Raw genomic sequence first — 72,089 nt, 5'->3', positions numbered from 1 at the left:
CATCTATAGGAAGAAAAGACCTTTGGGTCTCTGCCCGAAACGTCGACTGTACTTCCTATAGATGCTGCCTGGCCTGTTGCGTTCCACCAGCATTTTGTGTGTTTTTCTTGCATTTCCAGCATCTGCAGATTTCCTCGTGTTTGAATTGAATTGACTTTATTTCTTACATCCTTCACATACATGAGGAGTAAAAATCTTTACATTACGTCTCTGTCTAAATGGGCAATGTGCATCAAAGTAATTTTAATAATTTATAATAAATACAACAGTCAATGTAACAAATTGCACTCAGAACAGTGTGAATTCATTAGTCTGATGGCCTGGTGGAAGAAGCTGCCTTGGAGCCTGTTGGTCCTGGCTTTTATGCTGCGGTACCACTTCCCGGATGATAGCAGCTGGAACAGTTTGTGGTTGGGGTTACTCAGGTCCCTGATGATCCTTCTGGCCCTTTTTACACACCTGTCCTTGTAAATGTCCTGAATCATGGGAAGTTCGCATCTACAGATGCGCTGGGCTGTCCGCACCACTCTCTGCAGAGTCCTGCAATTGAGGGAAGTACAGTTCCCATACCAGGCAGTGATGCAGCCAGACAGGATGCTCTCAGTTGTGCCCCTGTAGAAAGTTCTTAGGATTTGGGGGCACATACCAAACTTCCTCAACCGTCTGAGGTGAAAGAGGTGCTGTTGTGCTTTTTTTTTAACCATACAGCAGGTGTGTAAAAACCACAAGAAGTCCTCAGTGATATGGATGCCAAGGAAATTAAAGCTGTTTACCCTCTCAGCCCCAGATCCATTGATGTCTCCATTCCTCCTGTAATCCACAACCAGCTCCTTTGTTTTTGCGACATTGAGGGAGAGGCTGTTTTCTTGACACCACTGTGTCAGAGAAATTACTTTTTCCCTGTAGGCCATCTCATTATTGTTTGAGGTTAGGCCAATCAGTGTAGTGTCGTTGGCAAATTTAATGAGCAGATTAGAGCTGTAGGTGGCGACACAGTCACATGTATGCAGGAAGTAAAGGAGGGGTCTTAGTACACAACCCTGAGGGGCTCCTGTGTTGAGAGTCAGAGGGTTGGAGGTGAGGGAGCCCACTCTTACCACCTGCCGGTGATCTGACAGGAAGTTCAGGATCCAGCTGCACAAAGCAGGGTCAAGGCCGAATTCTCTGAGCTTCCTGTCGTGCCTGGATGGAATTATGATGTTGAATGCTGAACTGTAATTCAAGAATATCATTCTCACATAAGCATCCTTCTTCTCCGTCTGTAAGGACAGTGTGTAGAACTGTTGATCAGTTGTGTTGGTAGGCAAATTGTAAGGGTTCCAGTTTGGGTGGTAGCAAGCTGCATATGTAGTCCTTGAACAGCCTCTCAAAGCATTTGCTTATTATTGAGGTGAGTGCGACAGGACGCCAGTCGTTCAGGCATGTTACCTTGCTCTTTTTTGGTACAGGGACAATGGTGGATAATTTGAAGCAGGAGGGCTCTCTACACTGGGAGAGGGAGAGATTAAAAATGTCTGTAAACACACCTGCCAGTTGTGCTGCACACATCCTAAGTACTCGCCCTGGGATAGTAAGAATAAATAAATAAGCAATAAATATTGAGAACGTAAGATGAAGAGACCTTGAAAGTGAGCCTATAGGTTGTGGGAATGATGGGGTGGGTGAAGTAGCCCCATTGGTTTTTCAGCTTGAAGGTTGAGGGGTAATGACTGTCTCTGAACCTGGTGGTGTGGGTCCTGAGGCTCCCGTACCTACTTCCTGATGGCAGCAGTGGGTGATGGGAAGCTTGATAATGGATGCTGCCCTCCTGTGACAGTTCTCTGTGTAGATATGCTCAATGGTGGTGAGGACTTCACCTGTGATGAGCTGGGTCATATCCATTACTTTTGTAGGATGTTCCAATCTAGTGTTTTGATGTTTCTACACCAGGCAGTGATGCAGTCAGTCAGTATACTCTCTACCACACATCTATAGAAGTTTTTCAAAGTTTTAAATGTCATGCCAAATTTTCATAAACTTTTAAGGAAGTAAAAGCACTTTTGTGCTTTCTTTGTAATGGCCCTTACATGCGGGCCCAGGACAGATCCTCGGAAATGATAACACCAAGGAATTTAAAGTTGCTGACCCTCTCCACCTCTGATTCTCCAATGAGGACTGACTCATGGACCTCTGATTTCCTGCTCCTGAAGTCAATAATCAGCTCATTGGTCTTGCTGACACTGACACAGGTTGCTGTTGTAGCACCATTCAGCCAGATTTTCAATCTCCCTCCTACAGTATATGCTGATTCGTCACCACCTCTGATTTGGTCTATGACAGTGATGTCATCAGCAAACTTGAATATGGCTTTGGATCTTCCTTATCTTCAGTCATAAGTATAAGGCAATCAGAACAGGGGGCTAAACCGTGCGGTGCATTCTTGCTGATGGTCGTTGGCCAATCCGAACAGACTGAGCTCTGCAAGTGAGGAAATCAGGGATCCAATTGCACAAGGAGGTATTGAGGCCAAGGTCTTGAAGCTGATTGATTAGTTTTGAGGGGATGATAGTATTAAATGCCAAGCTGTAGTTGATAAGGAGCATCCTGATGTATACATTTTTGCTGTTCGGATGTTCCAGGTTTGAGTGAAGAGCCAATGAGATGGCGTCTGCTGTAGACCTGTTGCTCTGATAGGCAAATTGGTGCGGATTCAAGTTGCTTATCAGAGGAGTCAGACTGTAGACTCATATTAAAAGGAAACATCCTCTCCACCCACTCTATCCATGCCTTTTAGTATCCAATAGGTTTCAATGAGATACCCTTAATCTTTCTCAACTCCATCGAGTACAAACCCTGAGAGAAACATGAAAAGTTCCTCATAGGTTAGGCCTTCTTTTCCTGGGATCGTTCTTGTGAATTCCTCTGCAGCCTCTCTGGGGCTAGCACATCTTTCCTTGGACACAAGGCCCAAAATTGCTCAGGAAACAAAAAAAAACTTCCAAATGCATACACTAAATTATCCTTTCCAAACAGGATGCCTGTCCACACTGATTTCATTGCCAGCATTAGGCCCATGTCATTTCTACTTCAGTCCCATACTACACCTGCCTAAATATCTTCTAAATTATACCTCCCTTCACCATCTCCTCTGGCAGTTCATTCCAGATATTTACAACCCTCTCATGAAAAAAATCACCACACAGATCTCCCTTAAATTTCAGGCCCTTCAGCCCACAATGTTGTGCCAGCCTTTAAAGTAACTCCAAGGTCAATCTAACTCTTCCCTCCCACGTACACCTCCATTTCTCTTTCATCCATGTGCCAATCTAAGAGTCCCTTAAATGTCCCTGATGTATCAGTCCCTACCACCACCCCTGGCAGCGTGTTCTACACACGCACCACTCTCTGTGTAAACAACCTACCTCCAACATTCCCTCTTACTTTCCTCCAATCACCAAAAAATTATGCTGTCTTGTATTTACCACTGTCGCCCAGTGATAAAATGCTGGCTATCCGCTCCATTTATGCCAAAAATAGGATGTGAGAGGTGGATCGAGTTTAGGCAGATTAAGGCTAGTATTAGATTAGTGTAAGTGGGTGGTTGATGGCACAGACTCAGTGGGCTGAAGGGCCTGTGTCAATGCGGTATCTCTATGACCTTGACAATAATTCCAAAACATAAAACTGATAGAAAATAAAACACAGAGCCAGGAAATGCATGCCTTAATTTTGTTTTTAACATTAAGCAAGACATGCATTTATGACGTGGTGGAGTGATGGCGTATGCCATTCATGTACTTTTACATATAATGAACCCATCTAATTTAACCCACATACATATAATTTAACCTGTAATGAATCATCTGAACAAACAAAGAATGCTTAACCAAACAATATATTGACAATATTACTGAAGTTTTAAATATATAACATCTGCAACTTTGGAGAAGTTTCTCAAGATATGGTAAGAGTTGCTTTATTTGTCATATGTACACTGAAACATCGAAATACCCAGTGAAGTGCATTGTTTGCATCAACCACCCTCACAGCCAGCAAGTGTCACCATGTTTCCAGCATCTGCATTGGATGCCCACAACTCTAACTCACATGCCTCTGGAATGTGGGAGGAAATTGGGGCACCTGGAGGAAATCTACACGGCGATGGGGAGAACACACGACTCCTCAAGACAGCCACAGGAACTGAACCCGGGTCACTGATCACTGGTGCTGTGAAGTTTTACGCTACCTATGCTTCCCTTTTTTTTCTATGCAAAATATCTTTATTATAAGTTCAGTGTTATATATACAAAACAATGACTAGCACTATTACTTCACTACAAATAGACAATACACATTAAACCAAAATGTTTGCATCTCTATCAATGATGGCAATTACCCCCCCATGGAGCTCAATGGTCCCAGAACACATCTAAGGTTGCCATGAACAGAGCGTGTTTACCCGAGCACGAACGTACCCCCTAAACATGGCCAGGCAGTCTACCCGGGCAGATCCTCCTGCCACCCGTTTCCAAGACCAACGGATGGCTGTTTTCACCAGCCCCAGGTGCAAGTTGACAAGGACATCCTAACTATGCTCCCCTGGGAGAGAGTGATCTGCTCATAGATGGGATCTTTCTGGCCAAAGTGTTCCCTGATGGAGTGCCACTTATTAAGGAAAGGCTTCATGCCCTTTAGCACTAGGATAGGATATTTTGTGGAAAAACACTGTCATTTCCTGATGTGAGTATTAATTTTTTGTCTGTTATAAAAGGCAGATCAGTTTTGATGCCAGTGAGGCAGTGCTGGGTATCGCTGTGGATTCTCCTGTGTCTCACCCTGTGGTGTCACGTCCAACACACCCACACAATGAGTGCGTCAGTGTTGAAGAATGCACTCTTTGTAAGTCTGGGGAAAATCTGTGAACTGTGAGGTCTTTCAGCAGCCTGCACGGAGATGTGAATCTGCCCAGTCATGGTCATGGAGCCACGCAGCACAGGCCCAGGCCCTTCGGCCCAACCAGTCCATGCTGCCCTCTCAGCCGGCTCTTTCACATCCCTCTAAGCCATGCCCAAGCACTTCCTAAACGAGCCACACACACAAAGTGCTGGAGGAACTCGACAAGCCAAGATCATCTATGGAGGGGAAAGCCGCAGAGGGCTGTAAACTCAGCCAGCTCCATTGTGAGTATAAGCCTCCCACCATTAAGTACAGACTCAATAGACAATGCCTACCAGAGAGAGGCATCCGTCATTAAGGACCCTCAGCATCCACACTTGCCCTCTTCTCATTACAACCATCAGGTAGGTCTTCCCTTCCACCAGCAGATTTACGAATGGTCCAAGAACTCTACCTCACGTTTCACTCTCTTTATGCACTGTTCATTCACTTTCTATATTTCTTACGGCAACACAGTGTTTTTTATATATTGCACTGTACTGCTGTTGCAAAACAACACATTTCACATCAGTGATGATAAACTGGATTCTGACTCTGAGTGAGCCGTCGCCCTATAGGCCGAGACAATTCATCAGGACTGGAAAGGAAGGGCTAGAAGCAAGAATGCAGTCTGAATGATACTACTGCACCTGCCTCAGCCATTCCTCTGGAGTGGCACTTGGTAAGGACATTTTCTACCTGGCAGAAGCTTGACTATTATTGAGGTTATGATTCATTCAGGAACGGACTACCTCATGATGAGAGGAGTTGGAAATGAGGCACCCATGGATTGAGGCTCCAGTCATTTCACTGGCGTGGGATGGGTCAGTAAGGTAGCTCAGCGGTTAACGTCACACTATTACAGCCCAGGTGACCCGGGTTCAATTCTCACTGCTGTCTGTAAGGAGTTAGTACGTTCTCCCCGTGATGGCGTGACATTCTCCCTGGGACGGTGTGATGATCTCCCAGGTGCCATCCTCGGGGGAGACTAACTGTACCCTCAAGGTGGAGGACTGCGCTGGTATCCAGCACGACCCAGCATCAGCAAAGAAGTTAAAGGAGTTAGTTGGCTCCTTTGACTTGGTGGACAGCTGGCGGAATCTGCACCCTGACACTAGCGCCTTCACGTGAAGATCTAGAGGGGGTGTTTCCCGGATTGACCACCTGTATATCTCTTGGGCTTACATCTCCCTTGTGTCGGCGTCCTCCATGCAGCCAGTGTCATGCTCGGATGTGTGGATGGAATTTACTCCTCTGCACCCTAAGGTAGGACCCAGGTGTTGGAATTTTAACAATTGGCTGCTGGAGGACAGCCAATTCCAGGATTCGTTCCGAGCTTTCTGGGCCACCTGGAGAGAGAGACGGAGAGGGTTCTGCTCCCTACGGCTGTGGTGAGACGTGGGCAAAGCCCACATCCGGTTTTTATGTCGGGAGTACACTAGGGGGTCGACAAAGAGGTGGAGCTCTGAGATTCAGTGGCTTGAGAGCACGTTGCTTGACCTAGAGTCCCATCTTGGTCCGACCACTGGAGACCAACTGCTATGGCAGGAATACCAGGAGAAGAATGACACACTAAGGAATCTGCAGCTCCAGCAGTCCCAAGGCACGTATGTGAGGTCACAGATCCAAATGCTGCAGGAATTGGACTGTGGCTCACCCTTCTTCTACTCGTTGGAGAAGTGGCGGGGAGTCCAAAAGCAGCTGGTGGAGCTACTGGCTGCGGATGGCTCCTCCATCACAGACCCTGACGAAATCAATAAAGAAGTCCGCTCATTCTATCAGTCCTTATTCTCACCAGATCTGTCAAATACAGAGGCGTGCAATCAGGTCTGGAAAGATTTGCCTAAGGTCAGCCCAGAGGACGCAATGCGACTGGACGTTCCCCTGACTTGGGAGGAGCTGTCTACTGCCCTTCGGCAACTCCGGAGGGCTAGGTCCCCTGGCTTAGATGGACTGAGTGCAGAGTTTTATCAGGCTTTCTGGGATGTCCTGGGAGATGACTACAACCTTGTTCTAAGGGAGAGCCTAGCCATTGGGGAAATACCCCTCTCATGGCAGAGAGCTGTTGTGGTCCTAGTGCCCAAGAAGGGAGACCTTTGCCTGCTAAAGAACTGGTGTCCAGTCTCCCTCTTGAGTGCAGACCATAAGATCTTCATCCGGGCAAAGGCCAACCGTCTTGTTTTGGTATTGAGACAGGTGATCCATCCTGACCAATCTTACACAGTCCCAAGCCATTCCATCCAGGACAATGCCCATCTAGTGTGGGACCTGATCCACCTGCAACAGGAGACTGGGTTCCAGGCTGCATTTCTTTCTCTTGACCAGGAGAAGGCGTTTGACCGGGTAGACCATGGTTTCCTGGTGGGCACTCTGCAGGCTTTTGGGCTCGGACAATACTTTGTGGCCCGAGTTCAGCTCCTATACTCTGCGGCAGAGTGCCTTGTTAAGATCAATGGATCACCGACAGCGCCCATTCCCTTCAGAAGAGCCTTCCCTTCATACGTCAGGGCACTGCATGTCCAGTCAATTGTACGCGATCTGTGTTGAGCCATTCCTAAGCCTTCTTTGGCGAAGGCTGATGGGTCTGGTTCTGCGTGAACCCGACATGGAGGTCATCCTCTCGGCCTACGCCGATGATGTACTCCTCATGTTGACAGATCCCAGTGAACCGCAGAGGATGCGCAAGTGCCAAGAAGTTTTCTCGGCAGCATCCTCTGCTAGGATCAACTGGGTGAAATGTTCTGGACTCTTAGTGGGTCAGTGGCAGGTGGACTCCCTGCCAGAGGAGATGACAGCAGAGTGGAGCATCAGGCATCTCCTCTATCTGGGAGTCTACCCGAGTCCTTCTGGGGAGACCTGGATGACGAACTGGCAGGACCTGGAGATGAAAGTCATGGCCCGGCTGGGGCGCTGGTCAGGCCTTCTCAGGGTGCTTTCCTATCGAGGCAGGGTGGTGGTCATAAACCAGCTGGAGGCCTCCATGTTGTGGTATCGGATGGTCACCTTGGCCCCTCCTGCCTCCTTTGTCATGAGAATGCAGAGGAAGTTAGTGGACTTCTTCTGGGGTAACAGGAAACACTGGGTCTCCACAGCGGTCCTGGGTCTCACAGTGGGAGAAGGCGGACAGTCATTGGTCTGTGTACGTATGCGGCTGGTGGCTCTCCGCCTCAAGACCCTGCAGAGATTCCTGTACGCCGAGCACCCTCCCAGGTGGCACGTTTTGCCGACATTCTTTCTCCAGACGGGCTGTTGTCTTCATGAAAAGATGCGGCTAGCACCAACAGGTGTAAGCCGTGTTGCTTTGCAGAGTCTGCCCAGCTTCTATCAGGACCTACTGAGAATCGGGAACATGGTTGCCTCGGGCCGGGAATCCCCTCCTCTGACAGACGGCAGAGTCCCGGCCGACCCTTGCCCTACCTCACCGGATGTTGGTGCGGCTCAGGTGCAAGGAATGACTCAGGCTGAGCTGCTTGTTGGGCCCAGGCCCCACAATCTTATCCGAGAGCCGAGTCCACACAACTTGAGCCGTCTCTCCTCGACACCCACAATCCCATTCAGGGATGCAAGTAGGAGGTATCTGTGTGGGCTGCTGCTCCACACCCTCCACCTCTTAGCCCTTGTCCACCGTCCCGACACGCCATGGTGGTCGTTCCTTCCACCTGGAGGTGAAGGTGTCCCCAATGGCAGTCCCTTTACGAGGGGGTTCTTCCCATGCACCTGGGGGATCTGGGGTGGAGGCTGCTGGATAGAGCGGTGCCCTGCAATAAGTTCTTTAGTTTGTACATGGATTTCCCAGTCGTATGTCGCTTCTGTGGGCTGGAGGAGACCGTGTACCACACATACCTGGAGTGTGTGAAGCTGCTGCCCCTTCTTGCGTATCTGCGTGGCTGCTTTTGCCTTCTGGTTGCATTTTAGCCCCACCCTATTTATAACCGGTCATCCAGTAAAGAGGGGGCATGGAGAGATGAGGAATTCCTTGTCAACTTGCTCCTGGGGCTGGCGAAGTCAGCCATCCGTGAGTCTTGGAATTGGGTGGTGGGAGGATCTGCCCGGGCAGACTGCCTGGCCATGTTTAAAGGGTATGTTCGTGCCCGGATAAATATTGAAAAGGAACATGCGCAGTCCACGGCGACCATAGAGGCATTCAGGGACCGTTGGGCTCCGAGGGGGGGTAATTGCCATCATCGACAGAGATGGAAGTATTTTGGTTTAATGTGTATTGTCTATTTGTAGTGAAGTAATTGTGTTAGTCACTGTTTTGTACATATGGCACTGAAATTGTAGTAAAGATATTTTGTATATAAAAAAAGGGATGGCATGACGCTCTCCTCATGTCGGCGTAACGTTCCCCCGGGATGGCGTGAGGACGTGACATTCTCCCCGTGACAGCGTGGGTCACTTTCAAACACTCCGGTTTCTTCCCACAGTCCAAAAGTGCTGTTAATGTAGGGTAAATGGTCACATGGGTGCAACTGGATAGCACAAGCTCACTGGACCAAAAAAGCCCAGTACCATAGTGTATCTAAGACCATAAGATAGGCCATTCAGCCCATCGCGTCTGCTCCGCCATTCAGTCATGGGCTGATCCAATTCTTCCAGTCATCCCCACTCCCCTGCCTTCTCCCCATACCCTTTGATGCCCTGGCTAATCAAGAACCTATCTGTAGCTGCCTTAAATACACCCAATGACTTGGCCTCCACAGCCACTCATGGCAACAAATTCCACAGATTTACCACCCTCGGACTAATGTAATTTCTCCGCATCTCTGTTCTAAATAGATGTCCTTCAATCCTGAAGTCGTGCCCTCTTGTCCTAGAATCCCCTACCATGGGAAATAACTTTGCCATATCTAATCTGTTCAGGCTTTTTAACGTTCTGAATATTTCTATGAGATCCTCCCTCATTCTCCTAAACTCCAGGGAATACAGCCCAAGAGCTGCCAGACATTCCTCATATGGTAAACCTCTCATTCCTGGAATTATTCTCGTGAATCTTCTCTGAACCCTCTCCAATGTCAGTATATCCTTTCTAAAATAAGCCCAAAACTGTACACAATACTCCAAGTGTGGTCTCATGAGTGCCTTATGAAGCCTCAACATCACATCCCTGCTCTTACATTCTATACCTCTAGAAATGAATGGCAACATTGCATTCACCTTCTTCACCACCAACTGGACGTTAACCTTTAGGGTTCCTGCACAAGGACTCCCAAGTCCCTTTGCGTCTCTGCATTTTGAATTCTCTCCCCAGCTAAATAATAGTCTGCCCATTTATTTCTCCACCAAAGTGCATGACCATACACTTTCCAACATTATATTTCATTTGCCACTTCTTTGGCCATTCCCCTAAACTATCTAAGTCTCTCTGCAGGTTCTCTGTTTCCTCAACACTAACTGCTCCTCCACCTATCTTTGAATCTATAAAATAAAATGAAACAGAACTTGGTGCAATCAGCCATCCTCCCACTCCTGACGTTCGTACAATCATCCGTCCTTCCCACTCCTGATGTTCGTACAATCATCCGTCCTTCCCATTCCCGACGTTCGTACAATCAGCCGTCCTTCCCACTCCCGACGTTCGTACAATCATCTGTCCTTCCCAGTCCCGACGTTTGTACTATCAGCCGTCCTTCCCACTCCCGACGTTCGTACAATCATCTGTCCTTCCCATTCCCGACATTCGTACAATCATCCGTCCTTCCCATTCCCGACGTTTGTACAATCATCCGTCCTTCCCATTCCCGACAGTCGTACTATCAGCCATCCTTCCCATTCCCGAAGTTTGTGCAATCAGCCGTCCTTCCCATTCCCAATATTCATGCAATTAGCTGTCCTTCCCATTCCCGACATTTGGTTGGTAGGTCACTGATGAAGTTGTTGAAGATGGCTGAGTGGGAGCATTTCCCTGAGAAACACCACTTGCACCACCTTAAGGCTGAAATTACTGATCTTCACCAACAATAATCATCTTCCCATGCACTGGTCGTGCAGCAGAGGAGCTTCGGCCTGACATGCTACAGTTCGGTAGTGTAGTGGCTAGCATAATCACTTTACAGTGCCAGCTACCACTGATCTGGGTTCAATTCCCGAAGCTGTCTTTGAGGAGTTTGTGTGTTCTCCCTGTGACCGCATGGGTTTTCTCTGGGTGCTCTGGTTTCCCCCCACTGTCCAAAGCCGTATGGCAAGGGTTTGGGTTAGTGAGTTGTGGGTGCTGGAGCTGGAAGCGTGTCAACACTCATTGGGCTGCCCCCAGTACAACCTCCGACTGTGTTGATAGACGACGTAAAAATGATGCATTTCACTCTAAGTTTCAATGTACACGAGAGAAATAAAGCTTATGTTTAAACCTTTAACCTGACTTCAGCTTCACAAGGCTCTCCGAGGCCACACGCAGATTTACATTTCTATGATGCCAAAGGCAGTTATTGTCATCTCAACTCTGGTTTTTAACTCTTTGAGAAATGTTGTTATGACGATCAAAACCGGGTCATCCGAGGGGGATTATTTTGGTCACCAAATGCTACTAGATAGCTTTGGATGCTAATAACTGAGGTTTGGATTTTGGGGCAGAGGCAAGTCAGACGGATTTTATTTTATATTTTCCAAACAGGACATACCTGGGAAATGCTCCACACTGTTGCGTTAAACAAACGGAAAATGCTGAAGAAACTCAGCAGGTCAGGCAGCATCTATGGAGAGGAATAAACAGTCAACATTTCAGGCAGAGGCCTTGATGCCTGAGCTGATACTCTGCAGAAAACGGCTTTGTTAGAGATAAGATATGCTTTATTTGTCACATATATATCAAAGAATACAGGAAAATATGTTGTTTGCATCAAATAAAGTTAGTGAGGATTGGAGCTGGGGAAAGCCTGCAAGTGTGTCCACACTCTGGTGCCAACAGAGCATGCCCACGATTGACTAACACATCTGTCTTCAGACTGTAGAAGGAAATGGGAGTGCCTGGAGGAAACCCATGAGGTTATGGGGAGAACGTACACAATCCTGAATGACATTGATGGGAATCTAACCTTGCTCAGTGATCGATGTCACTGTAAAGCAGCTGCTATACAGTCACATCATTCCGTCCTAATGGTGGTCAAGGAGTAATTCCTCAGCAGCAGGAATCGAATCCCAATCCTATTCCATTCTCCAGTATGCTTCCCCTCACCTGCTCATCACCTCGCCCTGATGCCCCTCCTCCTTCCCTTTCTGCCATGCTCCACCATCCTCTCCAATTAGATTCCCTCTTCTTTACCTCTTCCACCCATCACCTCCCTGCTGCTTACTTCCCTCCCACCCCTCACCGGTCACTGCCAGCTTGTACTTCTCCCCCTCCACCCGTTTATTCTGGCTCTTTCCCCCTCCCACCCCTCACCGGTCACTGCCAGCTTGTACTTCTCCCCCTCCACCTGTTTATTCTGGCTCTTTCCCCCTCCCTTTCCAGTCCCGATGAAGAGTCGGCCCAAAACGTTGACTGTTTGTTCCTCTCCGTAGATGCTGCCTGACCTGCTGAGATCCTCCAGCACTTTGTGTGTGGTGCCTACTGTAAAGCAATGTTTGAATTAAGGTAGGTGAATTTAAAATGGAGTTTCCAAATAGGAGTTTCTAATGCAAGTTTCCATCCACGCCTACATAATATTGGGCTACACTTGTCAGTGGTGTGAGCTGAAGCCATTGCTTCTGACCACAGTGCACTCACCAGCAAAATCCATTTCTGATTGCAGATTTGTCACTGAGGCTGTGTTCCACAGGACATGAATGTATTATACTGCAGCCTCTAGAAAAGCTTTTGCCCCCTTTTCCCTGATGCAGGGTCTCGGCCCAAAACATTGACTGCCGATCAACACAAGAGATTCTGCAGATGCTGAAAATCCAGAGCAATACACATAAAATGCTGGAGGAACTCAGTGGGTCAGACGGTATCTATGGAGGGGAATATTTTGGGAAGAGACCCACTGCTGTTTATTCCTGACTTGCAGTATTTTGTGTGTGTTACTCTAGGAAACCTTTTATTAGCACAGAACGTAATCCATTTGGAAACCTCGGGGTGGTGTGTACTCTTTTTTTCACTCTGAGATACATGCAGAGGTAGTGTTAGGTTACAAGAAAGTAAACACTTTGTCCCAAGGTGCTCTCAGTAGCAGCAGTAGCAACGCACACAGCAGATAAAGCCAGCTTCACTACTTTCAAGGGCAGCCCCTGGCTCACGTAAATGTAACTTTTTCTTATGGTCCTGAATATCAGTCTACAGCTTGCCAGCGTTTCAGAGGGTACCAACTGAAAGGTGAGTTTCGGGCTTTCGGTTGACTAACAGAATCGAAGTGTGTTCACGTTTTTATGGAATAAAAATACAGATCTACCTATAAAATGCTGAAGAGTCAACTGCCAATTTTATTAGAGTTCTTCATCGAGAGTGATAATGTGACAACGGTTCATTGGTAATCACGCTTTTGTATGGCAGACTCAATGCTGATAGAAGGCATGACGATTCAAGCTTTCAATTTTTGCAGTGTATGAAAATCTTTTTGCTGAATTTTATACTGTGAACAAGGGGAAGCACAAAGAGAAACCTGTTTTGCCGTTAGAGCTCACAGGGAGAGTGGCAGGAGATTCACTCAGCCAAGTAAAATAGGACTCAGATAGTGAGCAGCATTCAAAATCAGACTGCTATGGCTCTATCTGTAACTTCAAATTATCGCAATACTTAGCTTGCAAGTCCCATTCTGGGAATTAAATCCAGTCGAAAAAGGTACAAGTTTGAGATGGTCCATTTCTTGTATTTTTAAGGGAAAATTCTTTTTCTGAAACTGAAGTTAAGATAGTGTGTTCAAAACTTTCAGTCTATTTGCAGACCCTCAGCCACAGTAGATACACTGGTTAATAAGGGTCACAAAGCCGCACTGTAATAAGCCAGTCTCAATATTTTACAGTTTGGCTGCACGGTTTATGCGAAGGCGACTGTAAAAGGAAACCAGTGTGAAGCCCATGGGTTTCACTGCAGTCCTCAGCTCCCAAAGGAATTTCATATAGGCATGACTAGTGGAACTCCACACATAGGTCTGCTTTCATACAGAGAATCCTGTCTGTAAATAAAACCAATCTTCAGTCTCCAGTAGCTGAAATTATAATTTGATATGTATATTCACAAGAATGTATCATTTGATGTAGCTTGCTTGAAGAAGTTAATTGTATGGTTATAATTCCTTTATAATTGCAAGGAATGTCTACTTTATTAATTATTAAAAGATGATAATCCAGTGGGCCTAAGAATTCCCACAGGATATACAAGCAAACTCATTGGATGTTAAGGTTAAAAAGAACACTTCTTTTTAACCAAGTCTTAACAGTACAAATTATTTCTTCAAGAACTCAAGAATGAAGACCTCGTCTTATAAAGTACTGGTGGGACTTCTACTCCTGGAAGCAGTCCTTGCTGCACCTGCAAGGAATGAGAAGAGAAGAAAGGAGATGAATCAAATACAATTATTACCCGATGATCACATTGAAGATCTTGACTATGTGAATCAGGAAGCAAGCATCATATATGACTATGAAGAAAGCCAGATCATCGGAGAACCAGAGGTAATGCTTTTAGTTATCCCATTGACAGATATTTAAAAATACTTTGAGCCTTCTTCAGTTTTAATTAGAATGTATATTTCAATAAGATCCTTTTTCATGTGTTTCTAATAAATCTAATTCTTCTTGATGCGATTACTTTCAATTGCTAGTAATATTTTATGAATTGCCCTGTGATGAACTGTTTATAATCTTGGCTTTAATTCCATTCATATTAATGAACATCCCTACCAGCAGGTAAAGCCATGGGGAATGCATGGAAAAAGCAATTCCAGGCATCAGGCAATATCTGGGAAGTTTCCCTGAATTGACTCTGTCCAGTGGCGAAGAAGAGCTGATCACAAACTGGCAGCATATTGTTTGAACATCAATGTATGTTTTTTGACAGTCAGAGAGACCTCGCTTCGTGTCTATGCGTTGGTGAAGCATTTTAATCTTGGCCTTAATTCCAGTATGTATGCCTTAAAAAAGAACCTGATGCATTGGATGAATGACTTAGTTTCAAGTGCTAGTTTTAACAGGGTGTATTCTGCTTTGCAAATGACTTAGTTCCAAGTGCTAGTTTTAACAGGGTGTATTCTGCTTTGCATCTGAGGTTTTAAAACCTCAGCGTAGGTGCAAATAATGATTTTCTCTTCCATTCACAATGAAGTAATAGTTTTTTAATGTCACGGAAGTAGCCAAAGAGTGCCGAATCCGTGGAACTCTTTATCCAGAAGGTGGTAAATCTGTGGAATTCGTTGCCACAGACGGTCGTGGAGACCAAGTCAAGGGTATATTTAAAGTGGAGGCTGATAGGTTTTTGCTTAGTGAGGGCAACAAAGGTTACAGAGAGAAGGCAGGAGAACGGGGCTGAGAGGGATAGTAACTCAGCCATGGTGGAATGAAGGAGCTGACTCTTTGGGCCCAACGGCATGATTTTGCTTTTATATCTGATGGTCTAGGTACTAACTCATAGCCAAATCCAATATTGCTTAATTGATGAAGACGATTGAAATAAATATAATTGCCATGAAAATTATTTTAGGTCACTGATATCTATTTTCATCTTTCCCAAGAAGTTGACAACACGTTCAACTACACTTGTGCTCAGTTGCCTTATGAAGTAATCTGAACCCCGACTTCAGCAGTTAGGTACCTGAATGTCGTGTCAACAAACCACCCAAATGGCACTCGGTATTAATGAACTAAAGGTGGTGGAGTTCAAATCACAACCCACTTACACTGAACACACTGCAAACAGTCACCAGCTTCTGCTCCTCATAATAACACTAAGCTCAGCTCAGCCCAGATTCCCTCTACTTCAAATGAGGCTACAGATCAGCAGGACTTCTTTAGAAATTAGAGCAATAGACAGGTGCATGCATGAGATGGTTGATTGAAAATTCATAAATTGTAGTTTGCAAACTTCTTGAAATAGAGGAACCAATACTTGGGGCTTCTAAATTAGTACTCTTCTATACAAATCAGTGTGACTGCAGAGTGTAACTGAAACGTAATTAAACACTACAAACTTGTGCAATAATATTTACAATGACTACACCTCTGCGAATAAGTATTTTAAACTCACTTATGCATCAAAGTCCAAATGACAATAATTGAAATTAAACTAGTTTGCAAGATCTATTTGATCACAAATAAAACATAATGATACTGATAATGTTACAATTCGGTCAGCAGAACAGGTCACTGATTACAGACTACCATCACTGCAGGACTTCTATGTGTCCAAGACAAAGAAACAGGCAGGAAAAATCATTATGGACACTACCCACCCAGCAAATTGCCTTTTCCAAAAGCTCCCTTATGGATAGCACTATGGGACTATTTAAACACAAACTTTGTGCTAATCTTAAAAGTTTTGTCCCCAATCTGATCACCCAATCCAGCTAGCCCCCCACCACAACCCCCTCTATTACCCCTGTCACTACACTGTAAACACTTTAAAACACATTTTTAATAATGTTGTTTACATTGTAAATACAAGTTGGTATTTATCTATTGATGCACACTTTATTCCATAACTGCACTTTAACCTCTAAATTATATAATTCTTTGTAATTGTTGAATGTTGCTTCCTTTTTGGTGTGCGTCACGCCAACATGCCACAGCAAGTTCCTAATACATGGGGTGAACGAAGATGAGGTATAATACATTCAGAATGAGTTGTAAATCTAATGTAGGTAATTACAAATCTCAAGAATCCTCACTCAGCACATGAAACTCCAAAGCATCTGATTGCGTCACTTTTGTGATATATAAATAAGTCTCATTGGAAGAACCTCAACAGGAGAGAAATGGAATTCAGGAATACAAGTAGGGTCAGAAATTATCTCAGGTAATCTAGTGAAACAAAAAACCTCAAGAATAGAGGATTATTCCTAGGAATAACCAACTCCTTCCAGATGATGCCAGAATTACACACTGATCTCTGACGACCCAAGCAGTAACTGCAAACTACCATGGTGCCAGAGCAGGTTAAACTGCATCTGAATGTATCATTGGGTTTAAAGTACTTTGGAAATGTCCTGGAGTCAAGAAAAACTCAATCATTAACTTGTCTTTTTCTTAGATATGTTTTTGCTTAGATATGTTGTCATTGGTTTTCATGAAATGTTGGAAATTAAATACACACCTCGTACACACAAGGGATTCTGCAGATGCTGGAAACCTTGAGCAACAGACACACAAAGCAGTTCAGCCGGTCAGGCAGTGTCTATGAAGAGGGATAGGCAGTCAACATTTCAAGCCAAAGTGCGTTAAGTTTTACAGGGATTAATGTGTGTTTGAGTTACTGAACTCAGGAACTCAAATACACACTAATCCCTGTAAAACTTAACGCACTTTCACTCCTGAGATAGATAGCCAAAGATCTTCAAACTGTTATGGAGAGTAAGGTCGGCGTCCATTTCCCATTGCATTTGGAAATATTTCATTGGCATTTCAGTTATACTTTGTAAAATGTTGAATAACTAAATATTTAATGATATTTAGTCATAATGTATTAACCAATTTCTTACTAGATTATTTGCACAGATGGACAGACAATCCCTCAAATATAAGCAGATCTAATCCTAAATTTTGCCCGTGCAGAGTTTGCTCTGGTTAATGTCAACAATGTGGTAGGAAGTGATAAACCAGGAAAAGATAAATCACTGGGACTCACAGATAACATTGGCTAAAAGATGACTATGGACTTTTACTTCTCTAGCCAATATGTTACATAATTGATTTCCAAAATTTCATAAAAACCAATGACAACATGTCTAAGCACACACATCATAGAAAGAAGAAGACAAGTTAATGATTGAGTATTTCTTGACTCCAGGACATTTCCAAATACTTTAAACCCAATGATACATTCAGATGCAGTTTAATCTGAACAACAGCAAGCTCTGGCACCATGGTAGTTTGCAGTTAGCACGACACTGTTACTGCTTGGGTCGTCAGAGATCGGAGTTCAATTTCTGCATCATCTGGAAGGAGTTTCCTCATCATGAACACATGAGTTTCCTCTGAGTGCTTCAGTTTCCTTCCACATTTCAAAGACATACCAGTTAGTAGGTTAATTGATCATTGTAAGCTGAACTGTGTTCAGGCAAGGGTTAAATAGGTGGGATGATGGGCAGAGTGGCATATTGAGCCAGAAAGGGTGGTTCCTCATTGTATCTAAATAAATAAATCATAATCAATAATCTGTTCTGGTGGTATTAGAGTCAGTATTGGAGCACTACAGAACAGCAACAGACCTTTCAGCCCATCTAGTCTGTGCCAATCTGTTATTCTGCCTAGTCCCATCATCCCTCACCTGGACCATAGTCTTCCATACCCCTCCCACCCAGGTACTTATCCAAATGTCTCTTAAATGTTGAAATCCAGCCCACATCCACCGCTTCCCCTGGGAGCTCGTTCCACACTCGCGCCGTCCTCAAAGTGAAGAAGCTCCCCTTCAGATGCCCCTTAAATATTTCACCTTTCACCCTTAACCCATGGGCTCTAGTTCTAGTCAAAACGTTGTTCACCGTTGTCAAATCTTCCACCGTTCTCCTTCTCATGATTCATCTTCATTCTGAATATTGACTGACAGATACAAAAAAATGCACAAAACGACGAACAACATGCATCAGGCACATCAAACGCCAAATCCCTCCTCCCACACAAAAAATGAACAAAACAGATCAGGTACATCGACCCCCCCGAACCTCCTCCCACACAAAAAATGAACAAAACAGATCAGGTACATCGACCCCCCCGAACCTCCTCCCACACAAAAAATGAACAAAACAGATCAGGTACATCGACCCCCCGAACCTCCTCCCACACAAAAAATGAACAAAACAGATCAGGTACATCGACCCCCCCGAACCTCCTCCCACACAAAAAATGAACAAAACAGATCAGGTACATCGACCCCCCCGAACCTCCTCCCACACAAAAAATGAACAAAACAGATCAGGTACATCGACCCCCCGAACCTCCTCCCACACAAAAAATGAACAAAACAGATCAGGTACATCGACCCCCCCCCCCCCCCCGAACCTCCTCCCACACAAAAAATGAACAAAACAGATCAGGTACATCGACCCCCCCGAACCTCCTCCCACACAAAAAATGAACAAAACAGATCAGGTACATCGACCCCCCGAACCTCCTCCCACACAAAAAATGAACAAAACAGATCAGGTACATCGACCCCCCCCCCCCCCCGAACCTCCTCCCACACAAAAAATGAACAAAACAGATCAGGTACATCGACCCCCCCGAACCTCCTCCCACACAAAAAATGAACAAAACAGATCAGGTACATCGACCCCCCGAACCTCCTCCCACACAAAAAATGAACAAAACAGATCAGGTACATCGACCCCCCCGAACCTCCCCCCGCACAAAAAATGAACAAAACAGATCAGGTACATCGACCCCCCCGAACCTCCTCCCACACAAAAATTGAACAAAACAGATCAGGTACATCGACCCCCCGAACCTCCTCCCGCACAAAAAATGAACAAAACAGATCAGGTACATCGACCCGCCCCCCCGAACCTCCTCCCGCACAAAAAATGAACAAAACAGATCAGGTACATCGACCCCCCCGAGCCTCCTCCCACACAAAAATTGAACAAAACAGATCAGGTACATCGACCCGCCCCCCCCCGAACCTCCTCCCGCACAAAAAATGAACAAAACAGATCAGGTACATCGACCCCCCCGAACCTCCTCCCACACAAAAATTGAACAAAACAGATCAGGTACATCGACCCCCCCCCCCCCCCGAACCTCCTCCCGCACAAAAAATGAACAAAACAGATCAGGTACATCGACCCCCCCGAACCTCCTGCCAGTACAAATCTTGAACTAACCTCTTGAAGAATCCACTTAAGCGTTCAGCACTCCCTCTTCTGCATCAAACGTTAACATGAACTTTGTGCTCAAGCTTCTCTGCTGGGACTTGTAACTCCTGGCCACAGGTATGAGCACTATCCTGAGCAACCACTTATTCACCTTATCAAATGAATAAGCAAACCTCAGGTACAGAAACCTTAATGTGAGCTCTCCTCATTTCCGAGTGTGCAATAAATTCAATATAAAGAACGACCAAACAAAGGTGTCCAAATTCAACAATACATCCCAGATTTCTTTCTGTGCTACCGTACTGCCTGTGTTAATTCTCTGCCTCTGCACTGCTGCTCAACATATTTTGCTTAAACGGATTACCAGCACCATTGCAATAGCATAAGCAGCATCTTGAGATTCGAGATTCAAAATTGTTTCATGCCATTTCCAAACACAAGTGTAACAGAGAATAAAGTAATTGCTACTCTGGATCCAATGCAGAATATAAAAACCACACTAAGATAAGGAACAAAATAATTTAAAAAAGCACAATAAATATAAATAGATAATAGAAATAGCTTATAGATTGATCATATGTACATAAAGTGATGCTAGACACAAAAGTTCATCTTGTTTTTAAAAGGAACAGATTAGTGTTTCACTGAAGAAACTAAATTAATTAAAGTTTAACACTAAAGCAACATAAAATTATAAACAACATAAAATAATAAAATTATCCAGAGTAACACAAAGTAATAACTCGGACTCTTTACTCCTGTCCTTGGATGCTGCCTGACCTGTTGAGTTCCTTCAGCATTTTGTGTGTGTTACTACATAAAATCCTTACTTACTTTTGAAATGTATTCAGGAATGAATATGCTTTACTCCTTGCTTGATGACTGGTTCTTCAATGAATATATATTAATAATTCAATGGCTTTTCTTGACAAATATTCACATCCATCATGCTCTACCACTGACAAGACCTTATATTCCAGACTCCAGTCTCAAACTGACCTAACGGATGACACACAGAACTAAACAACTGAGCTCATTAACGTGTCACTCCTCCCACACACGCTAAATGTTCCTCAAAATTATTGGTAAACTAATTTTTTTAAATAAGTAATTTTTTAAAATTACCAATTGCACAAATTATTGAGAGGCAGGTTGTTCTTCACAAACAAAGAATCTTAAGTGCTGGTGGCATGTTATTTAAGATAACACTGTCATGTTGGCAGTGATTGACACAACTTGGATTTTCCCATATAAACCACTGTCCTTCAATTAAGGACAATTGTTACAATCAGTTATAGTGATTATACCCCTTGTAGTGGATCAAGTTGCTGAAATTAAATCATTAACTGGAAAAATGTTATTAGTCAACATGGAAGAATTTTGGAAAGATTTTGAGGCATGGGGGGGTCATGGTGCATGGAAGGTATCTCAATGCTTTTACAGTGCCAGCAGCCTGGGTTTAACCCTGCCCCAGCCTGTACAGAATATTCTCCTTGTGATCGTCTGCTTTCTTCCACTGCACCAGCTTTCTCCCACAGTCCAAAGGTGTACAGGGCGGTCACATGGGTGTGACCAGGCTGCGTGGGCTCATTTCTAAATAAACAAAACCCATGTTATATGGTTATACACTCAGTGGCCACGTTATTACACACCTCCTGTACCTAATGAAATGGCTACTGAGTGTACACATGGGCTTCTGCTGCTGCAGCTCATCCACTTGACCTGCTCCTTGTTTGAAGATGCTCTCCTGCACACCAATTTTGCAACGTGTGGATATTGGAGTTACTGTCGCCTTCCTGTCAGCTTGAACCAGTCTGGCCATTCTCCTCTGACCTCTCTCATTAACAAGGTGTTTTTGCCGTACGCTGGATGTTTCTTGTTTTTTGTAAACTCGAGAGACTGTCATCCGTGAAAATCCCAGGAAGTCAGAAGTTTCTGAGATACTCAAATCACCCTGTCTGGCACCAACCATCATTCCATGATGGTCAAAGTCAGGTAGATCATATTTCTTCCCCATTCTGATGTTTAGTCTGAACAACAACTGAACCTCTTGACCAAGTCGGCATGCTTTTATGCTGTCATGTGATTGGCTGATTAGATATTTGCATGAAGAGCAGGTGCACAGGCTCACCTAATGAAGAAGCCACTGAGTTTACACTGCAGGAATTAAGAGACATGAGGTTACCGTAGGGGAAATAACTGTGATCTTACTGAATGGTGGAGCAACAGAAATGCCAAACGGTCTGCTCTTCATCCAGTTTCATCTTCACACTCTCATTTCTGTGTCAGAAGGTCAAGAGCTCCACTGCAGAGATTTAAATGAAAATAAAAATGATGAATATTTAAGTAAAGTAATGAAAAGTTATTTTGAAATGTGTGAAAGTCCTCAAGGGAAGGACCTACAGCCGGAATGAAGCATCCTAAAACTAAAAGAAATTAACTGAGCAAAACTATCTCTCTCATTTTTGCTAACACTGGGGGTGGGGGTGAGCATGCTTTTAAGATGATTGGAAAAGGAATAGGTGTCTGTCAGGGTGAGATTTTTACACAGAGTATGGTACACCCTTGCCGGGGTAGTGGTAGAGGCTGATACGTTAGGGACATTTAAGAGACACTTAGATAGACACATGGATGAAAGATAAATGAAGGCCTATAGGGGAGGGAATGGTTAGATTGATCAGAGTAGGTTCTGTGGTCGACAGAACATTGCAGGTTGGGTGGGGTGAAGCCATACTGTGTTCTATTTTCTATGTAGAAGAATCACCATACAAACCACCCTCATAGAGTAGCAATATAACAATGCTAATGCTATAGATTTACAATTTTAAGAAACCCACATCAGATTCTTAGTTCTAATGCATCATGAAGTTTGGTTCCTGTCCAAATATCCAATGCAAACCAAATATTGTTCTATTAATGTTTTATATATGTATTAAAATGCCTTGATTTCCCAGACTAGCATTATCCAGATTAAAAGCAGCATGTATGTATGCCTGTCAAAAAATAATGACGTAGAAGGAAGTCACTTAGACCAACTTGGTTCAAATGGGACAAAGAAGAGTCTAATTGGGTCTTTTGGGTCTTGGACTTCAATTCACTTCCAAGAATGCCTCCATCACCCTTTCAGCCATTAATATCTCACCCACCAATGTCTGGGTGAAAATCAAGTCGTTTATTGTCATTTTGACCATAAAACTGCTGGTACAGTACACAGTAAAAATGAAACAACATTTCTCCAGCACCCTGGTGATACATGAAACACAAAACTACACTAGACCATGTGAGACAGCACAAGGCTACACTAGACTACGTAAAACAACACAAAAACTGCACTAGACTACAGACCTGCACAGGACTACATAAAGTGCCAAAGCAGTGCAAGACAGTACAATAATTAATAAACAAGACAATAGGCACAGTAGAGGACAAATTACAGTATAACAATAAATGATGTAGATGTCAGTCTAGACTCCGAGTATTGAGGAGTCTGATGGCTTGGGGGAAGAAACTTGCACAGTCTGGTTGTGAGAGTCCGAATGCTTCGGTACCTTTTGCCAGATGGCAGGAGGGAGAAGAGTTTGTATGAGGGGTGCGTGGGGTCCTTCATAATGCTGTTTGCTTTGCGGGTGCAGCGTGTGTTGTAAATGTCTGCAAATCCTCTCCTTGACTCTAATCCTTTTATCAATCACTTTAAAGTTTGTGTTCCCTCAATATTGACAACATGGGATTCTTTCCAAATAACCTAATACTATTTTTTGTACTGCTTGGGGAATGAGTAGAGAGTCAAAGTGCCAGCAGACATCAAAAGGGAGGCCACACTTCTGGAAGGTAATGTCATAGAATCACTTTACCACGATGGAACATATGATCTGGCTTCTCCCTTCCTTTCCAATCCTGATGAAGGGTCTCAACCTGAGACTTTGACTGTTTATTTCCCTGCACAGATGCTGCCTGACCTGCTGACTTCCTGCAGCACTTTATGTGTGTTACTTTCCGGGATGCTGGCTGATATCCAGCATAAAGAAGTTGGGTATCTCCCTTAACACTTTCAATCCAGATGAAGGGTCTCAACCCACAGCTTTGACCCTACGTTTCCCACAACAGTTGCTGGCCGATCTGCTTAGTTGCTCCGATATTTAGCTGTTTCACTCCAGATTCCTGCATCTGCAGTCCACTGTGTTTCCTCATTTCTGGTTTTTCTGCATTCATTATTAGAAACAATCTTCATGCTTTTGGTGAAGAGCTTGGGGGTTTGAATTCCATACTTTGAGCACAACAAGCTGAAATGCCTCTCCAACTGAATTGTTCAAGAAGTATTTTGTCAGGTAATGCTCGGCAAGCACATTAGATAAATTTCTTTTCTCCTCCCTCAAATCCTGCAACATTATTTTGAGGTATCCCTGTCTTAACTTGCAAGTCATCAGGCTCTTGAACCAGAGGGGATAACATCACTTGCCCCTCACTGAAACATCCCACAACCAAAGGTCTCTTTCAAAGACTCTTCATCTCATGCTCTCATTATTTATTGCTACTTATTTATATTTGCATTTGCAGTTTGGTTGTCTTCTGCACTCTGGACGCCCTAGTTGTATAGTCTTTCATTGATCAGTTACAGTCACTATTCTATAGATTTGTTGAGTAATAGTAGGCAGCCGTCGATCTCAGGGGTCACGGGTTTGTGCCTCTGGTGGACTGTCTCCTCTCCAGGATGCAAGCCTGGGCAGGAAGATTTGAAGAACCAGCTGTTGCCCATGCAGTGGGCTCCCCCTCACCATGTCATCGATGTAGTCTAAGGAAAGGGCAAGTGTTGATATAGCTTGGCACCAGTGTCATCGCAGAGGTTGCCAGAGTGAAGTTGTAAGAATCATCAAACTGCCTTAGGATCCACGGCTCCGGATTTCTTCCTCAGGGTTTACTCCTGAAGCCTTTCCCGTGGGTGGGTATGGCCGCCAGGCAGCAGAGTTTTAAAATCAGAGTTTTCCTTCTCCTATGTGGGCTGCCGTCCAAGGCTGATGAGCCCCACCTGCCCAAAATTTTGTTGAGTATCCCGCAAGAAAATGAACCTTAGGGTTGTCTCTAGTGACATACTGTACATGTACTTTGATAATGAAATTTACCTTGAACTTTGAAAAGACAGAGTCAGCTGAGCAAATTAAAACAGTCGCTCTCAAGTTGGAGGAGCAACCTCCAACCTAATGACATGAAAGTTGATTTCTCCAATTTCCAGTCATTTCTTCTCCTTTCCCTTCCCTCTTCTTCATTTTCCCACTCTCTGGCTCCCCTCTTACATCTTCTCTTCTCTTCACCTGCCTATCACCACCCCCTGGTGCCCCTTCTCCCTCCCTTTTTCCCAGAATTCCCTCTTCTCCACCCCTTCACCTTTCCCACCTATCACCTCTCAGCTCCTTACTTCATCTCCTCTCACCCACTTGGTATTAACTATCACCTTGAAGGGTCTTGGCCAAAAGCAATGACTGTTTATTCATTTCTATGGATGCTGTCTGACCTGCTGAGTTCCTCCAGCATTTTGTGTGTGTTACTCTCAATTTCCTGCATCTGCAGAATCTTTTGTGTTTATTATCTGGTCTTAATCTTTTGTGATGACTTGCTATGGGGAGTTTGGCTGGCGTTTTATAACAAATTGAGGTTATGAAAAGTGGTGTGCAAGTACAAGCGTATATATAATTGGGGACTACTTTGACAGATGACGCTCAGATCCACTTGTGGGCATTGAACACCCAACATGGGATCAACAGGACACAAACAAGGGAAGTTTGTAGATACTGGAAATCCGAGCAACACACACAAAGTGCTGGAGGAACTCAGCAGGCCAGGAAACATCTATGGAAAAGAGTACAGTCGACGTTTCGAGCCGAGACCCTTCAGCAGTCCTGAAACATCGACTGTTTACTTTTTTCCACAGATGCTGGCTGACCTGCTGAGTTCCTCCAGCATTCTGTGCACATTGCTGGGATCATCTGGACATTCCTTCAACAAAATAGTGCCGAGGTTGAAGTGATTGTATTCCCAGTGGCAGTCTTTGATTCCTAATCATCTGCTCCATCTTCTTCCAGCAGTTTTCTGAGACTGAATTAGGTTCTTCTCAACTTTGACTCACATTTGGTCCTGAAATGAGCGTCTCTTCAATTACCATGACCACCGATACCCATCCCATAATTTGTAATTGTTCATAAAGTGAGCAAAAATAGTGAGGTAGAGTTCATGGGTTCATTGTCCATTTGGAAATCTGATGATGGAGGGGAAAAAGCTGTTCCTAAAGCATTGAGTGTGTGTGTTCAGGCTCCTGAACCTCCTCTCTGATGATAGTAACGAGAGGAGGGAATGATTGGGATCCTTAATGATGGATGTCAGCTTTTTGAGACATTGCCTTTTGTAGATATCCTCAATGCTGGGGAGGCTAGTGTCCATGATGGAGCCGGCTGAGTTTAGCCTGATTACTGGCATTTTCCACATTAGAGAAGGACACCTTCATCCATTCAAAGCAATCAACTGCCAAGGCACAGAACCTTGGTGTTTAGCTGGCATCTTACTAGATGTAAGAGCGAACATGTGGAAAACCAAAGTCATTATATACATGAAGTCTTCTTTATGATGATTTTTTATCATCAGAAGTCTATTGGCTTGAGGGTGAAGTGCTTCAACTCCATTTCTGTATGTTTTGGGGAAGCTTCAGACTGTGGTGCTTGACTACACGGGTGGGTTGTTTAGGATGCTTCGCATTCCTTTTGCTGTATGTGTGTGCCACATATGGTCATGTCATTGGGGCTCGAGGCCCCCTTATCTCTTACCCATTCCTTCTGCATTTTGAGTAAAATTGGCCCAGGACATTATAGTTTTTCAAGCAGGCATTGAAAATATCCTCAAAGCGTTTACAAAGAATGTTTATGGCAAAGGTTATGACGACTGGTTTCTGCACCAGCTAATTCTTGGGGCAGGAGACCCAAGAGTCTGTAGATGGTGGAAAATGCAGATCTTTGGGAACGGGGAAGGAATTGTCAATGCTTTTGGTGAACCCCACGATTCATTGATCAGATTGGGCTTTGTAATTACCGTTACAAAGTGCTATACCATCAACACAGTCAAATCCAAATGCTTTCTGAAAGGATGTTTTAAATGGAGATCACTTCGTTGCACCTCAGAAGCCACAGAAGAGAAAATACTTAATGAAAAAAGACACAATATAAAATAGGTTAAGCATGTGGAGAACATATATACTGCTCCTCTTAATATTATTTCCAACTCAAAAAATGCAAACTACAAATTGACCTTATTAGAATCCAATCATTGAGCTAATTCTGCCCCTACGTATTCTGATCTTATGATAAATTACTTGAATTTAGTAATGACTTTGACAAAGTCTATTTGCTCCAATACACTTTCCAACTAATGAAACTGCAATGTAGTGACTGTAAAACAAACTGGAAAGTGGCCAATATGACTTTAAAAGCAGCATAACTTTAAATAAAACTTGAGTTAAAGCAAGTCTTGGCATGGTTATGATGGAACAGTCAATTTGGTATTAAAACCCAAACTTCCTTTGCGGAAGGAAATCTGCCATCTTCGTTCATCACATCTGGCCTATATGTGACTGTAGACCACAAAGAGTTTGGCTTTCATTTGCTTCCTCAGTCCAAGGCAATAAAGCATGGGCAATTAATGCTGACATTGTTAGCAATGTACACATTCAGTGAACAATTATATGTTAAAGAATTAGCTGTAAGTAATTTGAAGGCAGGTATATTTACTTTAATGGATGGTTCTTTTATCAACTGTACACAATATACTAATGAGATTTTTAAAAACAAAACCATTTTTGCTTAAACAAGTATGTTAAATGTCTATTCAGGGAGCAGTAAATAAATCACTAGAGGGCAAAACAACAGTAATTATTCTGAAAAGGATAGCAAGCTGACCAGGTAGAGCATTAATTTGCTGAAAGTACATTGTGGAAGTATTTGACTTACTTGGAGAAACAAAATCCCAGCAGTGATGGAAAACATAAATTGCTAAGTTGGGATGAGCAAGACCCAAAAAACCCTTAATTCATTTTTCATATTGTTTACATCCAGACACAGCTGCTCTCTTAACTCAAGGAAACTGGAGACAATCGTAAGTTAATCAAAGTTATTCAACATACAGGAAATCAGGTTTTGTCGACCAAAGAAGATTAATTTCAGCTTTGTGGGTGCTGGAATAATCATCTACAACTTCACCTTCATATAGTACATGTACACAAGCATGTCCTCCAGCAGTAAATCCATTGGTTTAGTTCCTTCACCACAAACAAGCAGCTGCCTGTCAATCTGGAATATATTTACTAGGTCCAGAAGACCACAAGACATAAAGGCAGAATCAGGCCATTCAGCCCATCCAGAATGACTTAGAAAATAGTCTTTATATACATGTGTGGTTCTACCATAACCTACAGCACTTAACTAAAATATCAAGTCAAAAACAGCCAGCAGAATATTTTTTCAGGACATGTAAAGATATTGCTTTCTAATATGGTTGGATTTTGTGGCAAATCAGGACCATGTTACTTTAATGTACCATTGCACCCTTGGTATTGATCACTAAACTGATCATATTTTTCTCAAATGTTTTAAAAATTATTAAGAGCATTATTCGTACATATATGATTGGGCATTTTCAGTGCCGATTTTTGCTGTGGTTTTGACTGCCATTTCTACAAAATGAGAAGCCATACACCAGAAATGTTAGTCTACAACCCATCAGAATTGTACAACACTGAACGAGTCCATTCAGTTCATCACCCCGAGACCAGGTATTCAAAAGAGCTATTCATTTGCTCCCACTCACTTGCATTTACCAGATGCCCTTAAAAATATTTCCTTTTAAATGTATAAAAAACTGGAGACATGAGATCTGGGATCTAGAACAACAAACAATCTTTGTCTTTGTTAATATCAGCTGTACCAGGTGACTAAAGCTGAAAGTTCAGAGTAAATTTATTATCCAAGTACATATGTGTCACCATATACAACACTGAGATTCATTTTCTGCAGGGATACTCATTAAATTAATGGAATAATAGCCTTAATAGTTTCAATGACAGAATGCACCAACTTGGGCGTTTGACCAGTATGCAAAAGACACAACTGTGAAAATACAAAATTAAATAAATAATAATAATGATGAATAAATATTGAGACTATGAGATGAAAAGTTCCTGAAAGTGAGTCCATAGGTTGTGGGAATGTTTCAATGACAGGGCAAGTGAAGTTATCTCCTTTGGCTCAAGAGCCTGATAGCTGAGGGGTAGCAACTGTTCCTGAACTTGTTGGCATGAGTCCAGAGGCTCCTGGGGTCCTTGATGATGGACGCTGCTTTCCTGTGACAATGTTTCATGTAGGTGTGCTCAGTGGTGGGAGGCCTTTACCCGTGATAGACTGGTCCATATCCATTACTTGCTGTAGGATTTTCCATTCAAGGGCATTGGTGTTTCCATACCAAGCTGTGATGCAGCCAGTCAATATATTCTCCACCACACACAACACACACAAAATACTGAAGGAACTCAGCAGGCCAGGTGGCATTGATGGGAAAAAAAAGTACAGTCGATGTTTCGGGCCAAAACCCTTCGGCAGGACTAGAGGAAAATAGCTGACTGGTAGATTTTAAAGGTAGGAGGAGGGGAGAGAGGAACACAAGGTGACAGGTGAAACCTGGAGTGGGAGGAATGAAATAAAGAGCTGGGAAGTTGATTGGTGAGATGAGGTGAAAAAGGGAAAAGGGGGTGGGAAATGGAGAAGGAGTAGGGGGTGGGTTTGGACGCATTACCAGAAGTTTGAGAAATTGATGTTCATGTCATCAGGTTGGAGGCTACCCAAAAACAATATAAGGTGTTGTTCCTCGAACCTAAGTGTGGCCTCATCACAACAGTGGAGGAGGCCACGGATGGACATATGGGAATGGGAAGTGGAATTAAAATGGGTGGCCATGGGGAGATCCCGCTTGTTCTGGTGGACATAGATGCTTGGTGAAACGGTCTCCCAATCTACATCGGGTCGCACCAATATAAAGGAGTCCACACCGGGAGCACTGAACACAGTAAATGACCCCAACAGACTCACAGGTGAAGTGTCGCCTCACCTGGAAGGACTGTTTGGGGCCTTGAATGGTAGTGAGGGAGGAACTGTAAGGGCAGGTGTAGCACTTGTTCTGCTTGCAAGGATAAGTGGCTGGAGGGAGATCAGTGGGGAGGGACGATGGACAATCCTGAAAGTCAGTGGCAGAAGGGAATTGTCAATTTTTTGGGTCTTTGTCAATATCAAAACCCAGTAGAATACTTCTCCTAACATGGAGAATCCACGCAAAATAAGCACTGTAATTCTCACCTACATTCAGAAGGTGTCCCGCTTGGTGGCGCAATAACATCAGCCCCGGACTCCGGAGCGAGGGTTCCCAAGTTCGAATCCAATTCAGGTTGAGCATTGAGCTAGCAACTCAGCCTCGTAAAAACAAGAATAACTTGCTATAGAAACACCGTCAAAAGATGGTGCCCCGATAACTCCACTGCCAAGTTAAGGGCTATTCTTCTTCTTCTTCTTCTTCTACATTCAGAAGGCGGAGAAGAAAAGCACCTCACTGCTTAAGATGATGAAAGGGCGAAAAGGTATCATAGTGGCTAAAGACACCAGCAGTCAAGCTTCAATTTCTGCTGCTGTCTGTTATCTCCGTGACCATGTGGTTTCTCCTGGGTGATCCAGTTTCCTTCCACGTTCTGAAGATGTATGAGTTAGGAAGGGCTGGAAAGTTGCTGGCACCAGAACCATGGAGACACTATGGCTGCTTTGACCCAGCACGTCCTCGGACCGTGTTGGTCTTTGATGTAAAATTACCCAATTCATTGCATGTCTCGATATACGAGTGACGAATAAAGCTAATCTAACCTTTATCCATGTTCATCGCCAAACAGGTCAGATCTGTCTCTGAGGCTAGTCATTCTCCTGGATCAGACATATACCATACTTGGTAGGAAGATGTCACATGGTCTTCTGTTGTTCAGAAATTAAAACAAACACACAGGGCTGGGACAAGAACTTTTCTATATTCTGGTCTCTGTTTTCCTCGTCCTTATGTATAGAATGATCTGTCTGGGTGGCACTCAGAAAAAGCTTTTCACTATCTATCCCTCGGTGCATGGGACAATAAAGCAATACCAATATTGTTTATCAGAACATGGTAGATGTACTCTCTAAAATATGGTTTGGTAAGGGAACCCACAAAATCAACACGACTGCTCTTCAGAGGAGTGAAGACCTCACGTAACCCACATGAATGGGTGGGAAATGGAAAAACTGCTGGAGAAACGCAGCACGTTAGGCAGCTTCAATGGACAGTCATTATTTTGAGTTGAGATTCTTCAGCTAGACTTGCATGAGACAGTAAAGGGCAGAAGAGGGTTGGAGAAGAACGTGTAGAGGACTAGACTGGATCATCTTCTGAAATGATGAGATGGTTTGGGAGACAGTGGCCTGATGTCCACCAGCAGGGTCCTGGTCAAGAGATAGGTATGAGGAGATGTCCTGGAGTTCCCCAATCACATTTGTTAAGGGCAAGTTACCTCTCCCATCTTGCTTCTGGCTGAATCCATCAGAAAGGAGATGGAGAGACAACAGCTGTGGAGACACTCAAGTCAGAGCATACAATCACATAGAAACATAGAAAATAGGTGCAGGGGTAGGCCATTCGGCCCTTCTAGCCTGCACCGCCATTCAGTATGATCATGGCTGATCATCCAACTCAGAACCCTGTATCTGCTTTCTCTCCATACCCATGATCCCTTTAGCCACAAGGGCCATATCTAACTTCCTCTTAAATATAGCTAATGAACTGGCCTCAACTGTTTCCTGTGGCAGAGAATTCCACAGATTCACCACTCTCTGTGTGAAGAAGTTTTTCCTCATCTCGGTCCTAAAAGGCTTCCCCATTATCCTTAAATTGTGACCCCCCTCGTTCTGGACTTCCCCAACATCGGAAACAATCTTCCTGCATCTAGCCTGTCCAATCCCTTTAGAATTTTATACGTTTCAACAAGATCCCCCCTCAATCTTCTAAATTCCAGTGAGTATAAGCCTAGTCGATCCAATCTTTCTTCATATGAAAGTCCTGCCATCCCAGGAATCAATCTGGTGAAGCTTCTCTGTACTCCCTCTATGACAAGAATGTCTATCCTCAGATTAGGGGACCAAAACTGCACACAATATTCTAGGTGCGGTCTCACCAAGGCCTTGTACAATGGCAGTAGAACCTCCCTGCTCCTGTACTCAAATCCTTTTGCTATGAATGCCAAAATACCATTTGCCTTTTTCACCACCTGCTGTACCTGCATGCCCACCTTCAATGACTGGTGTACAATGATACCCAGGTCTCGTTGCATCTCCCCTTTTCCTAATCAGCCACTGTTCAGATAAGAAACTGTTTTCCTGTTCTTGCAACCAAAGTGGATAACCTCACATTTATCCACATTAAATTGCATCTGCCATGAATTTGCCCACTCACCTAACCAATCCAAGTCACCCTGCATCCTTTTATCATCCTCCTCACAGCTAACATCGCTGCCCAGCTTCGTGTCATCCGCAAACTTGGAGATGCTGCAATTAATTCCCTCGTCTAAATCATTAATATATATTGTAAACAACTGGGGTCCCAGCACTGAGCCTTGCGGTACCCCACTAGTCACTGCCTGCCATTCTGAAAAGGTCCCGTTTACTCCCACTCTTTGCTTCCTGTTTGCCAACCAATTCTCTATCCACCTCAATAACATAACCCCAATACCACGTGCTTTAAGTTTGCACACTAATCTCCTGTGTGGGACCTTGTCAAAAGCCTTTTGAAAATCTAAATATACCACATCCACTGGCTCTCCCCTATCCACTCTACTAGTTACATCTTCAAAAAATTCTATAAGATTCGTCAGACATGATTTTCCTTTCACAAATCCATGCTGACTTTGTCCGATGATTTCACCTCTTTCCAAATGTGCTGTTATCGCATTTTTGATAACTGACTCTAGCATTTTCCCCATCACCGATGTCAGACTAACCGGTCTATAATTCCCCGGTTTCTCTCTCCCTCCTTTTTTAAAAAGTGGGGTTACATTAGCCACCCTCCAATCCTCAGGAACTAATCCAGAATCTAAGGAGTTTTGAAAAATTATCACTAATACATCCACTATTTCTTGGGCTACTTCCTTAAGTACTCTGGGATGCAGACCATCTGGCTCTGGGGATTTATCTGCCTTTAATCCCTTCAATTTACCTAACTCCACTTCCCTACCAACATGTATTTCCCTCAGTTCCTCCATCTCACTAGATCCTCGGTCCCTTACTATTTCCGGAAGATTATTTATGTCCTCCTTAGTGAAGACAGAACCATAGTTATTCAATTGGTCTGCCATGTCTTTGTTCCCTATGATCAATTCACCTGTTTCTGACTGTAAAGGACCTATATTTGTCTTGACCAATCTTTTTCTTTTCATGTATCTATAAAAGCTTTTACAGTCAGTTTTTATGTTCCCTGGCAGCTTTCTCTCATAATCTTTTTTCCCTTTCCTAATTAAGCCCTTTGTCCTCCTCTGCTGGTCTCTGAATTTCTCCCAGTCCTCAGGTGTGCCGCTTTTTTTTTGCTAATTTATATGTTTCTTCTTTGGACTTGATACTATCCCTAATTCCCCTTGTCAGCCATGGGTGCACTACCTTCCCTGGTTTATTCTTTTGCCAAACTGGGATGAACAATTGTAGTCCATCCATGCGATCTTTAAATGCATATCCACCGTCAACCCTTTAAGTATCATTTGCCAGTCTATCTTAGCTAATTCACATCTCATACCTTCAAAGTTACCCTTCTTTAAGTTCAGAACCTTTGTTTCTGAATTAACTATGTCACTCTCCATCTTAATGAAGAATTCCACCATATTATGGTCACTCTTACCCAAGGGGCCTCGCACGACAAGATTGCTAACTAACCCTTCCTCATTGCTCAATACCCAATCTAGAATGGCCTGCTCTCTAGTTGGTTCCTCGACATGTTGGTTCAGAAAACCATCCCACATACATTCCAAGAAATCCTCTTCCTCAGCACCCTTACCAATTTGGTTCACCCAATCTATATGTAGATTGAAGTCACCCATTATAACTACTGTTCCTTTATTGCATGCATTTCTAATTTCCTGTTTAATGCCATCCCCAACCTCACTACCACTGTTAGGTGGCCTGTACACAACTCCCACCAGCGTTTTCTGCCCCTTAGTGTTATGCAGCTCTACCCATATTGATTCCACATTCTCCAGGCTAATGTCCTTCCTTTCTATTGCATTAATCGCCTCTCTAACCAGCAATGCTACCCCACCTCCTTTTCTTTCCTGTCTATCCCTCCTGAATATTGAATATTCCTGGATGTTGAGCTCCTATCCTTGGTCACCCTGGAGCCACGTCTCTGTGATCCCAACGATATCATATTCATTAATAACTATCTGCACATTCAATTCATCCACCTTGTTACGAATGCTCCTCGCATTGACACACAAAGCCTTCAGGCTTGTTTTTACAACACTCTTAGCCCTTATACAATTATGTTGAAAAGTGGCTCTTTTTGCTTTTTGCCCTGGATTTGCCTGCCTGCCACTTTTACTTTTCACCTTACTACTTTTTGCTTCTACCCTCATTTTACACCCCTTTGTCTCTCTGCACTTGTTCCCATCCCCCGCCACATTAGTTTAAAGCCTCCTGAACAGCAGTAGCAAACTCTCCCCCTAGGACATTGGTTCCAGTCTAGCCCAGGTGCAGACCGTCCTGTTTATACCAGTCCCACCTCCCCCAGAACTGGTTTCAATGCCCCAGAAATTTGAATCCCTCCCCCTTGCACCATTTTTCAAGCCACGTATTCATCTGAAATATCCCCCTATTTCTACTCTGACTGGCACGTGGCACTGGTAGTAATCCAGAGATTTTACCTTTGTGGTCCTACTTTTTAGTTTATCTCCTAACTCCCTAAATTCACCTTGTAGGACCTCATCCCATTTTTTACCTATATGGTTGGTACCTATGTGCACCACGACCACTGGCTGTTCACCCTCCCATTCCAGACTGTCCTGCAGCCACTCAGAGACATCCTTGACCCTTGCACCAGGGAGGCAACATACCACCCTGGAGTCTCGTTTGCAGCCGCAGAAACGCCTATCTATTCCTCTTACAATCGAATCCCCTATCACTATAGCTCTCCCACTCCTTTTCCTTCCCTTCTGTGCCGCAGAGCCACCCATGGTGCAATGAACTCGGCTGCTGCTGCCTTCCCCTGATGAGACATCTCCCCCAACAGTATCCAAAACAGTATATCTGTTTAGGAGGGAGATGACCTCTGGGGACTCCTGCACCACCTGCCTACTGCTACGCTGTCTAGTGGCCACCCTTTCCCTTTCTGCCTGTGTAGCCTTTACCTGCGGTGTGGCCAACTCACTGAATGTGCTATTCACGACTTTCTCAGCATCGCGGATGCTCCAGTATGAATCCAATCACAGCTCCAGACGCTCAATGCGGTCTGCCAGAAGCTGCAGTTGGATACACTTCCTGCACACATAGTCGTCAGGGACACTGGAAGTATCCCTGATTTCCCACATGCTGCAGGATGAACAAACCACGGGGCCGATCTCAGCTGCCATGACCTACCCAATACTTGCCTCAACTTTTGAAACTTTCTCCTTTGAAAGGAACTTACCCAGCCTCACCTCACTTGGAGTGAAGCTCGTCCTCAGCCACTTCTCGTCGAAGCCTCTCAAGTCAAAGTCTCAAATCTCCACTCCTGCACTGGCCCACTCACTCACATGGACAATGTTGCCACCTTCTGCTTGGTTCCACTATTCACCTGCAGATTGATTGTCACTTGCAAACCTTTCTTGGGTTTGGGGCTCCAGAATAAATCATAGGAAGTTGAAGCCATATTCTTTGGCAACTAGTTTAGCCAGCCTTGTATTTCCAAGTTTGGTTAGCTGATGATGCTGGGAACGTGATTTGTAGGACAGAGATATCAAGAAAGAACTGATTGAATCAAATAACTCCAACAGAATTGCTGCAGTCCACTTTCACCAACAGATCATAAACGCATTGAGTCCAAGGAGATACAATGGACAATCCTCCGAAGAAACTGAGAAAAATGGGCCAATGAACCTCATTCTGATGGTGACCTTCATCAGATGGTGCATTAAGCTGTGTATAGATGATGGGTTTGCAACTATCACTAGGTACTAAGATTCTATCTGTTCCACTGGATGGGTCTGGCCATGTTGACATTGAATGTTGTATTTAGTTGGATGTGTGCATTATTGTAACTTGTGCAGAAGAATGCCGCTGGCCACAAGACAATCACACAGTTTGTTTTATGGAATATCCTAAAGGTCCTGAGGGAGAAGAAAGTGATAGATGCTGTTGGCCTGTTGATTGAATATCTCATCACCACAACTTTCAAACAAACACTTGGGCTTTGCTTGGCTGGTGGTGAGATCCAGGGTCTCAATGTGCTGCCTTCGAGGTGGTTGTGGAGGGGTTAAGAGCGCCGTCCTCTCTTTCCCTAACGTACATTGGGCAGGATAATCCAGAAAAGGATGCAGAGGTTTTTGCCAAGGTCCAGCCTAGAACACACTGCCTGGGGAGAAGATGTGAAAGCAATTTCATCATGTTATGTTGTGATGATATTGATGCAGAGGTGAAAGAGCAGGGAAATGAAAGTGAACACCCTGAGTTGTCAGATTTGGCTGAATATGCTAAACAACGATGATGGTGGAACTGATTATTCAGATAAAACTCTGGACCATTTGCTGAGAAATACACTCAGAGGCCATTTTATTAGGTACACCAGTTCAACCTGCTCGTTTGTGCAAATATCTAATCAGCCAACGATGTGGCAGCCACTCGATGCATAAAAGCATGCAGACACGGTCAGTTGTTGTTCAGACCAAACATCAGAATGGGGAAGAAATCCTGCCATGGAATGATTGTTGATGCCGGGTGGGATGGTTTGAGTATCTCAGAACTGCTGATCTCCTGGGATTTTCACACACAACTGTCTCTAGATTTCACTGAGAATGGTGTGAAAATCAAAAAAAAATCTAGCAGTACTGTGGACAAATATGCCTTGTTCATGAAGCAGGTCAGAGGAGAAATGCCAGACTGGTTCAAGCTGACAGGAAGGAGCAATAACTCATATAACTATGAGTTACAGCAGAGGTGTGCAGAAGAGTGTCTCTGAATGTACAACACGCTGAACCTCGAAGTGGATGGGCCACAGCAGCAGAAGACCACACCGCATTCTACTCGTGTAGTGAATGAAGTGTCCTCCGAGTGTATAGAGTAGCCATGATTGGTTTCCTCTTTCAGAAAGTTGATGAATTAGCTGGGGCTGTGGTTGCTGGAGGCTTCTTCCTGCCTCGAGTTGCCAATCCCACTATTGACTGGAAACGAGTGGAGTGAGATGTGAGCAAAGCAAATCTGCAACTTCAAAGTGAGGACGGCACAGCAGCGTTCAGCGGACCGGTTAGCATAACACCATTACAGTGTCAACAGCCCGGTTTAATTCCACCCCACCTCTGTCCAAAAGCAGTTTGTAGGTTCTCCCTTTGGCCACTTGGATTCCCTCTAGGTGCTCCCGCTTCCTGAGGCCCCATGTGCCACCTAGGAACAAAGGGTTCGGACAACAGCGTTCCTGTTTCTTCCCACATTCTGAAAACATCCGGATTAGAAGGTTAATTGGTCACATGAGTGTCACAGGGTTAGTTGGGCCAGTAGGACCTGTAACCATGCTCTATCTCCAAATAAAATGAGAACTAGAGGTATTTAGACAGGTATTTGGGCCACTCGGTGGTGTAGTGGCATTAGCACTGGACTTCGAGGTGGATGGTCTTGAGTTCAAACCCAGCCGGCTCCCAACCTGGGCAGCAGCATCTGCGTGGAGAAAAGGCCTGGCAATCTACTTCCGTATCTTGCCACAAAAACCCTCTGGACAATGACGCTATCCACAGGGCGTCATGAATCAATGACAACTCAATGGCACTCAGCAATAACAGCAGACGGGATCGTGAACAGGCAGTGAATGGAGGAACACGAGCAGGCAGACGGGTTTAGTTTAAGTTGGCATCTTGGCTGGCACAGATTCGTATCTTTTGTATCTGCTCCCCAAGCAGCATGAACTTTTGAGAAACCACTGCGTCCTTTTCTGGACTATCTTGCCCAATGCACATTAGGGCATGTTCCATGTTCTAGATGTCCTACATGGCTGTGTAAGATGGGACTCTGGGTTTCGCCGGCTTTTCCCAAGGACAGACACTGATACAAACGGCAAATGCTACTAGAAAAGTATCGATTCAGTGAAAGGTGCTGTTAGGTTTGCCCAGAACTTGTTGATCTTCCAGTTCTCGAAGCTGTCAAGAGCCAAGGACCAGGACAACAGGATGAAGGAATTACCACATTTCTCTGAAGACACAAAGGCTGATCTTATGGAGTCAGAGTCACAGAGTACTACAGCACTGCGGCAGAACCTTCAGCCCATCTAGTCCATGCCAAACTTTTATTCTGCCTTGCCCCATCTGGGCCATGTTGTTCGGCGTGGATCATCGGGTCAAAGGGCATGTTTCCATATGCTGTATGACCCTATGATTCATCACAATTTTGAAGTTAGAGCCTGGCCACTCTTGAGAAAAATCTGGAGACAATTATTACATAACAACACAAAATATCTGTAAGGAGACTTGCATCCTCAGGGTACGTATGTGCAAGGAAAATGTATGCAGGAGATTAACAGTTCAGCACAGACTAGATGGGCCAAAGGACCTGTTTCTGTGCTGTAGTGCTTGCTATATGTCTCTGTGTTGTCATGCTAATACGTGTAAATCTTGTAATCAAATCTCACATCGTGATCAGCAAAGAGATTGCAAATACCGAATAATGTATTCCAGTTAATTAGGACACATCAAGACCAGTACATTTTGGCCCAATTAAGCGGCTGCCCCAATTAACCAATGGCTCAATTAACTGGAATCTACTGTATAAATGCATTTGGTAATCACATCAATAAAGCAGCAATTTGTACAAAAAAAATAAAGCTGAACTGATACAGAATCTGTGAATCTGCTGGAGACTGGAGGAGGAGGAGGAGGAGGGTGTGTGTGAGAGAGAGAGAGAGAGAATGTGTGTGTGAAATCAGACTTGTTTTGCCACACACACAAAATGCTGGATGAACTCAGCATGCCAGGCAGCATCGATGGAAAAGAGTACAGTCGACGTTTCAATGTGTCTCGGCCCGAAGCATCGACTGTACCTTTTCCATCGATGCTGCCTGGCCTGCTGAGCTCCTCCAGCATTTTGAGTGTGCTGCTCGGATTTCCAGCCTCTGCAGATTTTCTCTTGTTCTTGTTTTGCCGCTGTTGTGTTGCTTTGATTTAGTCCGTGTTGTTCTGCTGAACACTGCGGCATTGCCTTTCTGGTGCCGGTATGTGTGCCGACACTTGCGGGCTGCCACCAGCTCATCCTGAGATTGTGCTGGCTGCTAACGCAAACAGCACATTTCCCTGTCTGTCTTGACGTACGTGTGACAAATAAGTGACTCTGAATTTGAACCTGAAAAAGCCTCAAAAGTTTCGGCTAGTATTTATTTCAGTATAGAAGATAAATGCTGAATTAATTGAGATATTTTAATAATTATTTATCTTTTATTTATTGAGATACCACGTGGAGTAGTCCTTCTGGCCCTCTGAGCCACACCGCCCAACAAGTTAATGCTAGCCTAATCTCGGGACAATTTACCATGACAAATTAACCCACCAACCAGTAATGATAAGCAGCTGGTATAAAAGATATAAAGAAATTGTTGGACAATTTGAATAAGACAATATTGAGGCAGCAATTGAAATACTGTGCTTAGTTTTGGTCACCCTGGTAAGATTCTATTAAGCTGGAGTGAGTGCTGAGGAGCTTTTCGAGGATGTTGCCAGGATTCGAGGGAGAGGAGATGAGCAGGTTGAAACTTTCCTCATTGGGTGTTACTGAGCAGGGGAGATCTTACAGAGGTGTATAATCTGACGAGGGGCATAGATAGTGTGAATAGACGCAGTCTTTCTCCCAGAGTTAGGGAATCGAGAATTAGAGGGCATTGCTTTAAGGTGAGAATGGTGAGATTTCATCCGGAACCTGGGTGGGGCAACTTTTGGGTTGGAGGGGCAGAAAGGAGCTAGCTACCAGAGGAGATGGTTGAGGCAGATACATTAATATAACTTAAAAGGCACTTGTAAAGTATAGGAAAGGCTTAGAGCCAAACAGGGCTTCCTTAGATGGAAATCTTGTTCAGCATTGACCAGTTAGGCTGAATGACATGTTACTTTCCTGAATGACTCTATGATTTGTCACAATTTTGAAATTAGTACTTGGGAATTCCAGAGAAAAATCAAGAGGCAATTTATTATACAATAATCACAAAACATCTTCAAGAAGACCTGAATCCAAAACCTTCTGCCTCAGGAACTAAATGCCCCCATTGAACCACAGCTGAAGAAACAGAAAAAAAACATAAAGATTAAAGTCATGACACTTTAACTACAAATGTACATTCTAAGATATGGGCTAAATATTAATATTAAAACTGAGCTTAGTCATCTATTGGTTACTCAGTTTTACAGTACCGTTTGGAGAACCTTTGCAAGATTTAGACTCTAGTGCCCCCCTGTGGCGGAATGTATTAAAGACACAGAGATGGGATTGCCTTGAATGACATTCTGTAATCTAAATTTCTGCTTTTTAATCAAAGGTCAGTGTCGACAGATTGGAACCTGCTGAGAACAGTGTGCTTGACACCTACGACAGTGGCTATGAGGAGGGAGAGACTCTCCATGAAGATGTGGATTCTGGTGCTCCAAGTATTCCTGGCCTTCTGGGTCCTGACACGAAAGAAGGTTTGTACTGACATTCTCAGTATTTTACAGATTTATAAATATAAAACATTTAAAAAACTTTTTCTAAATTCATTATCCTTTTTGTAACTTCTTGCATTGCTATAATGTGTCATGATTCCTAAATGGTTATTTATTATCAGTCTGTTTGTCAGAAGTGACAACATAACCTTTGTCATTGTCTCATTGTAATTTTGGCTTCAGAAAGGAATGTTTTCCCTGAATCACACCGTATGTGACTTTTCGGTGTCTCTCGTCTAACCACAGCAGACAGGAACTAACCACAAAACACTGAATTACATTAACATTTCCAGACATTGGATACACACATGACATACCTATCAGATAGAATCCAAACCCAAATTCCACGTTGCAGGTATTGATTAATGCTTGAAGATTCCTGGTTCAGAACTGGAAACAGTAAAAACAGTCCCAATTATAAATATGGAGATATTTTCATAAAAATTCTCCATCGTTTTCTTTGTATAGTGTGTATTCTCTCTGTTTGGACGTCCTCATGTTGGTTACAAGGTGAGAGAAGCTGTGAAGTGCCAGGGCCAAAGTAAACTCTCGTCCACAATATACAAGGAGCCTGTATTAAACTAAAAGGCATGCTATAGCTGTTCTACATTAAGCAACTGTATAATCTACAAAGACCAACACAGTTCTAACTATATACACACAGCCCTAGGAATTCATTTATTCAACTCCAAGAAAAACCGTGCTGTGCCATTGAAACCTGGACAGCAGCATAACTCCAGGCTCCATAATGAAAACTTCAGCCCTTCACTTCTTCACCTTTGAAGAATTTTCATTGGTCTTACCCCTTTTAATTCTTGGATAAAACTCTTTTGTAGGAAGTGCAGATTGCATAGTTCACCTGCGGTGGGATTTTCAAACTCACTGGTCTGAAAGATTATCGTTCTTTATTTTCTCACAACACATACATATCGCCCTCCCTTCTCTCTTTTTCCATTCCCCTTTCTGGTTCCCCTCTCAGCCCTTTTCTTCTTCTCACCTGCCCATCACCTCCTGCTGGTTCCCTTTCCTCCATGGTCCTCTGCCCTCTCCTATCAGATTCCTTCTTCTTCAGCCCTTTCCCAACTTCTTATGTCATTCCCTCCTCCTCCACCCACCCACCTTCCCCCTCACCCAGTCTCAGATAACACCTGCCAGCTTCTACTCCTCCTCCTCCTTCCCCCCTCATCTTCTTCTGGTTCCCGCCCCCTTCCTTTCCAGCCCTGATGAAGTTTCTCCACCTGAAACATAGACTGTTTATTCCCCTCCATAGATGCTGCCTGACCTGCTGAGTTCCTCCAATAGTTTGTGCATGTTACTCAAGATTTCCAGCATTACTTGTGTTCCCATTTAATAAGTTTGTCCTGAAACTGCAGTCATAGCTTTCAGCAAGATCTGTGATCAGCTCTGACTTCAGATAAATCTTCAGCAGTGTCTTTGCTGCTTTGCTTCAGTGGTCCAGGTTCAGAGCTATCATCATTCTCAAGCTCCGACCCTCAGGAACACTGATGTTGATTGTGGCCACATTGGATAGCATTGCATTAGAAAGGTCACCAGAACGCCTTGTCCAAGGAGAGGAAATGTGGTCTAATATTCCTTCAGCAGACAAGACAGTCAACTGGCTGCATTAAAGGCTTCACCAGAGTATGAGGGGTGATTGATATGTTCGTGACCTAAGTTAGAAGGAGTCAATTTAAAAAAAACCTAGCACATTTATTTTTCAACATAGTCCCCTCCTACATTTACACACTTAGTCCAGCAGTCGTGGAGCATACGGATCTTGGACTTCCAGAAAGTATCCATAGCAGGGGTGATTGATAAGTTTGTGGCCTAAGGTAGAAAGAGATGAGTAATTAACTTCAAAGTTTCTGCATAATCACTCAAAGAGTTGAACTGCTTGTGCATGTAACGAGAGCTGTGTAACTCATCTCCTTCTACACTAGGCCACGAACTTATCGATCACCCAGCTGTGGACACTTTCTGGAGGTCCAAGATCTGTATGCTCCACGACCACTGGACTAAGTGTGTAAATATAGGAGGGGACTATGCTGAAAAATAAATATGCTAGGTTTTCTAAAATTGACTCCTTCGACCTTAGGCCACAAATGTATCAATCACCCCTCGTACAGTCACTCAGAGGGAGGTAGTGAAGAACTGGTTTTACATACTGTCGATACAGCTTAATTTGGGGGCGGCATGGTAGCGTAGTGGTTAGCACAACACTTTACAGTCCCGGCGACCCGGGTTCAATTCCCACCGCTGCCTGTAAGGAGTTTGTACGTTCTCCCCGTGACCATGTGGGTTTCCTCCAGGTGCTCTGGTTTCCTCCCCTGGTCCAAAGACATGCCGGTTAATTGGTCATTGTAAATTGTCCCATGATTAGGCTAGGGCTAAATCGGGGAATCACTGAGTGGCACAGCCTGAAGGGCCAGAAAGGCCTATTCCTCGCTGTATCTCAATAAATAAATAAATACACACATTGCATTGAGACAAAATAGCAGAATGCAGAATAACATGTAACAGCTACAGAGAAAGTGCAATGCCTGGGCAAGGTCATAGCAAGATAGATTGTAAAGTCAAGTCTTATCATACAAGAGGTCCATTCAATAGTCTGATAATGCTGTCCTTGGGCCTGGTAGTACATGTTTTCAGGAGCACATCTTCTGCCTGAGGGGAGAGGAAGTGTGACAATAACAACCCAATTCCAATGCGAGACTGCAGTCATATCCTTAAATGACTCACCATGAGCAACTTCCTACCAGGAGCTCTCGTCTGCAGACCTGGCAGTCCTCCATGGCTTCCTGGATTGAAACTTGTCTCCAGTGAGCTTTGTTTGTTGCTAACTTGATGGAACTCCCTGACCTCTTTAGAAAACTCTTCCTCACTTCTCACACTACCTCATCGTTTCCAGCCGCCCTCCCCCCCCCCCCCCCCCCCCACGGCCGAAACCAATGACTGTGCACAAGCATGCGCTCAGTGGCAGAATTCTCCTAAGATTGCAAGGCTGCTGATTGCATAGTGGAATGGGGTCCATTGCAGTGCTGCTACTTGCTGAGTCAGCGCTTTCTCTGCTACTTGCTGAGGATTACAAGAGCCTTCAACATCTCATTAACAAGTGTGACACTGATGCCAACAATGTCAGCAATGAGGCATTTAGACCTGCCCAAACCGGTGGGGAACTGAGGGATGTGGACCATGTGCAGGCAAATGGGATTGGTTTAAACTTCGGTATCGGCATGGTCTTCCTGAGCTGCACCTCCCTACACTCTAATGCTACTTTGCACAGAGAAATTTGACAGCACTTTCTGCAACTTCACTGTTAAGGGTCTCACTCTACGTGTGTCTTCACAAGCAGAATAAGGTGGCCATGTTGGCTGTTTTCTTGCCATTTAGAGGTGGGAAACAATTTCTAATCTGGTGAAATCCATTTCACTCTTTTGTTGAATTATCAGATTATAAAAACAGTTTATAAGACAAGCTTTTCTCTGTATCTTGGTACATATGATAAATAATAAACCAATGCCAATTTTTTTTTAAAACTGACTTTATCTTTTTTTATGCATCTCCTAGGTCTTCCAACATGCCTTCTGTGTACCTGCTTGGGCGGGTCTGTCTACTGTGATGATACAGATATCAAAAACATACCTCCCCTTCCGAAGGACACCACCCACTTCTACGCACGTTTCAACAAGATCACCAATGTAAAGAAAGGAGATTTCGATGGGCTAAGTATGACCCTGTGGAGTTCTAGCCTTACTGCTATGATGACAAGCCTGCATTATTGTTTGTTGCTCATGTAAATGTTAATTATATGCTGTGCATTCTTTCTCTCGTTTGTCATTTATGGGTAGTTGAGGTTCCCTGTATTCAAAGTTCAAAGTAAATTTATTATCTAAGTGCATATATATCACCATAAACAACCCTGAGGTTCATTTTCTTGTTGGTATATTCAATAAATCCATGATAGAAATGGTTATGGGATGAGAAATAATATTTGGAAGCATAGCTCAAGGTTTCTGACCATGCCTTTAAAGAATAGAATTAAAACACAGACCAACTATAAATTGATCACAAAGCAAAAAAAAATGAAAAGGTGTCTCCTTCATGTGACACTGTGAAACATCTGTAGAGCTGTCCAACCAGTACTCATACTCACATAACAACATAGCAAAAATGAAAAGACCATTCTGTCTGCGAAACTTGTTTCCACAAATAAGCTTCAAAGTAAATGTATTACCAAAGTACATATATGTCACCGTATACTACCTTGAAATTCATTTTCTTGTGGGCATTCACAACAAGTATAAAGAAGCACAATAGAATCAAAAAAAATCTACACACAAAGGTGTACAAACAATGTGCGAAAGACAATAAACTGTGCAAATGCAAAGAGAAAAACAACAATAATAATAGATAGATTATTATAATAATAATCTATAATAATAGATTAATAAATAATACTGAGAGCATGGGTTGTCGAGTCCTTGAAAGTGAGTCCATGAGTTGTGAAATCAGCTCAGATTGTGGTGAGTGAAGTTATCCACTCTGGTTCAGGAGCCTGATGGCTGAGGGGTAATAATTGTTCCTGAATTTGGTGGTGTGGGACCTGAGGTTCCTATACGTCTTTCCTGCTGACAGCAGCAAGAAGAGAGCATGTCCTGGATTCAAGAACATGACTGATTCTTCACTTTAGCATCATGCTCCTGCACCTACTCTATAATTCCTCCTACCTTTAAATTGCTGTCTTGACCGATAGCATTGAAAGCCCAATTCTTCAATAGGGATTTGTTCATATAGACAAATAAAATATTTCCTCTGATGGGGGCATCAAGGATCAAGGACCAACTTTATTCACCTTATAAGTTTACATGTGCATGAATGCATAAATATCAATTAGTATTTACAATGCAAACAACATTATAAAAAATGTTTTAAAGTGTTTACAGTGCAGTGATTAAGGTAAGAAGTAGAGGAGTGGCGGGCTAACTGGAATGGTTGATCAGATAACTGCCTGGGAGAAGAAACTTTTAAGATGGTGTGAATTTTTTATTTTCATAGCCCAATGGCACTTTCCAGATGGAGGTTTTGCAAAAGGCTGTTTGTAGGGCGGGTAGTGTCTGCAATGATTTTCCTCCCCATTTCTTTGTCCTGAGCATATACAAGCCCTGCAGTAAAATGCAGTCAACGACCTTTTCAGTTGACATGACAGTTCTCTGTATTTTTTGTACCTGTGAGGACATTGCACTAATTCACACAGTAGCAGCTGATGTGTGGATGCTGTCTGAGATGGCAGTGTAGAATTGCAGCATATGTTCTGGAGAAGTACTGCATATCCTCTACTGAGCCTTTTTGTTAATGAAAGAGATATAGTTCTCTTATCTAAGCTCCGCAATGCCATTCGAGTCCAACCATCCAGTGGTGATATCAGGCAGCATCTCTTCACACAGATGGTAGTGTTAGTCCAAGACAGTCTCCTGTATTCTGAGTTAATTGAAAATTTCAAACCTAAGCTTGACTTTGTGCAAAGCAAGGGTTACACATTTATGTGGCTGAACAGAGTTGAGATAGATATTAGCCACAACATGACTAAGTGGTGGGGTAGGCCTTTAGTCATACCACTCGTGTTGTGCATTTAATATTTCAGCAATATTTGAGCAAAATTGTAAATATATTCTTTGATTAAGCATTCTTTATTGTTTACATAATTCATTACAGGTTATATGGAAAAGTACGTCAATGGTATATGCCATTACACCACCATGTCAGAAGTGCACCCTGCACTACAGTAGAAATGAAGTAGACACATGTTATCTCTGGCTTCCCATGTACTTCTTTCAATTATATTTTAGAGTTACAAAACATAACAGTGATGACAAGAAAGTTTTAAAACAAACCCAAGATGATGACCTACCTTTTGAAGCGCAGTGAGACATTCGAGTTAAATAAGCACAGCTAGAGGACAGAGACAATCAAATTAATAAAAAGACAGAAAATAGATAAGTTCAGAGGTTCATTAACAATGAAAACTGGGTGATAATAGTCTTAAGTTTAATAAAAAAGAACAGAAATGGCTGGATACATTGGAAAGATAGATGCATTCGATTGCACAACAGATAACTGGCTGATGTATACTGAGTGAATTGAGCAGTATTTTGAAGCAAATGAAATAGTTAACGAGAAATGAGTGCCAATTTTACTGAGTATAGTAGGTGAGAAAGCATATAATTTGCTTAGATGTTTAAATTCTCCAACCAGCTGAAATGAGCTTTGCTGATATCATGAAAGTAATTCAGAAGCATTTAGAACCAAAACCACTGTTAATTACAGAACACTTCAGTTTTCATAAGTTTTTAAAGAAGTGGAGTCCATTTCAGCATAAATGGGTGAATTGAAGAGATTGCCAGAGCACTGTCAGTTCAGTGATGGTCTTAATGATGCACGGAAAGGTTGTTTAGTTTGTGGAATCTTACAAGAAAGCATTCCAAAATGGCTCCTAAATGAAGCACAACTCACAATAAAAGAGCAGTTGAACTCGCTGTACCAATGGAACCACAGACAGAGATGCAACTGAGTTGCAGTCAGGAATGAAAGTGAGTGTGAACAAAATTACAATGTCTAAACAGAAACCGGCCTGGCTGAACAAATTATGTTACCGTCGTGGCAGGGGCTCACGTACACCAGACCAATGAAGGTTTAAGGGGGAAACTTGCAGAAAATGCAACGAAGTAGGACACATACAGAGGGCATTTCAGGCAGAAATAAAGGGACTGCACAGGGAAGGAACTGCAGTTTCAAGAAGAAACTAATCTGCATGCTGTTGATGAAAAATCTGATACCGATGAGAGCGACACAGGACTGGGTACACTTGAGATTTACAATTGGAAACTGACAATAGACAAGCAATATGGCTTACACCAGAAGAGAATGGCAAATTAATTAAAACAGAATTGGACACTCGGCTGTTTCAGTCATTCCACAAAATGAGTTTGAATGCTATTTCAAAGATATGGAACTGAAGTCTGCAGATATCCAACGAAGAACTTATACTGGAAAAAAGATAACTACTGTGGGAATGACATTTGTATCAGTGAAATTCAACAACCAACAAGCCACTTTGGGTTTGTATGTGGTAAAAACAGGAGGACCAGCATTGATTGGCTGAAAAAACTACATCCACCACTTGCACATTACATTGCACAATGAATTAAGAAAAGTACTGGATGATGCTACATGGTCCCAGTAGTCAGGAAGGATGGGTCTGTCAGGATCTGTGGTGATTTTAAAGTCACAATAAACTCAGTGCTGAAAGTAGATCAATATGCTCTACCCAAGATAGAGGATACCTTTACAAACCTTTCTGGAGGGAAGCGCTTCAGCAAAGTGGACTTAGCTGAGGCCTACCTAGAGATGGAGATGGAAGAACAGTCCAAAGTGTTTCACACCATAAACACACAGAGAGGGCTTTATTGTTATTATAGGCTTATTTTTGCAGTAGCATCTGCACCTGCATGCTAGCAGAAAGCTATAGACCAGGTGATGCAAGGCTGCCCAGGCACTCAATGTAATCGGGATGGCATCATTGTTGCAGGTAATGATGATAAGGACAACCTCCAAAATCTCAAAACAGTGTTAAGAAGATTGAAAGATTATGGGCTCAGAGTATGACAGAACAAGTACGAATTCTTTAAACCAAGCATCACTTACTGTGGTCACTCCATTGACATACAAGGGTGCTGAGAAAATTCAACAAGTGGTGGATGCCCCAAGGCCAAAGGACGTGTCACAGTTGTGGTCCTTTTGCCAATTTATCATTTACTATAAGAGATTCCTGTCAAACTTGGTGACTGTCTTCCGCCCCTTGAATTTGTTGCTACAGATCGGGAAGAGATGGCAATGGACAAAACAGTGTGAGGTGGCTTTCCAAAAGACAAAGGAAATGGTGATGTCAGACACTGTACTCACACATTGATCCACACCATCCAGTGAAGCTTGCCTGTGGTGTTTTGCCTTATGGTGTAGGTGTAGTCATGTCACATGTTATGTGTGATGGAAGTGATCACCCCATAGCCTTTGCATCTCGTTCCCTTACCACTTCAGAGAAAAAAATCATGTATAGATTGACAGAGAGGCCTTGACTCTGATTTGGGCGTAAAGTGTTTCCACCAGTATTTGTTTAGGAGAGAGTTCACCCTCATCACTGATCATCAACCGGTAGTGTCCATTTTCAATCCACAGAAGGATGTTCCCCTAACAGCAGCAGCACGAATGCAGAGATGAAATCTGCTTCTTCAAGGACACAATTACCAGATGGAAATCAAGAGTGAACTTATCGTGGAAATGATGATGGATTGTCCCATTTATTCTTGGAAAAGGAAATACCTGAAAAACTTACAGAAGAGGACACTCATCTGGATTATTCTCCCCACGGCAGACGTTCCAAAGGGAAACCAGAAAAGACCCCACACTGTCTCAGGCTTCATGGCAACCCAAACTGGCTGGAATGTGCAGCAGAAATTCCAGCTCCCCTATTTTTATCTGCACTGGGATGAATTTTGCCTTGGCGATGTTGCTCATGTGTAGATTGAAAGTTGTTGTACCATCTAAGCTGAGAGATAAGAACACAAGAAATAGGGGCAGGAGTCGGCCATCTGGCCCATCGAGCCTGCTCCGCCATTCAATAAGATCATAGCTGACCTGATCATAGACTCATCTCCACTTACCTGCCTTTCCCCCATAACCCTTAATTCCTCTATTATGCCAAAATCTATCCAACCTTGTCTTAAATATATTTAGTCAGGTAGCCTCCACTGCTTCATTGGGTAGGGAATTCCAAAGATTCACCACTCTCTGCGAAAAGCAGTTCCTCCTCATCTCCATCCTAAATCTACTCCCCTGAATCTTGAGGCTATGCCCTCTAGTTCTAGTCTCACCTACCAGTGGAAACAACTTTCCAGCCTCTATCTTATCTATCCCTTTCATAATTTTATATGTTTCTATAAGATCTCCTCTAATTCTTCAGCATCCAGCGAACACAGTCCCAGGCAACTCAATCTCTCCTCATAGTTTAATCCCCTCATCTCTGGTCAACCTGGTGAACCTCCTCTGCACTGCTTCCAAAGCCAGTATATCCTTCCTCAAGTATGGAGACCAGAACTGCACACAGTACTCCAGGTGTAGCCTCACCAGTACCCTGTATAGTTGCAGCATAACCTCCCTGCTCTTAAATTCATAATGTTGGAGGAGCTACATGCTGGTCAAAAGCTCAAAGCTTTGTCTGGTGGCCTGAGATCGATCAGCAGATCGAGGAGCTTCCCATGTACAGTTTGGGATGCCAATAGATTTGGAAGATGCCAAGAACAGCACCTCCCCATTCCTGGGTATTTCCTGCATTGCCATTGGCAGAGGGCACGTGGATTTTGCCAGACATTCATGGACACTAATTTCTTGGTGGTACTGGATGTAGCTAAAAAGTGGCCAGAAGTGTTCCCAATCACCTCCACTACAGCCTCACATCCTGTTGAGAAGCCTCTTCTCAAGGATTGGTGTTCCAGAGCACTTAGTCAGTGACAATGGGCACTTTCATTCATTCCTGAAAATGAATGGAATAAGACATAGTACATCTGCACCTTACCACCAAGCTATAAATGGTTTGGTGGAAAGGTTTGTCCAAAGACTAAAGACCACACTTTGACCAATGTCAGCAGAGCACCTGACACTGACACTGAACCAGAAGCTTGCCAACTTCCTCCTTAGATATCACAATGTAGCACACTCCACAACCAACAACTCACCAGCTCTGTTGCTTCCACGCACACCTGGATCTTCTCAAGCCCAATCTCAGAAGGGCCATGCAGGACAAATGGGGGCTCTTCAAGCAAGGAGGTTTAGAGTTTCATTCACGGACAAGCAGCCCTGGTATGTGATCACAGACGGAATCAAAAGTGGGAAAGATTAAGGACAGAACTGGGCCGCCCTCCTACACAGTGGGGATTGCATCTGATGTCACCTGCACGTCAATCAGATGAGGAGGGCGGAGTTAGAAGAAAGGTGTCCAGAGCTCTCAGAACGACTTCCTGCAGTCCCAGATTCAGATCCTACAACCACTGCGGTGGAGGTCCCAGACCCTGAGGTTGTTCCACAGCCTCAAGTCTCACCTGAAAAGCAGAGTGAACCCCCTCCCCTCCCCTTGTCAGGAAAGATGCTATCCCACCAGAGTAAAAATTCCTCCACAGTGATTAAACCTTTAGGCCTGAATAGGGAAATTTAAAATTTACTGTACTGTGGATATCTGTATAATAGTTGCATTATACTGTGAATACAGTTGAGATGAATGCTGTATAGAGTTGGAGTTTATAGCCAAGCGGGGAGGAATGTAGTGTTTTTATTATTTCAGTAATATTTGAGTAATATTGCAAATATATTAAGTATATTTGTTCTTCAGATAATTTATTATGGGTCATATGTAAAAATATGTGATTGGCATACATCGTTACACCACCACATTATAATTGCGTGCCTCACTCCACAGCAAAAACAAAGCAGAAACACATTATCTCTGGCTCCCCATGTGTTTCTTTCAATTGGTTCTATGTTTTGAAGTTACTAAACATAACACCTGGGACCTCCATCGCAGATTACTACAGAAATATTTAACTGAGTTAGACTCACATTACCTTAGAAAGTCAATTCATTCGATGCAGGAAGTGACTTCACTTCTGAAGCTGTGGCAGTGGAGTTCCGAGTTAGAATCACTGGCATATAACATGAAATTTGTTGTTTTGTGGCAGCAGTACGGTGCAAAGTCATAGGTAAATATCTAAAAATTACAGAAATAAATAAATAGAGCAGGAAAGGAACATTAAGGGTTCACGATTTCATGGATCATTCAGAAATCAGATGGCAGTGGGGAAGATGTTTATCTTTTCAAGAGAAAGTACAGTATAGTTTGCATCTACAATATCTAACAAATATGAAAGGAAAGGCAAAGTAAAATGCATTTTGTTCAAACTCCCTCCCTAATTTATTAAGTCAAAATATAATGTTATTGCCTAGATATTACACCATAGGGTATTTTCCCATTACTATGCATGGCCATCCCCATCTGGGCCAATGTACTACCTACTATTTTTGCTCCGCTTTTATACTACTTACCGTAGATGTCGGATTATAAGCCGCTACTTTTTTCCCACATTTTGAACAGCTTTGAACACTGCGGCCTTTACTACGGTGCGGCTAATGCATGATTTTTTTTCATGCCGCCAAAAACATTTTGCCTCGTAACAGTAGACCAATAAAATTGATGAGTAGTTCACAGAGGTCCAATGAAATTGTACGATAAATCAAGTGCACTTTCACAATTAAATTATTGTAAATCAGTCATTTGTACTCACCCTCATCAACATGGAAAACACTCGAAGAAAAGCATTGTGCTGCCTTTATGGCAGTTATTTAGTTTATAATATTTTCGCTTAGTAATTCATTTTCTAGTTAAAGTTAGAAGTGTTTTAACTATATTTGTTTTCTGTACTACATCGCGGGATGCTATGACGTCACACCCGGTTTCGCCGCGTCTTGTGGGAAATACCAGTTTGCGATAAAAGGGAAGGCGGGGGCGAGCGCATTACGCGAGCGGCATTAGATCTGAGCGAACGCTGCTTTTAAGTTAAAGGCGATCAATAACTTTTCCTGGTAGGCTGCAGTATATATATTTTTTACCAGTCGTTAGGAGATATTGGAATGTTGTTCAGTAAAAAAGTATACGCAACGTATATTTAAAAGTAGCCGCGTTACAGGCATGGTTCGAAAAAAAGCATTTGCAATATGTATTTGTTTATGTTACCATATGGATTTAATTAAAAGTTAAAAAATCCTCACGTGTAATATCTTTCTGTGTAAATATCTCATATTACAACGTGGGACACCTGCAGCCGAAAATCCGGTGCGGCCGAAAATCCGGTGCGGCCTAAAATCCGGTGCGGCCTGTACAAGTACAAAATTGATTTTCTTTCTAAAATTAGAGCCAGCGGCTTTTAATCAGGTGCGCTCTGTAGTGCGAAATCTACGGTAATTAGTTTAATTATATATATTTATATATTTCTTATTGTACTTTATAGTATTTTGGTACAAAATAACAAATTTCAAGATACATGTCAGTGATAATAAACCAAATTCTGATCCTGATTCTAAGAAAATCAGTTTTTGTTTTGACAATAGAATGCAATGATTATGACGATCCAATCCAGAAATCTGGCTGATTCACCTGGTCCTGTTTCTGGTGCGTTTTCCATGCCAAATGCACGATAAGTGATGCCCTTTCATTTACAGCTTTTGCTTCAAGTAAGAAATTAATCCACATGCCTTCTGAGGTTTGTCTCTGATTGGGATGGCTCAGCTCACCCAGTTGAGCAGCAAAACTCCTCGGACTTTGTCAACATATACTATCCTTAACATTCACTTTCTTGCAGGCATTCACAGAAGCTACAAAAAAATTAAATAGAATTAATGATAAACTACACAGAAAGACTGACAAACAGCCAATCTGCAAAAGAAGACAAACTTATAAATGCATATAATAAATAAATAATACTGAGAACTTGAGTTGTAGCATCCATTAGAGTATATATAGGTTGTGGAATCACTTCAGAGTTGAGGTGAGTGAAATAATTTACACCGGTTCAGGATCTTGATGGTTGTCAGGTAAAAACTGTTCCTGAACCTGGCAGTGTGGGAAGTGAGGTTCCTGTACCTCCTGCTCGATGGCAGCAGTGAGATGAGGGCATGGCCTGCCTGCATGGTGAGGGTCCTCGATGGTGGATGATGTCTTCTTGTGGCTGCCATCCTTGTAAGTGTGCTCGATGGTGGTGAGGTTTTATTCCTGTGATGAAATGTGCTGCATCCACTGCTTTTTGTAGGCTTTTCCATTCTTGGAAATTGGTGTTTCCATAGCAGGCTGGGACGCAATCAGTCAAGGATACTCTCCATTGTGCAATGATAGAAGCTTGTGGAAGTTTTAGATAACATGCCAAATCTGTGCAAACTTCTAAGAAAGTAGAGGTGCTGTTGCTACTCACCACCAACCATTACCAACTCTTCTGGTTCTATGGTCTTCATCCAACTCAGCAATGCTCCCTCATCTCGACCTCTAGCAACCACACTCTCCCTTTCAATCATCATTCACCACTTCAAACCCCAGTCGAGTACCTGTGAACCACTCTGTTGTTCCTCAACCACCCAACAATTACTCCCTCCCACCACAGGTCTCTCTCCCATGCGGCCTCAGCCTTGGAGCTGGAACATAAAACAGTAGAGCACAGTACAGGCCCTTCAACTCACGATGCAGTGCCGAGCTTTTAACCTACCTTGGAATAGGCGCCACGATAGTGGAGCAGTTAGCATGTCACTGTTACAGCTGAGTTCAGAGTTCAATTCTGATGTCATCTCTAAGGAGGCTGTCCATTCTTTCCGTGGAATGTGTAAGGTTTCTCCAGGTGTTCCAGTTTCCTTCCATGGTCTGAAGATGTACTGGGTGTGTTATTATAAAAAAAAATTGCCTCATGATTCGGTTAGGGTTAAATCGGGAATTGCTGGGTGACGCTGCTCAAGGGGTCGGTCTGTATCTCAAAATAAAATGAAGGGTCAGCACAGCATTGTGGGCCAAAGGTCCTGTACTGTACTGTAGTGTTCTATGTTCTATTAATCTCATGCTTCCCTCCCACATCTTCCTCCGCTTTTTCTTTTATCCATGTAGGTCGTAAGTTGTGGTCCTGCTTGTTGGCACTGGGAGCATACGGGCTCCAGTGGGCTGTCCTCCGGCTGTGTTAGTCATTGACATAAGCGAAGCATTGCACTCTTCGATGTTTCAATGTACATGTGACAAATAAAGCTAACCTTTAATCTCTAAACGCTACATCCCAGGTTGCAGTAGACAGTTTTAGAGAAAGAGAACTGCAGGGAATGTGAGGCAAGGAAGAGGAGCAATCTGGAAGGGAAACCAAAGGCATTTCACAATCCCTCCGAAATGGGGGAGGAAGTTAGTGATTTCCCTTACTTGTGCTCTGCTTGGCTTCCACGATCTGATCAAATTGATTTTAAAGCTCTCGATAGTGTGAGACCGGAGTACATCACAGAATCACTTTTGTTTTATAATCCTGCTCAAGTTCTCAGGTCTTCTTCAGACAGTCTCTTAAATTTAAACAGTCTCCCTTAAAAAATAATTGGCAGGTCAGCGTTTTTTAAACTACGCTCCTAAGCTGAGGCACTCAATACCTAAAACTATAAGGGATGCAGACTCAATTTAAATGCCACCTCAAAACCTATTTAGTAACTAAACACATTGACAAAGGTAGAGCAGTAGATGTAGTGTATATAGATTTCAGCAAGGCATTTGATAAGGTACCCCATGCAAGGCTTATTGAGAAAGTAAGGAAGCATGAGATCCAAGATGGCATTGCTTTGTGGATCGAGAGCTGGCTTGCCCGCAGAAGGCAAAGAATGGTTGTAGACGGGTCATATTCTGCATGGAGTTCGGTGACCAGTGGTGTGCCTCAGGGATCTATTCTGGGACCATTACTCTTCGTGATTTTTATAAACGACCAGGATGAGGAAGTGGAGGGATGGGTTATCAAATTTGCTGATGACACAAAGGTTGGGGGTATTGTGGATAGTGTGGAGGGCTGTCAGAGGTTACAGCGGGACATTGATAGGATGCAAAACTGGGCTGAGAAGTGACAGATGGAGTTCAACCCAGATAAGTGTGAGGTGGTTCATCTTGGTAGGTCAAATATGATGGCAGAATATAGTACTAATGGTAAGACTCTTGGCAGTGTGGAGGATCAGAGGGATCTTGGGGTCCAAGTCCATAGGACACTCAAAGCTGCTGCGTAGGTTGACTCTGTGGTTAAGAAGGCATATGGTTCATTGGCCTTCATCAATCATGGGATTGAATTTAGGAGCCGAGAGGTAATGTTGCAGCAATATAGGACCCTGGTCAGACCCCACTTGGAGTACTGTGCTCAGTTCTGGTCACCTCACTACAGGAAGGATGTGGAAATCATAGAAAGGGTGCAGAGGAGATTTACAAGGATGTTGCCTGGATTGGGGAGCATGCCTTATGAGAATAGGTTGAGTGAACTTGACCTTTTCTCCTTGGAGCGACAGAGAATGAGAAGTGACCTGACAGAGGTGTATAAGATAATGAGAGGCATTGATCATGTGGATAGTCAGAGGCTTTTTCCCAGGGCTGAAATGACTAGCACGAGAGGGCACAGTTTTAAGTTGCTTGGAAGTAGGTACAGAGGAGATGTCGGGGTAAGCTTTTTATGCAGAGAGTGGTGAGAGCGTGGAATGGGCTGCCGGCAGCAGTAGTGGAGGTGGAAATGATAGGGTCTTTTAAGAGACTCCTGGATGGGTACATGGAGCTTAGAAAAATAGAGTGCTATGAGTAAGCCTAGGTAATTTCTAAGGACATGTTCATCACAGCTTAGTGGGGCAAAGGGCCTGTATTGGGCTGTAGCTTTTCTATGTTTCTATTTATTTAACCTTGCTTTTAACTAACATCTTTTTGTCTTTTATTTTCATGTTTGCACTCTGTATCATTGCAAAGCTCTTTAAACTACATCGCAAATATGAAAAGTGCTCTATAAATTATTAATTATTATTAACATTACAAATTCACAATAGATTAATCAGAAGCGTCATATTAGTGTCCACTGAATTCATTTCACATTTCTAATTTTTGTTAATACCTAAATGTAGGACCACTAACATATTGTATCATAAAGAAATTATTAAGCTTTAATTTGCAAAGTATTTTATGTCACAGAAGGCTCTAGAAAATGTCCGCAGATGTGCGGTGGAAAATACTCTGACCAGTTGCATCACGGTCTGATATGACTCCAATGCACAGGGTCGGCAAAAGCTGCAGAGGGTTGTAAACTCAGCCAGCTCCATCATAGGCACGAGGCTCCCCTCCGTTGAGGACATCATCAATAGGCACTGCCTCAAGAAGGCAATATTCATCATTAAGGACCCTTACCATTCAGAACATTTCCTCTTCCCATTACTGCCATCAAGGAGAAGGTACAGGAGTCTGAAGACACAGACTCATATTTTAGAAACAGCTTCTTTCCCTCCACCATTAGATTTCTGAATGGATGATGAACCCATGAACACCGGCTCGCTGTTTGCTCACTTATTTATCTTATTGTAACTTAGAGTCAATTTTTATGTACTGTACTGTACTGCTGTTGCAAAGTGACAAATGTCATAACATACGCCAGTGATAATAAACCTGATTCTGATTCTAACTGTCATTTCAGATCACTTAAAGAGGATTGACCTAACAGGAAATAGGATCTCTTCTATTGATGAGGATGCTTTAAGGCAGCTGCCAGAATTGGTGGATCTGATGATCGCTTCAAATGAACTTGTACAGCTTCCAGAGCTTCCCAAGACCATGATCAACATTGATGCAAGTTACAATAAACTACACAGCAACGGGATAAAGAAAGAGGCATTCAAAGTAAGTCTCATTATTATGTACACAAGTTAATTTGGTCAATTTTCTAATATTAATCCAAGGTTCAAAATGTGCATATTGAATGAAGCATCTATCATTTTGTTGATACCTTTTCACTACGTCTTATAACAAGCAACAACTGAATCAGAATGGATCAATTACAAACACATTTAATTTACTTGTTGCAAGGGAAGGCCGCACAAGTGTTGGTGATAGCTTTGAAGAAACAGACCGTATAATCCATCCTTTATACCCAAGTGTTAGCTTCAGTTCAAAGGATGTTCAGTATGTCTGTTTAATCAAGACACATAAATGCTGCTGGAACGCAGCAGGCCAGGCAGCATCTATAGGGAGAAGCACTGTCGACGTTTCGGGCCAAGACCCTTTGTCAGGACTAACTGAAAGGAAAGATAGTAAGAGATTTGAAAGTAGTGGGGGGAGGGGGAAATGCGAAATGATAGGAGAAAACCGGAGGGGTGGGGTGAAGCCAAGACTGGAAAGGTGATTGGCAAAAGGGATACAGAGCTGGAGAAGGGAAAAGATCATGGGACGGGAGGCCTAGGGAGAAAGAAAGGCGGAGGGGAGCACCAGAGGGAGATGGAGAACAGGCAGAGTGATGGGCAGAGAGAGAGAAAAACTAAATATAACAGGGATGGGGTAAGAAGGGGAGGGGGGGCACCCGCATGGGTCCCAGTTATGCCTACCTTTTTGTTGGCTTTGTGGAACAGTCCATGTTCCAAGTCTATATGGGTATCCGTCCCCCTCTTTTCCTTCGCTACATCGACGACTGCGTTGGCGCTGCTTCCTGCACGCATGCTGAGCTCATCGACTTCATTATCTTTGCCTCCAACATTAACTTTTACCTGGTCCATTTCCAACACCTCCCTCCCCTTTCTAGATCTTTCTGTCTCCATCTCTGGAGACGGCTTATCTACTATAAGCCTACAGACTCTCACAGCTACCTGGACTATTCCTCTTCCCACCTTGTCTCTTGCAAAAATGCTGTTCCCTTCTCGACAATTCCTCAGTCTCCGCCTCATCTGCTCTCAGGATGAGGCTTTTCATTCCAGGACGAAGGAGATGTTTTCCTTTTTTAAACAAAGGGGCTTCCCTTCTTCCATCATCAACTCTGCTCTCAAACTCCATCCGCCCGCCACCCCACTCGAGATAGGGTTCCCCGTGTCCTCACCTACCACCCCACCAGCCTTCAGGTCCAACGTATAATTCTCTGTAACTTCCACCACCTCCAACGGGATCCCACTACCAAGCACATCTTTCCCTGCCCCCCCCCCCTTTCTGCTTTCCGCAGGGATCGCTCCCTACGCAATTCCCTTGTCCACTCGTCCCCCCCATCCCTTCCCACCAATCTCCCTCCTGGCACTTATCCTTGTAAGCGGAACAAGTGCTACACCTGCCCTTACACTTCCTCCCTCACCACCATTCAGGGCCCCAGACAGTTCTTCCAGGTGAGGCGACACTTCACCTATGAGTCGGCTGGTGTGGTATACTGCGTCCGGTGCTCCCGGTGTGGCCTTTTATATATTGATGAAACCCGACGCAGACTGGGAGACCGTTTCGCTGAACACCTATGCTCAGTCTGCCAGAGAAAGCAGGATCTCCCAGTAGCCACACGTTTTAATTCCACGTCCCATTCCCATTCTGATATGTCTATCCGTGGCCTCCTCTACTGTCAAGATGAATCCACACTCAGGTTGGAGGAACAACACCTTATATACCGGCTGGGTAGCCTCCAACCTGATGGCATGAACATTGACTTCTCTAACTTCTGTTAATGCCCCCCCTCCACTTCTTACCCCATCCCTGTTATATTTAGTTTTTCTCTCCCCCCCCCTTTTTTCTCTTTCTCTGCCCATCACTCTGCCCGTTCTCCATCTCCCTCTGGGGCTCCCCTCCCCCTTTCTTTCTCCCGAGGCCTCCTGTCCCATGATCCTTTCCCTTCTCCAGCTCTGTATCACTTTCGCCAATCACCTTTCCAGCTCTCAGCTTCATCCCATCCCCTCCGGTCTTCTCCTATCATTTCGCATTTCCCCCTCCCCCTCCTACTTTCAAATCTCTTAACATCTTTCCTTTCAGTTAGTCCTGACGAAGGGTTTTGGCCCAAAACATTGACAATGCTTCTCCTTATAGATGCTGCCTGGCCTGCTGCATTCTACCAGCATTTTGTGTGTGTTGTTTGAACTTCCAGCATCTGCAGATTTCCTCGTGTCTGTTTAAACAGTGTCTTTGTCATTCTTCCAGTAATGCATCTACTTGTCTTTCTGTAGTTTGTCATGTACTCAAGGACCATCAGCATAATGTTGCACAAATGCTGTTTGCAAAGCACTCTGGTACAATACAGGCTCCATTTTGTTACAGACAAAAATACCATTTTGCTCCTACAAGTACATTTCCACAATTTTCTCATTAAGTGCTATCCCTATATTTATCTTAGTAAAACTGTTAGTCTGTTCACACTTCTTCCCATTCTCCTGCAGTCCATTCTCCTCTCCTGTCAGATACCTTCTTCTCCAGACCTTTATCTTTCCAGCTCACCTGGCTTCACCTATCAGCTTCTAGCTATTCTCCTTCCCCACCCCCCACACTTTTATTCTTTCATCTACCTTCTTCCTTTCCAGTACTGAAGGGTCTCAGCCCAAAGCATCAACTATTTATTCATTTCCATCGATGCTGCCTGACCTGCTGAGATCCTCCAGCATTTTGTGCATGTGTTGCTTTGCATTTTATTTTTTGGGCAATTCAGCAATCACATCTGTACAAAAGTATAAAAATTTAGAGGGTATATTGATGATGAAAGATTAGCTCATGTATTTCTCCTCATTTTGCTGAAGAAGCCCATTACTTTGAAAAGCCAAAAGATCTGGTGAAGAAGAAGAAAAAGAGCGATAAATTGTATCAGGACCCCGAGCTGCAAATCTCCCTGCTTATTTTCATGAATCTTATTTGTTTCATAAGTTCTATTTGTCTCCTATGCCACAAGAGGGAAAGTCAAAGAAGAGGCTGGTGTCCTGGGATTCTCTGCACAGAGGCAAAACACACAGTGGTTTCAGATAGGATGCTAAGGGTGATTGCCTCCTTTACCTCGAGATCTCCAAATACTGCGATCATTGGTAGTGATAATGGAGCCGGTGAATTTGAACCCCTAACCATCACTCTGTACCACATAACCACAAGTATATTCCAACTTCAACTTCTGACTCAACTTTTAACCAAGTTTAACTTTTGCTTGATGGTGTGGGTCTGGTTTTGGAGTAGGTTGAAGTAGGCGAAAGCAAGTCTGTGTTCAAAGTTCAAAGTAAATTTATTATCAAAGTACATTTATACTCCCTGAGATTTATTTTCTTTCAGGCATTCACAGTAGAAAAAAGAATTACAGTAGAATCAATGAAAATCTACACACAGAGCTTGTAAATAAAAGCGAAGTGCAAAAAAAGAAGACAAAATGTGCAAATACAAAATAAACAAATAATACTGAGAGCAGGAGCTGCAGGCATGGAAAATCAGTCCACAGCTTGTGGATTCAGTTCAGTGTTGAGGTGGGTGAAGTTATCCATGCTGGTTCAGGAGCCTGATGGTTGAGGGGTAATAACTGTTCCTGAACCTGGTTGTATGGGACCAAAGGCTCCTCTACCTACTTCCCAATGGTAGTAGTGAGAAGAGAGTGAGTGGGTGGAACAATGGAAGAGCATGGATTTTGAGAGTTCATAGGTCACAGCATCATATAAAATATTTCTTTCCCACTGGGAACTTGCAACATGGAAGCAAGTCCATCAGCCCTCTGAGTCAGTATCACCAACCACCCATTTTACACTTATTCTACCTGAACCCCTTTCATTCTCCCACCTGTTCTCCACCATTCCCATCACACCTTCCCATGTTACTACTTTCACAAGCATACTAGCACCATTTCATGGTCTTTGGGAAGTGGGAGAAAATGGGAGCATCCAGGGAAAACCAATTTGGTCACCAGGAGAACATGCAAGCTCAAAGCTCAAACATTCAAAATTCGAAGTAAATTTATTATCAAAGTACATATATGTCACCATATACTACCCCAAGATTTGTTTCCTCACAAGAATTCAAGGCACAACAGAGAAATGCAATAGCATCAATGAAAAACTATATATGCACAAAGACTGACAAACAACCAGTGTGATAAAGAAGACAATCTTTGCAAATAATAAATAACTAAACAAAATTGAGAGCCTGAGTTGTAGAGACCTTGAAAGCAAGTCCATAGGTTGTGCAATCAGAGCAGTGTTGAGATGATCAGGACTTGTTCAAGATAAGAGCACAAGAACATAAGAAATAGGAGCAGGAGTCGGCCATGGCCCATCGAGACTGCTCCGCCATTAAATAGGATCATCGCTGATCTGACCATTGACTCGTCTCCACCTACCTGCCTTTTCCCCATAACCCTTAATTCCCCTATTATGCAAAAATCTATCCAAACTTGTCTTAAATATATTTACTAAGGTAGCCTCCACTGCTTCAATGAGTAGAGAATTCCACAGATTCACCGTTCTCTGGGAAAAGCAGTTACTCCTCATCTCCATCCTAAATCTACTCCCCCAAATCTTGAGGCTACGTCCCCTGGTTCTAGTCTCACCTACCAGTGGAAACAACTTTCCTGCCTCTATCTTTTCCATCCCTTTCATCATTTTATATGTTTCTGTAAGATCTCATCTCATTCTTCTGAATTCCAGTGAGTACAATCCCAGGTAACTCAATCTCTCCTCATAGTCTACTCCCCCCCCCCCCCCCCCACCATCTCTGGAATCAACCTGGTGAACCTCCTCTGCACTGCCTCCCAAGCCAGTATATCCTTCCTCAAGGAAGGAGACCACAACTGCACACAGTATTCCAGATGTGGCCTCATCAGTACCCTGTACAGTTGCAGCATAACCTCCCTGGTCTTAAATTCAGTCCCTCTAACAACTAAGGTCAATATTCCACTTGCCTTCTTGATAGCCTGCTGCACCTGCGAACCAACCTTTTGCGATTCGTGCATAAGCACTCCCCAGTCCCTCTGCACAGCAGCATGCTGCAATTTTTTTACCATTTAAATAATAATCTGGTTTTTCATCTTTCCTTCTGAAGTGGATGACCACACATTTACGAACATTGTACTCCATCTGACAGACCCTTGCCCACTCACTTAACCTATCTATATCTCCCTGATCCTGATGTTTGAAGGGAAATAGCTGCTTCTGAACCTTGTGCATTGCATTTTGTCTCTTCCGATCCCACTCAGGTGGATCTTTCCATTCAACAAAGTGAGGGATCTTTCCGTCAAGAGAGATCACTGTATTGGTAACTGGAGAGCAGTGGTGGAATGAACACCAGTTAGGAAGACTCACAAGGCTGTAGTGGCCTCAGGAAGACCAAATATAAAACTGAGAATGTTTCAAAGCAGGGTGCTGCTTCATTGTACAGTGTACAGAACATCTCAGGTGAAGTCAAATCTGTGAATATGCTGACAGGCTCTCAACTACAGTATCATAGGTGGTGCTTGGTAGCCACAATTCACCTCAGGACTGGCAGAACAAAACTAAACAAAATCTTCCTTCACCTTTATAGATTTGTAAAGGAAAACTGCAATATGGTGAGAATTGTACTCAAGTGATAGTAAAAATAAATACGGCGGATTCCAGTTAATTGGGACACACCAGGATTAGTACATTCTGGCCCAATTAAGTGACTGCCCCAATTAGGCAAAGTTTCATGGAAATAGTTTAAAAAGTGTAAAAAAACAAACACAGTAACACATTATGTATTTAAATGAAATACTGAACAAATCAGTACATGATCAAACTATTGCAGTGCTATAAAACTGTGTATTAGTTCCTGTTACTTATCAATGGAGGAATTTGTCCGTGTCATGCTCTTCTGACTGTAAATGAACAAAATCAGTGCAGAGCTCTAGTGCAGGTAACGGACTCCCTTCATACAATGCTATCGACAATTGCATTCTCTCACTCTTCGTTTACATCGTAACATTCAAGATAGTTGTCAATGCCTTCAAATTCTTCAGTTTCTAACCTGTTGAAGTAGTGAAATTGTTTCATTTTCACTCCCAGCTGATCCTGGCATCTGTAAAACAGTTTTGAATTGTCTTACTGCTCATGTCTCGCCAACTCTCAAGTGACAAAAAATGCTGCTTTTTGAATACAAACGCTTGCAACTGACGCTGTTTAGAAACTGTTCACCTGAAGTACAGTGTGATGCCTAACGTCCACACAAGTGACTGACGTTAGTTTGAAACCGTTCAGCAACATTCTCCTGCCCCAGCTAAGCAGTGCAGTCCCAAACAAACAAAGAAATTCCTTGCTATTCTCTCAATTCGTTTTTGAGATTAAGCGTTGTCCCCGATTAACCAACAGCCCGGTTAACCGGACTTCACTGTACTAATGGGCATACCAGTTTTTACTCCCTGTATCGGTCATAAACAGTCATTCTAACTGGCACAGTGTACGTTACTCATGTTAAACACTACTTCCTCACTATTTCTTTTTACATGACAGGACATGAATAACCTCGCATTTTTGTACCTGGCTGGCAATGCACTGAGTTACGTCCCCCTTCCACTGCCTGAAAACCTTCGCTCTCTAAACCTGCAGGTAAAAGAACCTCATGCTAATTGAGATCAGTTGTGATCTGCCTTATCACCACTGTCAAACTCCCTCATAAAGTGCAGATTCAGGGGAAAGCTCCAAATTTGAAAAGGTAACTGGGCCATTGCATATTTTTTCAAGTTTTCACAGTAAGATTCTAATCTTAAATATTGGTATTGGGTTATTATCATCACATGTGCTGAGATACAGTAAAAGTCATTTCAAAATATAATTACATTGAGGTACTACAAAGGAAAGTGTTCGCCAGGGGTGTAGTGGCATTGGCACGAACTTTGAGGTGAGTGGTCCCAGATTTGAATCTGGTTGGCTCCTTGCCAGCTTTGCATCCGTGCCATTTGAGCATCGAGCTGGCAACTTGGCCTCATAGAAAACCGACAAAAATGGTAAAGAAATAGCAAGTTTGCCATCTGATGCATCACAAGTGCAGCAACAAGGGAAAAGTAACAACAAAATGCAGAATATATTTATACAATCATAGAGGAAGTACAGTGCAGGTATAGAATAAGGGTTATTTCTTCTGTGGTTTGATCAAGGCACGACTGCACAAGTGCGTGAACGTCAGCCAGTTAGAACAGCGAGAAGAGTTTAAAGGGAGACAGCTTTGGAGTGGGTGACAGAGTAGGAGGGCTTTGGTTCAACGGGTCGAGGCGAGGTAGGTTGCCTGTGCACAGTACAGACAGGAAGAATGTGTGTGAGGCTGGTGTTCTGTGCTCAGCGTCAGAAGTGTGAATTCCTGGAATCTCCCAGCCTCCCGGACGGCCACATCTGCACCAGGTGCGTCGAGCTGCAGCAACTTAGGGATCGCGTTAGGGAACTGGAGATACAGCTCGATGACATTCGTTTGGTCAGGGAGAGTGAGGAGGTGATAGAGAGGAGACATAGGCAGGTAGTCACCCCGGGACCACAGGAGACAGAGAAGTGGGTAACAGTCAGGAGAGGGAAGGGCAAGAAGCAGGTGCCCCTGTGGCTGTTCCCCTGAACAATAAGTATTCCTGCTTGAGTACTGTTGTGGGGGAGGGGGGTGATGGCCTACTTGGGGAAAGCACCAGTGGCCGCGCCTCTGGCACAGAGTCTGGCCCTGTGGCTCAGAAGGGAGGGAAAGGAAGAGGAAGGCAGTAGTATTAGGGGACTCTATAGCGAGGGTGTCATACAGGCAATTCTGTGGATGCAGGAAAGGAACACGGATGGTAGTTTGCCTCCCAGGTGCTAGAGTCTGGGATGTTTCTGATCACATCCACGATATCCTGAAGTGGGAAGGTGAACAGCCAGAAGTCGTGATGCATATTGGTACCAAGGATATAGGTAGGAAAAGGGAGGAGGTCCTGAAAAAAGACTACAGGGAGTTAGGAAGGAAGTTGAGAAACAGGACCACAAAGGTAGTAATCATGGGATTACTGCCTGTTCCATGTGACAGTGAGAATAGGAATGGAATGAGGTGGAGGATAAATGCGTGGCTGAGGGATTGGAGCAGGGGGCAGGGATTCAGATTTCTGGAACATTGGGACCTCTTTTGGGGGCAGGTTAGACCTGTACAAAAAGGACTGGTTGCCCTTGAATCCCAGGGAGACCAGTATCCTGGCGGGAAGGTTTGCTAAGGCTACTGGGGAGAGTTTAAACTAGAATTGCTGAGGGATGGGAACCAAACTGAAGAGACAGAGAAAGAGGCAGTTGGCTTGCAACCAGAGAAAGCTCAAAAACAGTGCGAGAGGGGAGGATAGGCAGGTGATCGAGAAGGAACACGTTCAGACCGATGGTTTGAGATGTGTCTATTTTAATGTGAGGAGTATTGTGAACAAATCAGATGAGCTTAGAGCATGGATCAGTACTTGGAGCTATGATGTTGTGGCCGTTACAGAGACTTGGATGGCTCAGGGGCAGGAATGGTTATTTCAAGTGCCAGGCTTTAGATGTTTCAGAAAGGACAGGGAGGGAGGCAAAAGAGATGGGAGCATTGCACTGTTGATCAGAGATAGTGTCATGGCTGCAGAAAAGGAGGAAGGCCTGGATGGATTGTCTACAGAGTCTCTCTGGGTGGAAGTTAGGAAGAAGGGGTCAGTAACTCTACTGAGTGTTTTTATAGACCTCCCAATGGTAACCAGGACATCGAGGAGCAGATAGCGAGACAGATTCTAGAAAGGTGTAATAATAACAGAGTTGTTGTGATGGGAGATTTTAATTTCCCAAATATCATTTGGCATCTCCCTAGAGTGAGGGGTTTAGGTGGGGTGGAGTTTGTTAGGTGTGTTCAAGAAGGTTTCTTGACACAATATGTGGATAAGCCTACAAAAGGGGAGGCTGTACTTGATCTGGTATTGGGAAATAAACCTGATCAGGTGTCAGGTCTCTCAGTGGGAGAGCATTTTGGAGATAGTGATCACAATTCTATCTCCTTCACCATAGCATTGGAGAGGGATAGGAACAGACAGGTTAGGAAAGCGTTTAATTGGAGTAAGAGGAAATATGAGGCTATCAGGCAAGAACTGAACCATAAATTGGGAACAGATGTTCTCAGGGAAATGTACAGAAGAAATGTGGCAAATATTCAGGGGATATTTGTGTGGAGTTCTGTATAGGTACATTCCAAAGAGACAGGGAAAGGATGGTAGGGTACAGGAACCGTGGTGTACAAAGGCTGTTGTAAATCTAGTCAAGAAGAAAAAAACTTACGAAAGGTTCAAAAAACTAGGTTATGATAGAGATCTAGGAGATTATAAGGCTAGCAGGAAGGAGTTTAGGAATGAAATTAGGAGAGCCAGAAGGGGCCAGGAGAAGCCCTTGGCGGACAGGATTAGGGAAAACCCCAAAGCATTCTACAAGTATGTGAAGAGCAAGAGGACAAGAGGTGAGAGAATAGGACCAATCAAGTGTCACAGTGGAAAAGTTTGTATAGAACCAGAGGAGATAGCAGAGGTACTTAATGAATACTTTGATTCAGTATTCACTACGGAAAAGGACCTTGGTGATTGTAGGGATGACTTAGAGCAGACTGAAAAGCTTGAGCATGTAGATATTAAGGAAGAGGATGTGCTGGAGCTTTTGGAAAACATTAAGTTGGAGAAGTCACCAGGACTGAACGAGATGTACCCCAGGCTACTGTGGGAGGCAAGGGAGTAGATTGCTGAACCTCTGGCGATGATCTTTATATCATTTATGGAGACAGGAGATTGGTTCCAGCAGATTGGAGGGTTGCAGATGTTGTTCCCTTATTCAGGAAATGGAGTAGAAATAGTCCAGAAAATTATAGACCAGTGAGTCTTACTTTAGTGGTTGGTAAGTTGATGGAGAAGATCCTGAGAGGCAGGATTTATGAACGTTTGGAGAGGCATAATATGATTAGGAACAGTCAGCATGGCTTTGTCAAAGATCATGTCTTATGAGCCTGATTGAATTTTTTGAGGATGTGACTAGACACATTGATGAAGGTAGAGCTGTAGATGTAGTGTATATGGATTTCAGCAAGGCATTTGATAAGGTACCCTATGCAAGGCTTATTGAGAAAGTAAGGAGGCATGGGATTCAAGGGGACATTGCTTTGTGGATCCAGAACTGGCTTGCCCTCAGAAGGCAAAGAGTGGTTGTAGGCGGGTCATATTCTGCATGGAGGCCGGTGACCAGTGGTGTGCCTCAGGGATCTCTTTTGGGACCACTACTCTTTGTGATTTTTATAAATGACCTGAATGAGGAAGTGGAGGGATGGGTTAGTAAATTTGCTGATGACACAAAGGTTGGGGGTGTTGTGGATAGTGTGGAGGGCTGTCAGAGGTTACAGCGGGACATTGATAGGATGCAAAACAGGGCTGAGAAGTGGCAGATGGAATTGAACTCAGAGAAGTGTGAAGTGGTTCATTTTGGTAGGTCAAATATGATTGCAGAATATAGTATTAATGCTAAGACTCTTGGCAGTGTGGAGGGTCAGACAGATCTTGGGGTCCGAGTCCATAGGACACTCAAAGCTGCTGTGCAGGTTGACCCTGTGGTTAAGAAGGCATACGGTTCATTGGCCTTCATCAATCGTGGGATTGAGTTTAGGAGCCGAGAGGTAATGTTGCAGCTATGTAGGACCCTGGTCAGACCCCACTTGGAGTACTGTGCTCAGTTCTTGTCGCCTCACTACAGGAAGGATGTGGAAACCATAGAAAGGGTGTTGCCTGGATTGGGGAGAATAGGTTGAGTGAACTCAGCCTTTTCTCCTTGGAGCAATGGAGGATGAGAGGTGACCTGATAGAGGTGCATAAGATGATGAGAGGTATTGATCATGTGGATAGTCAGAGGCTTTTCCCCAGGGCTGAAATGGATAGCATGAGAAGGCACAGTTTTAAGGTGCTTGGAAGTAGGTACAGAGGAGATGTCAGGGGTAAGTGAGTGAGAGTGGTGAGCGTGTGAAATGGGCTGCCGGTGAGGGTGGTGGAAGCAGATGTGATAGGATCTTTCAAGAGTCTCCTGGACAGGTACATGGAGCTTAGAAAAACAGAGTGCTATGGGTAACCCTAGGTAATTTCTCAGGTAAAGACATGTTCGGCATAGCTTTGTGGGCCAAAGAGCTGTATTGTGCTGTAGGGGTTTCCATGTTTCTAAGATGCGAGGGCCAAGGGGATGTAGCTTGTGAGGTCAAGAGTTCCTCTTTAAAATACAAAAGGTGTGTTTAGTAGTTTTATAACAAACTGTCCTTGAAACTGGTACTGTGTTTCTATGCTGGATTTTTCTGTGAGTCTTGATATTGATGATGGGATAATGGAGTGGTTTTCAAGAGCCCAAAGTCAAGATTATTGAGTAAGGGGCAGAGGATATTGGGATTCAAGAGAGTAAAAAGTAACAGAACACAGCAGTGAGTGGGTTTAAACAGGATGGGAAACACTTCTATTAAACTGACGTAATAATTTGTTTTCTTCTCATGTTTTCAGAACAACAATGTTCAGCAAATTGACGATGACACTTTCTGCCATTCCAAGGATATTTACTATGTTCGCAAGGCTCTTGAGCTCATTAGGCTTGATGGAAATCCCATTAACCTCAGCAAAACTCCTAATGCCTACATTTGCCTCCCTCAAGTGCCCTATGGGAAATATTAACGATCTGTAATTCTGTTCACAATGTGTGGAAACTCTTTTGACAGCAGGCAAAGGTCTTAATGTTATTGTGCTTGGGATTTTCAATGGCAAACCAGTCTTTTTTCAAGAAATATATTAAAACATAATCAAGCCAACATACAAATAATTGCAATTAAGAACACTGTTCAAAGAAATTCTATCTAAAGAGCTGGGCAATAAGAAAGGCTGAACGTTGTAAATGTTTAAAGCTAAATAATTTTCAAGTCCAATCTGTACTGAATGTGCACAAAAACAATAAATTTAATGTGATTGATACCCACTTGTTACTCGTTAAGCAGTAAATTCTATCGTGGATTTTTTTCAACATTTTTCACATTTTAAGCCTGACTCTATTGACAGAGAAGTTTAATGTTTTTTTAAGTATTTCTTTAAAGCATTTTGTGTTATTGTTAGTCCAGTGGACCCGATCTTTTTTCATCTGCCTTGTAACTTTTACTCATAACTGTACTGCAGCACAAATAAATGGCTCATTAATATTTTATTTTAAAAGTCTCTTAATATTAAAGTAAATGAATCTTGTTGCATGAAACCTGTTAGGGCAATTTGTTTTTAAAGTTACTTATAATTAAGCACAGATGTGCTAAAAAGGGACAAGAAAGCTGGAACTGTGAACTTTGTCTGTGACCATTTCTGCATTAAAAATGCCCAGCTACCAATAGTCAGCTGGCGTAAGTTGTTAAAGTGAAATCTTTTATTTATGAATATTAAAGTTTAAAACATTTTGTTAATTTTTAGCCACTTTCTTTGTCTCTGAAATAGTGTTGGTAAAGGTTTCGGATAACAAGCCGCATGTTTCTTTGGCCTAGGCTATTTATGCTAGGCTTTCTCCTTCTTCTTAGGGGTTGAAGATAACTTGCTTCTGCTGTCCCTCAGCGTTACAGATTGCTGCTCTGTAAAAGGGGGAAAGAGGCAGGTACATAGGACGTGGAGAAGTAGCAGCAGCAATGGAAAGGAATGTAGAGTAATCAATCCCAAGGGTCAATAAAATCAGCCTGTGGAAAAGCAATATGCACAGGAGATTTTTGCAGATGCTGGAAATCCAGAGCAGCACACACAATGCTGGAGGAACTCAGCAGGTCAGGCAGTATCTATGGAAAGGAATAAAGAGTTAACCTTTCGGGCCTAATGAATGGTCTCGGCCCAAAATGCTGACTGTTTATCCCTCTCCATAGATACTGCCTGCTAACTTTCCTGCCAAGTTCCTCCAGCATTTTGTGTGTGTGTGTTGCTCAGCATGCTGGTAAATCTCCTGTGCACACTCTCTAACGCTTCCACATCCTTCCTGGAAGGGTGACCAGAACTGAACACAATCACCTCAGTTGGGGAGAAACTCAGGCACCAACTCTAAGACAATTTCTACAGAATTATTGTGAATGGACAGGCAGGAATGCTTTGTAGTTATACTGAGAGTCTGGTTTCTTCCTCAGACTCCTCACTATTATTCACTTAAACATGGTTCCGTCTCTGACTCAGCTCGAAGCCGGTGGCTGCTCTTAAACGGTTTGTAAAATTGTGATTTTTTTTTTGGAACCTCTCCATCCTAAAATAACTTGTTTCATAACAGAGTTAGAAGCCAGAGCTGAAGTCAGGTTGTAAAACATAACATGGAACATTAGGACTGGAAACGCAGTTTGTGGGGGGACTCTTCTCCCTCCCCTATCTTCTTATTCTTGCTTCTGCCCCCTTCCTTTCCAGTTTTTGTGAAGTACCTGGGTCTGAAATGCTGACTCTTTATTCCTCTGCATAGATGCTGCCCGACCTGCTGAGTTCCTCCAGCATTTTGTGTGTGTTACTGTACAAAAACAATTAGCTTTGTGGGCTGCCTGTAGAGATCAGAGGGAGTCTGCCCAACCCATCAACGAGGCCTGAGATTTGTGGATCAATTTCAGATCTGGGTTGTGACTCTATCGGGCATAATGTGAGGGAGTAGAGTAACCATGCCTCACAACTCCTCTCTGGGCTGATAAATAGTCTGCAGCTGAGGACCAAAAGAAGCTGCTTCTCACATGGGCTGCAGCATCGTCAGCAAATCCAATTGTGGGCTGTTGTGAAATGTATATTCAGTGTTTATATCCAATCTGATGGCATGAATATCGATTTCTCCTTCTAGTAAAAAAAATCACCTCCCCCTCCCCTCTTCTATTCTCCACACTGGCTTCGTTGCTCTTCTCACTTGCCGATCGCCTCCTCCCGTACTCGTCCTCTTCTCCTTTCTCCTGTGGTCCGCTCTCCTCTCCTATCAGATTCCTTCCTCTCCAGACCTTTACCTTTTCTTCCACCTTTTTATTTGCCATCTTCCCCTTTCCTTTCCAGCCCTGAAGAAGGGTCCCGCACGAAACGTAAACTGTTTATTCATTTCCATGGATGCTGTCTGGCCTGCTCAGCTCCTCCAGCGTTTTGTGTGTGTTGCTTCGATGGGCATGTACTTTTCCACAGAGAAGCAAATATGTCTGTTGGACTCTACGTATTATTACTTTTAATAAAAGGTCAAATGAGGGCAATTGCAGGGAAATTTCTTTAGCCAGAGGGTGGAGAAGTTGTTACCACAGACAGCTGTGGGGGCCCTGTCGTTCGGTGTATTTAAGGCAGAGGTTGCTTGGTTGTTGATTGGACTCGGTATCAAAGGTCAGTGGAGAAGGCCAGGCAGTGGGGCTGAGGAGGGGAGTAAAGGATCATCCATGATTTAATGGTGGAGCAGACTCGAAAGGCCGAATAGCCTAACTCTGCTCCTGTGTCTATGGTCTTATGGTCAGTATTACTTTTCTACAGCTTTTCTGCCTTGCAACTCAACTGCAATGCTTCTAAGTTCTTGTGGGGCATTTTTGGATTGAAAGCCCCTAAGGATTTGGGGGAATGGGGAGGCAAGCATTGGAATACATCTCATTTCAAGAACCAAGTTCTGCAAGACAAGGACTTCTGCTACTAGCTTTTAGGATTGTAGGGGAGCTTCTCCTTTATCCATTGCAGTGACAG

The 72,089-nt window shown here is 43.5% G+C and overlaps 1 protein-coding gene across 1 annotated transcript; it reads left to right on the top strand.

Annotated features, from left to right (window-relative positions):
* Positions 1-13,043: 13,043 nt before the first annotated feature.
* Positions 13,044-69,592, top strand: LOC140734620 (epiphycan-like). Its single transcript, XM_073058846.1, has 7 exons — positions 13,044-13,201; positions 14,284-14,499; positions 40,680-40,824; positions 44,410-44,568; positions 57,156-57,358; positions 63,898-63,993; positions 68,910-69,592. The coding sequence occupies exons 2-7, from the start codon at positions 14,293-14,295 to the stop codon at positions 69,075-69,077; spliced, it is 978 nt and encodes a 325-aa protein (XP_072914947.1). The 5' UTR covers positions 13,044-13,201; positions 14,284-14,292; the 3' UTR covers positions 69,078-69,592.
* Positions 69,593-72,089: the final 2,497 nt, after the last annotated feature.

Source organism: Hemitrygon akajei, chromosome 10 (genome assembly GCF_048418815.1).
Source record: "Hemitrygon akajei chromosome 10, sHemAka1.3, whole genome shotgun sequence".
In the NCBI taxonomy this organism is placed as follows: Eukaryota; Metazoa; Chordata; class Chondrichthyes; order Myliobatiformes; family Dasyatidae; genus Hemitrygon; species Hemitrygon akajei.
This window is presented reverse-complemented; position numbering and strand designations above follow the sequence as displayed.

Coding starts and splice junctions, on each gene's coding strand:
- LOC140734620 (XM_073058846.1), top strand. CDS start 14,293: ATGAAGACCTCGTCTTATAAAGTACTGGTGGGACTTCTACTCCTGGAA. Junction 57,359..63,897: donor TAAAGAAAGAGGCATTCAAA/GTAAGTCTCATT, acceptor TTTACATGACAG/GACATGAATAACCTCGCATT. Junction 63,994..68,909: donor TTCGCTCTCTAAACCTGCAG/GTAAAAGAACCT, acceptor TCATGTTTTCAG/AACAACAATGTTCAGCAAAT.